The following is a 72,089-nucleotide window of genomic DNA, read 5'->3' as shown; positions in this document are numbered from 1 at the left end:
TGGGGTCCGCAGTGAGGGGTCAAGCTAAGGGAACCAGGCCTTTTGTCTATCTTTAACTTGATTAATTGGCTTAACTGTTGCCCCCAAGCAATTTCTGGTTGGTTATCTCAGTGTAATTTTTTTCTGGGGTGTTAGTTGGAGGTTGGCAATCTGTCACCCCTCTTTCTTCTGTTTTCAAAGCTTTGTTCCCCATGTCAGGTTTGGATAACATTACTATTGAAAACTGTGTAATGGGTCATTGTGCTGCTTGTGAGCTTAATACCTCTAGGTGTGAACCTAGAGTTGTTTCAGCTCTTTTACATGTCTTGGTTTCTCCCTCCTGCAGTATAAAACTGCCATGGGTGCTCAGAGCACTGGATGGCCAGACCTATGTGTGCATCCCCAGACAAGCAAGTTTCTTTAAATTAATAAATGGGTTTCACCATGGGACAGCTGCACTATATGAAGACTTGCTTCTACCACTCCTGCAAGTGTCTCAGTTGCCTGAGAAAGATGTAAACTGGCCAGGAGGAGTTCTGTCCCTTATCTTCAGAACTGAAAGCTCTCATATGGTATCTTCTCTTTTATTCCAACAAACTCTGTTAAAGTAACCAATTCAAGGAAAAGAACAGACCAGTCTCCTACCTAATCACTCAGTCCAAACCTCCCCAGTGCCTTTCAACTGAGCAATCCCCTCAGTGTATTTCAACTGAGCAAAATCTTCCCAGTGTCTTTCAACTTAGAATTCAAGGTACCTCCTTCCTGAACTACCTTAAGTTCAGGGAAACTCTACTAGCTCATAATGTGGAGTTTATACACCACAGAAGAAAAATCAGGATCATCAACCAAGACAGGAAATCCAAGACCAGGAGAAACTCACTGAATCATGTGGACTCACCTAGGAGGTGAACAGGCACAAGGGGCCCTTGCTGGTAGCAAGGCTTCAGACCCTTGTAGAGTTTAGGCAAAGGAGAGAAGTCAGCTCTAGGACCCTTTGTGGTCACCAAAACTGTCAACTGGAAGAAAAAAGCACAATGTAAAAGTTGTGAGTTAAGTTTTATTCATGGACAGTACTGAGGACTATAGTCCAGGAAACAACCTCTGTGTAGCTCTGAAGAAGTAGGAAAGAAGTGCATATATGTATGTATATATATATATATATATATATGTATGTGTATATATATATGTATATATATACATATCTATAAATTTTTTGGCTGGGAATACATGTAGTTAAACATACATCTTGGTAAAAAGATTACTGCTAAACACACACACACATGCACACACACCCCCAATAATCTCAAGTTAATGATTTTAGTGCTTTTCTAAGTTGGGAAGATGCAAGAGTCTGGGTGTCAGTGAAATTCTTCCTTAGATATGCATGTTAGCTACCTACGGGCCCATATATCCAAAACGGAATACTTTATCCTATTTTTCTCCATTCTGAATTCCCCTCAATGTGCACTGTTTGTGGGCAGCTACAGTGGGTTGCAACTTAACCCTTTGTATAACTGGATGATGACAACTCTTTGTTTTTTTGTTTCCTGCTGCTAATGGCAAACTTCTCCCTCCCCTTCTCCTCATCTTAGACATCCTCCTCCCAGCAACACATTACAGACGCATCAGTGTCCTAGATGGCATACCTCCCTTTCCTTCACTAGGCCATTTAGCATCCTCTAGGTCTCAGGTGTTGTTTCTTATATGCTGTTTCTGTCAATTTGTAGAGACCAGCTCTGCTGTCACCATAATGAGAAAAACTAAATCATAATGTTGACCAAGGAAGTGTTGTCAATGGAACACTTGAAAATCAATAATTCTGAAATTGTCTTATACTGAAAATTGGAATTCTATGATTTTCTTCTGCTTTTGACTAACTGCCTGGCAATCACATCAGGGAAGAGGAAAATGCTGTTAAATAGAAGAAATTAATTCCTCCACCAGCTGGGTTCAGTATACTTACTCTATCTGTTGTGATGATGAATACATTTAAGCTGTTTAATTCATAATCCCCTTTACACTTTATAAGGACTTTTTGGAAATATAGGAAGCACAAAGTGCTTACCAAAGGATAGTCTTAGGCTACATTAAAGCTTGTTTGGTTTATAAAGGAAATCTATCAGTTCTCTTTCCTAGATAAAGTTGACTCTTTTATTCAACAAATATTAATTGAACACATTATGTTTCAAATACCTTCCTAGGAATACAAAGGCTAATTGGAACATTAATGAGAAACTTTCAGACTATTAACATTCTGGCCCCTCTCCACCAAGTTTGCGAAATTTATTGCCAAAGTCTATATATGTGTGTAATCTCCTAAGCCACAGGACTAAAATAAATTTTCAAATATTAATGAGTTCAGAAAAATTCACACATTTTTATACACACATATATATGTTTCACCCATTTAACCTTCCTGTAAATTAAGATTTTTGCCTTCAGCATGCTAATCGTTTCAATATTATACTCTAACCTAACCATAACCCTGGAGGAATTACACAAAATCTTAAAACATTTAAATAATCAAAAAATTGATTCAACATATATTTATTGAGCCCTAACTGAAAAGCAAGATGAGAAAGCAAGAATTTGGTAGATTTAATTTCTACAGAGGAAGGCAGGCTCTGCTTCCCATAAAATAGGGAATTCCCTAAACATCAGAAAGTGTTTGGATGCTGGGCAGCTAAAGTGAATGACACATGTCCACCAAGATTTCAATATATGGCTGTAATATAGTGCTGCCAATACACAGCATAAGAAGTAGTGGAGAGGGACTTCCCTGGTTGTCCAGTGGTTAAGAATCCACCTTCCAGTGCAGGGGATGCGAGTTCAATCCCTGGTCAGGGCACTAAGATCCCACGTGCCACGGGGCAACTAAGCCCACACACCGCAATGAAGGATTCCATGTGCTGCAGCTAAGACCCGATGCAGCCCAAAATAAATAAACTAATTAATTAATTTTTTTAAAAGGGAGACCAGTAGCAAAAGAGTATGTATTTAAAAAGAAGAAGAAGAAGAAATAGTGGAGAAAGAGGTAAATTGCTTCTAGGTTCGGGTGAGAAGGGATAATCACATTTGATTTTATGGAAGTCTAGAAAAAGGGATAGGAATAGGAAAACTGGGAAAGGAAAACAACTTTGTTGCTAGTATTGAAATGTAAAACATGAGTATATACAATAAAGAGAAAGTTAAATTCAGGGGAAGTACAGAGGACATAAAGTAGATGTACACAACAAGAAACCGTGATATTAAGACAGCTATTTCTGCCCCATGAAGGACCCCTTCAATGGGCAGTCTTTGCCCTGGAGCTCTCTCTTAGGTTGATAATAGTCTTTATCAGAGTGAGCCTAGACCCAGTAATAAAAAATAACCTGGAAAAAATAGAATAAGTTCAGATGACAAGAAGCCTTCATTGCCCTTATAAGCTTTTGGGACTTTATTCTAAAGGCAATGAAAAGCCATTGAAAAATTTTGACCAATACATAGAGTGGGGCTTTTCTTAAAAATACTGCATTTGTTTTTATTGTTGTATAAAATACTACCATAAATTTAGTGGTTTAAAATGACATACATTTATTACCTCACAGTTTCCAAGGGAAAGGAGTTCAGGCCCAGCTGAGCTGGGTCCTCTGCTCAGGATCTCACAAGGCTGTTATTGAGGTGTCAGGCAGACTGCATTCTCATCTGAAGGCTTGACTAGGGAAGAATCGGATTCCAAGCTCATTCAGGCTCATTCATTTCCTTGTGGCTATATGGCTAAGGGTCCTGGCCCTCAGGTCCTCCAGACTACCCACAGTTCCCTGACACCCAGACCTTCTCACAACATGTCAGCCTACTTCTCCAAAGTCAGCAAAGAGAATCTCTCTACTGAGCACAAGAAAGATGGAGTCATATAGCTATAGATACAGATGATATAGATAAAGCTGTAGATAGTAACCTAATCAAGGGACTTTCAGCCCATCCCCTTTGCCATATTGTATGGGTTAGAAGCAAGTCACAGGTTTCACCTGCCCTCAAAGAGAGAGGATTATACAGACTGTGACTCACTGGCAGTCACCTTAGGGTGTTTCAGCCACAAATATTAATCTAGCAGCAAGGCGTCATGTGAATTAGGAGGGAAAGAGAGACACTGAAACAAGTAAGTTGTCATTGTTGTTGACGTTTTAACCAAAAACGTATAGTTATCTCACCAAAACAGAATCATAAATGGAACCCATGGGATAAGGGTCAGGAATTTCAACATGTTACATTTTAATGCTTACAGGTATTAAAAAAACAAAAAAACAGGGCTTCCCTGGTGGCGCAGTGGTTGAGAGTCCGCCTGCCGATGCAGGGGACACGGGTTCGTGCCCCGGTCCGGGAAGATCCCACATGCCGCGGAGCGGCTGGGCCCGTGAGCCATGGCCGCTGAGCCTGCGCGTCCGGAGCCTGTGCTCCACAACGGGAGAAGCCACAGCAGTGAGAGGCCCACGTACCAAAAAACAAACAAACAAACAAAAACGAAAACAAAAAAACCCAAGTCTCATTCTGTCTTTAGAACTTAGTAGCTATTACCCTACAGCACACCAGTACTAACTGGACTTCCTAAGTTCCAAGTTAAGTTCTCCAAAAAGCAAAAAGATTTGTTCCTCCATTTAAAATTTTTCAAAAAAGGGAGAGTATCATGCTGCCCAGTGATCTAACAGCATCCTCATTATTACTAGCATTTTCAAAGTGTTTTACGTATGCCAGGATTTTTTTCTCATCTAGATTGTAAATCTGTGCTTTGGTGTTCCCCTCAGTGCCTAGTAATTTGCTAATTCTATCCTTTCTTTAATGGCCGCATCGCCCTAAAAGTCAAGTCATGTTTGGAGGCTTCGTGTTGGCCCTGAGAGCCCTCACCCATCATCATGTCGCAGCTGAGTAGTGTAAGTGTTCTTTGCATGGGAGGGAGATGCCAGAGGGAGAAGTTATGGAGATATATGTATATGTATAGCTGATTCACTTTGTTATAAAGCAGAAACTAACACACCATTGTAAAGCAATTATACTCCAATAAAGATGTTAAAAAAAAAACCTTTAAGAGTTTCCCTTTGCACTTTCTCACATGACATGAAAGTCAACTGGGGAGACTTCTCTTTTTTTCCCATCTCATGACTTCCACTGAATCTAACCACTTCTTTCCAAGAAACAGGATGTCTTTTACCAGAAACATCTCTACATGCTCCAGATTCGTACCTTCTAGGTAGGAGTGAAGATGATGAGATTGGGTTGGGGGCCCCTTACCAAGATCTGCAAGGGGAAACTAGGATCTAAGGGAGAAGGTGGTGAGTGCCACTTGGAGTCCTGTCACCAGCTGCAGCAACAGGGGCTGTGGTTTGTCCTTCTAGCCTCCTTCTTCTGTTTCCAATCAGGATGAGGGGACCATCAGAGCCCAGGAAGGGTTGCTCCCCAAACCTGTGTGAGGAAGAGGATCCATGTGCTACAAATAGACTGTGGAAGACACAGAGATGCACTGCCAGATTCTCTTTCCAGAAAAATCCACTTCCTAGCTCCATGGAGAGTGGTTTGCTCACTGCTCCTGCTATTAGCTTCTTCTGGGTCGCCTCAGCTTTCCAGCTAAGGTCACCTGTTCCTGGGGCAACCCCTGGTGAATGCCTGAGCAAGCTGAAGTTAGTCAAGAGAACACTCTTCTTGGGGAATGCCCCAGTCAATGACTAGCAGGAAGGGGTACCGGGCTTCCTTGGTGGCGCAGTGGTTGAGAGTCCACCTGCCGATGCAGGGGACACGGGTTCGTGCCCCAGTCCGGGAAGATCCCACATGCCGCAGAGTGGCTGGGTCCGTGAGCCACGGCCACTGAGCCTGCGCGTCCGGAGCCTGTGCTCCGCAACGGGAGAGGCCACAACAGTGAGAGGCCCGCGTACCACAAAAAAGGGGTACCTTTCTTCTCACAGCACCACCTTCTTCTCCCCTTCCTCCTCCTCCCCCCTTCCAACTCCTCCCCTTCTTATTCTACAACTTTCCTGTGCATTTGAATATTTTCAAATAAAAAGTTGGAAAAAAGAAGTACAGATTAAACAGATTAAATGAGAGACAAGAGACACACATCAACCAATGCAACTTATATACCTTATTTTGATATTGATTCACATAAGTTATAAAGTAAATTAGGAGAAAGATAGGAAATTTTAACATCAAGTGGGTATTTGATGAGAGTAAGGAAGCATCATTAACATTTTAGGTGTGACAATGGTGTTTTGGTTATGACTTTTAAAGGAATCCTTATCTTCCAGACGTGCAAGTTGAAATATTTACAGATAAAATTATATGATGCCTGGTATTTGGCCCTCCAACTTTCCTTCTGATTCTAATATTCTGAATTTTGGTGGGAAATATTGTCTTTAACACTGTGTAAATAACCACTTCCTTACTGTATGGAAGACACTGACATACATTTTATTTTTATCGAATGTCTTCGGTGTTTGGTTCTCAGATGTACTCCGAGTATGCAGGTATTGCTATTCAAGAATGGATAGACTGGGCTTCCCTGGTGGCCCAGTGGTTGAGAGTCCGCCTGCCGATGCAGGGGACATGGGTTCGTGCCCCGGTCCGGGAGGATCCCACATACCGCGGAGCGGCTGGGCGGCTGGGCCCGTGAGCCATGGCTGCTGAGCCTGTGCGTCCGGAGCCTGTGCTCCGCAACGGGAGAGGCCACAACAGTGAGAGGCCTGCGTACAGCAAAAAAAAAAAAAAAAAAAAAAAAAAAGAATGGACAGACTGATGAGGATGCATATGCTGGTGTGTGTGTGTGTCTGTGTGTGTCTGTGTGTGTGTGTGTGTTTGCTCAAGGACATGCATGAAAAAGAGTTTTGAATACAGTGAGAGCCTCTATTAAGAGTTTTATCATTTTTTCTCTTTCTGAATATTCTAGCCAGACAATATCTACTACACTACTACAGGAAAAAATAACTCTCTTTACAATTGATTAAGTGAAAACATAGTTATACGTAGTTATGTTTAGTTTTTCAATTCCAAAGATTTAATTCCAACCCCCAACATACTCTTCTAAAAAATTAAAATGTGAAACGTCAGAGGCTGAGATGATGAAAATATTTGTCTAAATATATGGCTTTATTAATAGAAACTCTAGATAGTTTAATGATTTCTGAACCCCAGATATAAATTTCAGAAGACGAAATTATTTTGCATTTCTGGGAAACACCCAAAATGGACTCAGAATTGTCAGCAATTTTCTTCAGTATGTTCAAGGAGGAGGCGATTTATGACAATGATAGATCACTTTACGACTTCCTAGGAAACTCTCTCCTCCAAGACATTGCCTACTTTCCAAAACTAAAGAATGCAGTGTTAGCGGGACAAGCGGTCTATCTGGTAAATAGGAGGTTTTCATACCTAAGGGAAATCACACCCCCTTGAAAAGATATTGCGCCACCTAGGGACAACTATGGGAAATGGTATTCAATTTTCAAATTCAATACATTAACAGCTAGAAAGCGTTTAGACATTATGAAACAAGATATCCTTTCTATTTAATATTTATATTACATAAATTACACAGTTTTGTCCTCAAAACTTTAAGAATAAAGCAAAGCTTCTCACTTGAAATTATTTTTCTGAAAATAAATTACCCAGTTGACAAACCTAGTTAAACTGGAATAATATAAAATTTTGTAAGTTCTCTACTTCAGGTATAAGGTAACAATAAGCTATTAAGCATCAGTTATTTGTACGTAGAATGTTGAGATAGGTGTAATTTTGATAAGTTAATGAGGATTTTATATGGTTTATGCGATAAATCTGTATCCCTGTACTTCTGCAGATACAAATTTAGTTATTTAAAAGAGGTATATCTCAGAGCAATTTATGGGGACTTTCTTTCTTGTAGAATATAAGTTCTTTCTTCATTAAATTCTTATTCTTGCTTTTCAAACACCCGAAAACTGGCTTTTCTTTTTCCTTTTTACATTTTTGTTTTTGTTATTTTTTTTTTGGCCCACGCTACGCGGCTTTTTACCTTCCCCGCCCAGGGCACGAGGCTTATAAGCCACCAGGGAACTCCATTCTTTTTCCTTTTTACAAAAGGACTAAATTTATAATTTCAAAGAAAACTAAGATCAGAGATTGTATAGTTGTTGCATGATGCCTGCCCAACAAACACTCAGATATATATGAAACTGGAAAACTGTACCTATCTTTTCTACCACAAGAACACTTTGAAATGATTAGTATCAAATTGAAGAAGTTTACCTCAAAAACGGTGGATGGTGGATCAAAGAACTAAATGTAAGTGCTAAAACTATAAAATTCTTAATGAGAACATAACGGATCTTTATGACAAGGGATTTGTAAAAATTTCTTGGATATGCCACCAAAAGCACAGATAACAAAAGAAAAAATAGGCAAATTAAAGTTCATCAAAATTAAAAACTTTTGTGCATCAAAGAACACTATCAGGAAAGCGAAAAGACAAACCATAAATGGGAGAAAACATTTGCAAATCATATATCTGATAAGGAATTAATAGCCAGTATATATATATCCTACAATTCCCCCAAAAAATCAATTTGAAAATGGGCCAAGTACCTGCATAGGCATTTCTCCAAAGAAAATATACAAATGACCACTAAGCACATGAAAAGATACTCAATGGCTTCAGTCTTTAGGGAAATGCACATCAAAACTACGATGAGTTACCACTTCACAGCCATTAGGATGGCCACTACCCACCCCTCCCCCCCCCAAAAAAAAACCAAAGGAAAATGACAAGTGCTGGCTAGGATGTGGAGAAATTGGAACCCTCATGTATTGCAGGTGGGAATGTAAAATGGTGCCGCTGCTATAGAAAACAGTTTGGCAGTTCCTTAAAAAGTTAAACATAGAATTACCATAAGATCCAACAATTCGACTCCCAAGTACATACCCAAAAGAGCAGTATCATAAGAAAGGAAATCAGTGTATTCAGGGACTCTTAGTGCTTGATCAGTGAAGGCAAATCCCAGGATGACAGTCATGTAACTGATATATAAGGATATCAATCTAGATTAAACTTGAGGATAAAAGGTCCCAGGAAAAAGATATCCAATAAAAAATGAGACAAAATACACTGGATCCTTGAACAACACAGTTCTGAACTGCTAGGGGCCACTTACATGCAGATTTCTTTCACTAAATATGTACTATGGGGGCTTCCCTGGTGGCTCCGTGGTTAAGAATCCTCCTGCTAATGCAGCGGGCACGGGTTCGAGTCCTGGCCTGGGAAGATCCCACATGCCGCAGAGCAACTAAGCCCGTGAGCCACAACTACTGAGCCGGCACTCTAGAGCCTGCGAGCCACAGCTTCTGAGTCCACGTGCCACAACTACTGAAGCCCGCGCGTCTAGAGCCCGTGCTCTGCAACAAGAGAAGCCACCACAATGAGAAGCCCGCGCACCTCAACGAAGAGTAGCCCCTGCTCGCTGCAACTAGAGAAAGCCCCCACACAGCAATGAAGACCCAACACAGCCAAAAAATAAATAAAAATAAAAAATAAATAAATGTATTTTTAAAAATGTGTACTATAGTTAGCTGAATCTGCAGATTCAGAACTATGCATATGGAGGGCTGACTGTAAAGTTATGCTTGGATTTTCCATTGCAGGAACAGTTGGCGCCCCCTACCCCTGTATTGTTCAAAGTTCGACTGTAGAATGTTCAGTATAATGGAAAGTTAGAAAGAAATAAATACTATGATAAAGGTAAATAGTGTAAGGAAAGAAGGCAGTTAGAAATACCAGGGGAAACAAAATGTAGTAATATAAAGTTTCAAACATCACCGATACACACACGCACACGCACACGCACACACACACTTACTAGCAGGTACAGTCAAACAAAACATAACTGTAGGCTGGATCAGCTCTGTCTGCAGAATTTCTCATAGCTGCCTTGAGGGAAGGGAATTACAGGTGCAAACAAAATACCCTGAATAAACATGAAGTCAGAGAGGTTTCCCCAGCACTAAAAATAGATTCCCTTGTAGAAACGCTAAAGAAGAAGAGCCTGAAGCCTTGGTTCCTTGTAGTGGAGGGGAGAAGTAAAAACCCGGAGAGAGGGCTTCCCTGGTGGCGCAGTGGTTGAGAGTCCGCCTGCCGATGCAGGGGACGCGGGTTTGTGCCCCGGTCCGGGAGGATCCCACGTGCCGCGGAGCGGCTGGGCCCGTGGGCCATGGCCGCTGAGCCTGCGCGTCCGGAGCCTGTGCTCCGCAACGGGAGAGGCCACAACAGTGAGAGGCCCACGTACCGCAAAAAAAAAAAAAAAACAACCCAGAGAGAAATGGCAAACTGGTGTATGCAGGCAGTTGGGCCCATAGGCAGCCTCAGCCAAAGGGTCCCGCTCGCTGAAGTGGTCACATGACGCAGGGAGGGCTCGACCTGAAGAGAGTAAGCAGACAGAGACAGTGATTCTAAAGAGCTGCCCTCCAAAGCCCCACTCCCAACCCAAACCCAGAAATTTGGTACAATTTCTGAGGCAGGCAGAGGAGAGAATGTTAAGTTTTTGTTCTAGTTGGATGTGGTGAGAGAGCGGGAATTAAGAGTCAAAAGGAAATTGAGTTATACAACACAAAGTAATATTTTTTGTACACCTGATTTTTGTGGACTGAGATTCATACTCATTATGCTTCCTAATTACTCATTCATTTGACCAATACTTATTTTGTATCTACTATGTGCAAAGGACTATGGGAGAGATAAAGCCACGTATGACATATATTTAACATATCTATTTGTAAAATCAGTTAAAGTGAACCCATGGCAGCTACAAGTCATGACAGAAAGACTTTCTCTACTGACTGGCAGAACTTGGTAAGAACAAGTGAGTCTGAAGCAAATTATATTATTGATGAGTTAAGAGGAAAGTCAGGAGTCATTTCTGTGAAGTGAAGAAGTTCATGCATTTCCTTCCTGTGTTTATCTAGGTCTGACTATTAGAACACATGCCTTCATAAAGCATTATATACTCATTCCAGCTGAAATTTTTCTCTACTTTTTCTGAACTACTATGATATGTTATCTATATTTCTGCTATGGCACTTACTACCTTTTTAGCTTTTGTAGAAATGTCTTGTCTCCCTTGTGATATCCCTGGAGGAGTGGTGTTTCAAAGCATTATCACACACCATTGTAAAGCAATTATACTCCGATAAAGGTGTTAAAAAAAAGCATCATCACAGTACCTTGTACATATTAAGTGAATGGTAAATGTTATATAATAGTAGACAAGTCATCATCAAATAATGTTTCAAAATATGGGCCCCTTGCATCAGCTACCCTGGGTGCTTGTTAAAATTTAGATTCCTGGGCCATGCTCCAGCTCTACTGAATCAGAATCTCTGGCTGTGAAACTGGGAACCCACATTTTAATGACTTCACTACAGTTTGAGAACTACAAATTTCAGGGTATGACAGTCATAATAAGGAGTGGGATGGCAAATAGTTTTTATCTTGAGGGCTGACTCTGGCAATGAGGGCCAAACGCAATTCTGAGGCAGAGACTCTGGGAAACCGTAGCCTCTAATAGTGGTATCTGCCATGGCCAAGTCAGGAAGGGGTAGGAGGAGTTTATGTGCAGCATATTTGACATTTCTGAATATGTTAATCTCCGGAATGGAGAGATAAGGATAATCACAAGTCACTCTTGCAGAGGTTTTAGGGTCTGTAAGTTGGGTTTTTTGGGGTTTTTTTCATGGTAATTCCAGGTTTTCAGGGTGGCATATACAAATTTAGAAGAAAAATAGTAACATCTTTTGGGAAAATTCCATCCACTAAAATCTTTTTTTACTTAATGAAATTAAGCATTAGTTAAATGACACAGGGAGACTGATTAACAGTGAATATTATTTTTGTTTTAGTTATTACTAATAGGGCAAGGAAGAAACTTGGATCTTCTTTGTAGAATTCTCGTGTAGGATTTTTTTTCTAGATGTGCCCTCTTTCTTTTTTTTTATTATTACATATATACTATTTATAATTAGTGAAGAAATTTAGAAAATATTGATGAGAAAAAAATCACCCCTAAGAGCATCACCTTGTAATAACATCTGCTAAATGTTTCCATTTACATATATAAAGTCTGTTTCTGTATAATGTTGAGCATGACCTTGACAGGGCTAAGCAGTGCATAATTATAAAATGGAATAGTTACATGCTTCTCTGAAAGTCAGTCTTGTCATCAGTAGAATAGGGACAACAACTGTCACCTGGCCTGCATCTGTGGATTGTGAGAGGATCTCTTACAGCTGTGTGTTTCTCCAAGGACAGCCTCAGTAGGCTAGGAGTTCTACTAACGGGCAGGAGTGATTCTTACTCCCAGCCTTGAAAGGACCAGGAAAGACAGTGGTTACTGGAACTACTCAAAAAGGGCAATGGTATGAAGAGCCTCCTGACAGGAGCTATGGCCTTTGGTAAAGACACAATTGACCTGTGGCAACACAGCAGGATGGGAGCTGTGAGAACTAATAACTGGGTCTCACTCTCTTTTATCCTTTAAGCTTCAACAAGAAGCTCCAACAAGGAATCCTATTGAGCTAGTTCTTGTAGGTCAGCTTTCTGGAGCTAAGAGCAGGGTGAAGAATGGTTGAGAGTGGATGTGGAGAAACAGATGGAAAATAAACAGAGAAATGCATCTATCAGATCTAACTTTTACAGTCCCTATTTTTATCTTGCCTCTCAGGAATCTGTAGATTTCTAAGGTCTTGCTTTCATAAAACCCCTCCCCCACTTAATATTTACCATAACTGCTTTAGTTGAGAGTCTTTCTCTTTGCGTCTTGGACTAAACCAAGGGGACCCTTGGGAATAATAATAATCCATGTGCTATGTACTTAATTGTGTGCCTCCAAACCCAGGTTGAAGCCCCTAAACCCTAATGTGACCATATTTGGAGACAAGACCTTTAAGGAGGTAATAAGGTTAAATGAGGTCATGAGGGTGGGCCCCAATCTAGTAGACCTGGTGTCCTTATAAGAAGAGGGACACCAGGAGTGTACATGCTTGTGTGTGTGCATGAGGACACAGTGAGAATGTGGTTATCTACAAGCCAAGAAGAGAGGCCTTAGGAGAAACCAACCCTGCTGACACCTTGATCTTGGATTTCCAGTCTTCAGGGCTGCAAAACAAATTTCTCTTAAAGTCACCCCGTCTGTGGCATTTTGTTATGGCAGCCCTAACACACCACTATTTATAAATATCTTTTATTGAGCACCTTATATTCTAGTTCTTTATGTATCTCATCTACTATTACTTTTAACCTTCACAGTCCTAGAAAGTAGGTATTATTAATCCAATTCTCATGGACACGAAAGTGAAGTTCAGAGAGGTTAGTGGCTTGTCCATGGCCACAAAATAATAAGTAGCAGAGATTTATTATTGAACCTTTTGTCTCCTTGTGTCTAAAGCCATTACACTGTTCTGGTATCACATGAGAAGGGAACAGTTACTAAGGCCCTGGCTGTGTTCAGTTAGGAATAATTATGTTTCTGCAGCACACTTAGGCTTCTCTATTTACATTTCTTGGGCTTCAATTACCACCCAAACTGATGACTCTCAACTCTGCAGCTTTAGCCTACTCCTTTCTTTACTTTCAGACTCATCCTTCCCACTACCTAACATACACCTCACCTGGATGTCCTTCTGGCATCTCAAATCAGTAAAAAGAGCCAGAAGATTGAAATGTTTGCATTATCCTAGACTCTTTCCTTTGTCATCTCACCAAATTGGTCTGACTGCTCACTCAACTCTGTGGTTTTTATCTTCTAATTGTTTCTCAAGTAAATCATTTGACTGCAGCTGCTCCTGTAAGTCAGTTCCTGGAGTACCACAGTAAACTCCTAAAGTGGAGTTCCACTGCTTTTTGTCCTCACGGCTACCTCCCACGCTTTTTCTAAAGACACTTGTAACCACAGAATTGTCCTGCAGTGACCACTCCATTGTCTTCATGTTAAAATACAAATTCCTTTCCTAGTTATCATCTGACCTTCATCTTCCTCTTCAATTTCATCACCCCAGCTACAAGCAAAGGTAAATCGTTTGATTTGTCTCCTAGTCTAATATTTAAATCAACACGCTGGTGTTAGACTGCCTTAACTTGAGCACCGGCTTGGCTTTGCATTAGGTGTGTGAACTTTGGAAAATTAGGGCTGTTGTGAGGATTAAATAAGCTAATACACATAAAGAGCTTCGATCTTGCCTGGCACATAATTTGTTAACTATTATTATTATTATTATCATCATCATCATCCCCATCCCTCTCAACCCATGCATTTGCATTGCTGCTTTCTCGGCCTGGAGTACCCTATCATCTCTTACCGTCTGGCTATGCCCTTCTTTCTGATCAAGATTCGATTCAGGGCTCACATCTCCTAGCAAATTTATCCTGCCCCATCCTATCTCATTTGTTTCCACCGTTTCCTTTGCAAACTTCTTTGTTACTGTAACTACTGTTTGCGTCTATCACCAGATTGTGAGTTCCTAAAGGAGAGACGGTGCTTTCATGTTTTTAGGCACAAGTGAAAGGTGAATAATATTAGTATTTGCCGCATGACTACCCAGAGAGCGCCCAAGTGTAATGAGATCCCTAAATAAATGTTCCTAAAGTCTACTTTGTCTAGTGTGGCGACTTGTCCCGAATATGAGACAGGACTATACTCGAAGTATTTTCAGGAGGGAACTTAAGACCTTAGGCAGCAGCCAAGAACCCCGGAGAAAAAAGGGTTCTTTTCTCACTTTCCCACCGGGAAACTCCTCGGTGAAACACCCTAGTCTCTGAACCGCGGAGAAATACACGCACTTAAACGCAATCTGCGCCTGCGCCTGCGCCGCTCCAGCCAATGAGGGGATCCTCAGTCGATGGGTGGGGCCACAGGTTGCGCTTTAGGATTGGACAGGAGGAGCAAACGGACGGCGCGGAAATGACGTCAAGGCGCGCAAGCGCCGGCGGACCTGCTGCGCGGTGGCTGCCGGGTGCCGCACGCCTTCCCTTTCCTTGCCTCTCCCTTTTACCCCGGCTCCCATCCCCGCCCCCACGGCCGCTCCGCTCTCTGGCGTGACTCGGCATTGAGAGCCCCGGGAGAAGACTCCGCGCTCGCTACCTCCTCTGTCCAGGCCTCGGCCTTCCTGAGCCTCCCTCCTTCCTCTCCCGGGTCTTCTTCAGTTTTGAAGCCGGTGGCTTCGCGGCCGCCCTGCCGGACTTCTGAGAATGGTGGGTGTGAAGCCGGTCGGGAGTGACCCGGATTTCCAGCCGGAGCTGAGCGGCGCGGGCTCCAGACTCGCCGTGGTCAAGTTCACCATGCGAGGGTGAGTCCGGGCCCGAGCCCAGTGAGTCTCGGCTGTCTGTGCTTTTCTTTCTCTGTTTCCCGATCCCGCCTGCCTTGTGGTCGTGTTCTGCTCCGGAATGTCCGGCGCTGGCCGCAGCCTAAGGCCGCTGCCCGGTTAGGCCTCAGTTCCTGGGTGTGAATCCCCGTTTGTGCACCGGGGCGTCTCTGGCGGGCTCGGAGGCCTGGTCGACCGCATTCCCCAGCCCGCGAGATCCCCGCCCGCTGTTTCTGAGTCCTCGGAAGGGCTCTGCTCTTGGGGGTGACCCGGCTCTTTCCCTTCTTGTCTGTGGGAGTCTCCCACAGCCGCCCCTGCTTGCGCCTGTCGCTTTCTTTCCCGGGATGCAGCTGTCACTTGCATCTTAGAAACTTGGAAAATTTAATTTACCAGACGGTTTGATTCTCTTTACCACCTGCATATGTGGAAAACTGTAGGAAGATTCAGCTACCCAACTAATCCGCGGAGTGCTTAGACCTAAAGCTAATGCATTTTAAATTAAGTTAATGTTGGATCAGGATGCTTTTTAATTTTCTTAACGTTTCTGTTACTTCTTTGATTTGTAAGTTAGGCCACCTTGTGTAAGCTGCATCAGATCACGGAAATTATAGTAGGTATATATATATATACAGTACACGTAGACAGGTGTCCAGATATCTGGCTTTGACCAAGTAGACTCCATTTTTGACTTGATGATTTAAGAGGACAGGACACTTGAAAGATGTTATCTGGCTTTGGTAAATCTCAACATAATTCATAGGTCGCAGAGCTGGCGGATCTTCCATGTTGGGTGTGCAGTGTGTCCCTGTATGAGAGTGACGTGCTGGAAATAGACATTCAGAACCAAGATTTCAGCGAGCTTGTGTATTTGCTTACTTCCCCTTGTGTATGTCAGTGTCCAGTGAGAAGGATTAGAAGTCTCCTCTTGATCTACCTTGACCCCCTGGTGTTATTTACACTTACACTAACTTGGAGAAGTCTACTACAAATATCACTGTTTATGCAACACATTTTGTTGTCCAGGTAACTGTATAGACATAAGGCAGTGTTTTGAGTCTTAGAGCAAAAAGTGATTCAAACCTATCGAACGTGATTCGATAAATGTTGAATATACAGATGGTGGCATTAGGATTAGATTAGGTTTAGGGGATGTAGGGATGTAGGTAGAGATGAAAACAAGTTAGGACTTACCTTGGGACCAATCTCTCTCATACAGAATTGGAAAGGGGTGGTACATTAGATTTTAAGGTTCGTCTTCCCAGTTTTGTTGATTTTATAATGACCATTCTTAATATGAGGGAATACCTATATACATTTGTTAAGTCCTAGGTGGAAGTTGGAAAAAGGAAGAGATGATTTTAACAACGAAACTCATTTTTAGTTCACTTTTCTAATTCTAGTTAGTGGGAGCGTTTATACTTTTGTGCCTCAATGATATACTCTCTTTTCCCCTTAACCATAGCAGGGAGAGAGATGAAGAGTAATACATGATTTATATGAAGTGAGAAAAGTTACTGTCATCCCACTTTAGGCCAAGAACATAGTTTTCTCGAGCACCTGTTTCTCCATTTCCTTTCCATCCCTACTTGAAGCCTTATTCCTTATTCTCACCTGCTGTGCTTTGTCCATCCTATTATTTTTACTAAAACACTATACAGATTGTCATTCTTCTGTTTAAGAATCTTCAGTGGCTCTCCGGTATTTCAGTTGTTTTTTTAATTGTAGTGAAATACATGTAACATAAATTTGCCATTTTAAAATGTACAATTCAGTGGCATTAAGTATAATCACTACACACACACACACACACACACACACACACATACACATACATTTTTTAAAAATCTTTTTGGCCGCGCTGCGTGGCATGTGGGATCTTAGTTCCCCAACCAGGGATCGAACCCGCGCCCCTTGCATTGGAAGCGCGGAGTCTTATCCACTGGACTGCCAGGGAAGTTCTAGTGCATTCACAATGTTGTACAGTCATTACCCCATCCATATCCTAGAATCTTTTCATTATCTCAAACAGAAACTGTGCACCCATTAAACAGTAATTCCCATACCTTCTCTCCACTGCCCCCAGCCCCTGGTAACCTCTCTTCTAGTTTCTGTCTCCATGAATTTGCCTATTCTTGATAACTCATTTAAGTGGAATTATATAATATTTGTCCTTTTGTTTATGGCTTATTTTAGCATAATGTTTTTAAGGTTCATCCATCTTCTAGCATGTGTCAGATTTTCCTTTTTAAAGCTGAGTAATATCCTGTTGTATATGTATATATACATATACATATGTATATATACATACAACATTCTGTTGTATGTATATACCGCATATTTTTGATGGACATTTGGGTTGTTTCCATCTTTTGACTATTGTAAATAATACTGCTCTGAACATTGGTGTGCAAGGATCTCTGTGAGTCCCTGTTTTCAGTTCTTTTGGGTATATGTCTGTGAGTGGAATTGCTAGGTTATATGGTAATTCTGTATATAACTTTTTGAGAAACCAGCAAACTGTTTGCCCACGGTAGCTGCACAAGTTTGCCTTTCCACCAGCAATGCAGGAGAGTTCCCATTTCTCTACATACCAACTTCTTTTATATTTTAGTGGCCATCCTAGATGAGTGTGAAGTGGTATCTGGTGGTTTTCATTTGCATTTCCTTGATGACTGGTAATTTTGAGCATCTTTTCTCGTGCTCGTTGGCCATTTGTCTTTGGAGAAATGTCTGTTCAAGTCCTTTGCCCATTTTGAATTGGATTGTTAGTTTTTTGTTGTGGAGTGGTAGGAGTTCTTTATATATTCTGGGTCTTAATCCTTTTTCTGATATATCATTTGCAAATATTTTCTCCCATTGGTTGCCTTTTCAGTTTCTTAATGGTGTCCTTTGATGCGCAAAAGTTTAAAAATTTTGCTGAAGTCCAATTTATCTATGGTTTTTTCTTTTGTTGTTTCTTGTGCTTTTGGTGTCATATTCCAGAAATCATTGACAAATCCAATGTCATGGAGATTCATCCCTATGTTTTCATCAAAGAATTTTATAGTTTTTACTCTTAAGTTAGGTCTTTGATCTATTTTGAGTTAATTTTTATATATGGTGTTAAGTAAGGGTCCAACTTAATTTTTTTGCATGTGGATATCCAGTTTTCCCAACACCATTTGTTGAAAAAACTGTCTTTCACCCATTGAATGGCACCCTTCTCCAGTATTTTTTTAAGCAATTAAAATAGTTGTCACTTACATCAAATTTGGTCTGTGTAAGGCACTTATTGGAACACTTATTGACTTCTGCAGTCCTCAAAATAATGTTTAAAATTATCTGCATTTTACAAATGAGGAAGTTGAGTCAGAAGGAGATTAAATGACTTGTTTAAGGTCCCAGTGTTGAATGTACTCTTTGGGTTGTAAAGTGCTGTCCTGTTCTTCCCAGCCTAAGCAGAAGGGACATGCAAGTTCACCTCTGTATTGCATGGAGCCTGACATTTTTCAGTAAATGTTGCCTTGAATAAGCTCTGCCTGCAAAATCCTTTGATGGAAGTCAGTTCACTTCACACTCAGATATTCATTTCCCTACGTGTAAAGTGGGAATAATAACATGTAGCCTAACCATATCGTTTAGAGAATGAAATTATATATGTGCTTTATATACTGTGGTAACATTTTTGTAACTGGTATCTCCAAACTGTTACTTCTTAAATATACCCGGATACACTTAAGTGGTCATAAACAGTGCTAGTTTTGTTATCACTGATGGGTAAATGCCAAATTTAAAAAGATATGCATTTTCTTTCCTGTGAAACTCGGCAATGAGTGATTTTTATCTTGAATTCATGAGTGTACCACTTTTGTAGATATGTTTACCATATATTCAGTTTTTTTAAAAATTATTTTTATTGGAGTATAGTTGCTTTACAATGTTGTGTTAGTTTCTACTGTGCAGCAAAGTGAATCAGCTATAGGTATACATATATCTCCTCTTTTTTTGGATTTCCTTCCCATTTAGGTCACCACAGAGCATTGAGTAGAGTTCCTTGTGCTATACAGTAGGTTCTCTCAGTTTTCTTAAAGCAGGTCTTACTTTGTAGTTGGTTAGGTGTTATTGTTACCATCCAGTTAGAATGTCAGTGTATGTTAGGATGGTGAGATCTAACGATTATGATAGTTTGTCCCAATAATACATTGTATAATGGTATTAATTATATATTGTAGGGCCTTCCCTGGTGGTGCAGTGGTTGAGAGTCCTCCTGCCGATGCAGGGGACACGGGTTTGTGCCCCGGTCTGGGAAGATCCCACATGCCGCGGAGCGGCTGGGCCCGTGAGCCATGGCCGCTGAGCCTGCGCGTCCAGAGCCTGTGCTCCGCAACGGGAGAGGCCACAACAGTGAGAGACCCGCATACCGCTAAAAAAAAAAAAAAAAAAAAAAAAATGTATATTGTAAAATTGCTGTGGACTGAAGGTACTTTACCATAATACAGAGTTAGGAGGCCCAACAGTTCATAAGGACTGGGCAGATAATATTAGGGAGTGAGGTGGGTGGCTGTAAGATAACTAGGGAATGGTGAGGCCCTAGAGAACATGTAGAGAATTTTAAAAAATATTTTTATTTAAAAAAGTATAGCTGACACGCAAAAATGTATACAAATCATTTAAGTGTAGAGTCTGATAAATTTTTGCCGTGGTCACAGCTGTTTAACCAATACACAGGTCAGGAATAGCAGCGTAGCACAGTCACATCCCCACCCCCGCAACCTCCTGCAGGCTCCTTCTCATCACTCTCGAACTTTAACACTGTAGACTAATTTCGTCTGTATTTGAACTTTATAACAATGGTATCACATAGTATGTAATCTGTCTGGATTCCTTTCAAGAGCATATAAATGGTTTTAATCTTGGCAGTTAATTTAGAAATAACAACCAAAAAAAAAAAAAGCACAGTGTAGGCCACTGTTTTGGGGGTTTTGAAATAGCAGTTAAGAGTTGGGTTTTGTGATCAAATTTCAGCACTGTACTTCATTGTTCTTGTCTTTGAAATGCGGAATGGTAAAGCTTAAATGAATTTAAACGTTTTATAAGTTACCTAACATGTAATAAATGCTTAATGAACGTTAGCTATTTTGTGTTACTAATAGGACCAGTTATGGTTATGCCTGTCCATTAGTAAATATAAGACATCTAGAAATAACCTGTTTTAAAGTTATGCCCCGCAGAAAAATAAACTTTTAAAATACGTCTTCAAAAAGCACTTACATTTTCCACACCCACACCAGCTGAATGTGTTTACACATATTACTGCTCATGGTGGAGCACTGACTACTTTAGCAAATAGGAAAGAATAGCAAATTCTTGAAATAAAATCTATTTATATTATGACAGTAAACACACATTTTTTGTTTTAATTTATTTTATTGAGGTATAGTTGATTTACAATGTTGTTAATTTCCACTCTACAGCAAAGTGATTCAGTTATACATAAATACACATTCTTTTTCATATTCTTTTCCATTATGGTTTATCACAGGGTATTGAATATGGTTCCCTGTGCTATACAGTAGGACCTTGTTGTTTATCCTGCAGAGTTTTTCTTAAAAGTAATTTTTACGGAATATTTCCATGGTAGCTGTGTGGTACCAGGTGCTTGTATCAGAAGACAGGAATGAAGAATTTTTTTCATAGTGAGTTTTCTATAACTTAAAAAGTCAAAAATAGATTTCATAACTGAAAATGACATGCTTATTAACAATTTCCTTCCATTTTCTCTGTCCAAGCTAGGTTTTTTAACATCTTTAGTTTGATATAAAGCCTTTAAGTATTTAGGTTTCATCAACAAATAATATCTAATTCAGCAGACTGTGAAAAACTGTAAACACAAATCTTACTAAGAACCTAACGTGGTGCTTTCAAAGAAAGCTGATCTTGGATTGGCTTTAGGAGTTAACTGTTCTAGTTGTGGTCCTGCCATTAACTAGAATGTCTGACCTTGATCAAGTCGTTCAACTTTTCTTCACTTCTCATTGATTGAATAATTGTGTTTAGGTTAGGTCAGTTTTAAAGTTTCAGTTTTGTGGGTTTGGTTCTTTACGTTTTGCAGAAAGCTAGAGGGTTGTCTGCTGAGGTTTTTCTCAAAGCATAAGTCAGAATCTTTCTTACATACTGGATCTAACAGATCAGCTTTCCATCAAAAAGAAGTTCAGAGGTGGAAAAAGAACTCTTTTTTTCTTTCTTTCTTCCTTTCTTATTTAAGCCTCTGGACTAGATGGTCTGGTCTCTTTTACAACAAGTTCAAAGGTCCTGAGGTTAGGTACTATCTAAAGACTGCAAATCAAGGGCTGTGCAAGAGGAAAAAGTACAATCCTGAAATTTAGGCATACTTGCAGAAAAATATTTTAGAGATAGGAAAGATCATTAAAGAATCTAGTCCCTTCTCATTTTATACAGAGAAATCAAATGATTTGTTCATGAGCTCAGCTAAAAATGGAAATTTAAGTTTACTTTTAAATGCTAGGGGTAAGCGAGGAAAACATCTTACTTAAAATAACAAATCAGTTCATTTGAGTGATTATAATGTGAAAGTATGCTGCTGTATATAATCTGTGCTTCTGTGTTCTATGATTTATTTTGATTTTTGACTAAAGTTCCAACCTATGATGGCTAACTAAAATTAAACAAAGGATCTAGATAAGGTTAAATTTTGAAAGGGAACACTTATTTTCAAGGTAGCCATTATTTCAGTACAGTCTCTTTAGCTTCAAGAAGAGTTTCTTTAACTCCAGGTAGCTCATACTTGATTGATGAGTAGAGTGATTATGTCAGTACAGTGCGGAGGTGAGGTTGGTTCATATTCTATTTTTCTTAGGTAGTGAGGAGCAGGAATAGAAATAGAACCTGTAGCAGGAAGGAGAAAAGCCCTCAGCCACAGAGTCAGGCTCCCTTTCAGGTTCCTTTTAAGAAAGTCAAAATTAATAAAACTACACCTGAGCTCCTGCAGCCAGCTCCTGGTCCCCAGCGGGGGTCATTCTCATGTTGCGCTTGCTTCCTCCTGTCCCTACCTGGATGGCAGCCCTGTTGGCTCAGAGCTCCCCTTCCATCTGGATACTCCCAGCACCTGTAAGCGGGCGCTTCCACTCGCTTGTTTTTGTACATTTTAAATATCCTCTGAGGTGTAGCCTCTAGGTCTGAGCCACCTGCCTGTCTGTCCAGGTATTTCCTGAATACTAGTTACTATTTTTCCTAGGAATGTTTTTACAAAGTTGCATGGGTTTAAATGGTTTACCTCAATCTTATTTTTTCCATAAGCCTTCTTATTTTCGAGGGCACGCTTTTGCAGAAAGAAGGTTTTTCAGGAATGAGAAGACCTGATACTGTGTGTACACCAGGTATATTTTGTGGTACAGCATGATACCTGCGCTTCATCCGTGACTACTGTTTAAATGCAGTTAACATTCAATTCTCTATTGGCAATTTAATATTTTATGAAAATACCTGTTTATCATATAAAAGCAAAGGATACAGAAGTATAGGTAGTTTTAAAAGTCTCCCCTAAACTCTCTTCCTTTTCCAGTCCCACTTTACAGAAGTAATTGTTTATTGTGTGACCCACCTAACTTTTCAATATATATTTATGTACATATATAACATATAAATACATATATAAATACATATTTTTAACGTGGTCATAGAAAATATTTTATCATGAGACTTAGTTTTCTTTTAAACTGTATAAATTATCCTTATCCTTTGGTGTGAATGTCATAATTTTTTTTAATTGAAGTATAGTTGATGTACAGTATTATATAGGTTACAAGTGTACAGTATAGTGATGCACAATTTTTAAAGGTTACACTTCATTTATAGTTATTATAAAATATTGGCTATATTCCCTGTGTTGTACAATATATCCTTGTAACTTATTTTATATGTTATAACTTTAAAAAATTGTTTTCTATTGATTGCCATTTAGATTTTTTTTTTTTAACACATTTTACTGCTTTTTTTTTTTTTGCGGTACACGGGCCTCTCACTGTTGTGGCCTCTCCCGTTGCGGAGCACAGGCTCCGGACGCGCAGGCTCAGCAGCCATGGCTCACGGGCCCAGCCGCTCCACGGCATATGGGATCTTCCCAGACCGGGGCACAAACCCGTGTCCCCTGCATCGGCAGGCGGACTCTCAACCACTGCGCCACCAGGGAAGCCCCCTAGATTTTTTTTTTTTAACTATTTCAAACATTGCATTGAACTTCCTTATACATATTATTGTGAAATTGAGTAAGTGTTAAGATAAGATTGACATTTAGAAGTGAGATTGTTGAATCTTGGGTTGTGTTCATTTAAAATTGGTAGATAATGACCAAATGGCCCTTCAAAAAGGATCTACCAATTTGTACTCCTATTCATAGTGTTTAAGACTTATTAATAACCAGAAGTATTTTGCTAAACTAAACATAGGTTTTGTCGACTGTAAATGTCTGTTCCTTTAAAATTTAGTCTCCAGGCCTATTTCAGCATTGTTAGATCCAAAAATTTACTTTCAGAAGCATCAAGTTTAATATTTAAGAAATTAAGAGTTACTTTCTTAACTTTTTGGTATGAATCTTAAGGATGGCAAAAGGTGAAAATGCTGATTAAAATGTTAAGAATGGAGAGAGAATCATAGCTTGAATTTGAAAATCTTGTATTTTAGAGTTTGCTTTTCCTTGTGTTCGTATCTGCTAAAGCCAAGGTTTTTCTCATTTTTGGGAACTTTTATTGAGATATACACAGTATACAATTATAAATGTATAGTTTAGAGAGTTTGCACAAACTGAATATACATGCACGTTTAATCAGCTTCTGGACAAGTAGAACATTTCTAGCCTCTTGAAATCTCTCTCATGCCCTTATCCTGTCACTAACTCTCACAAAAGTAACCATTGTCCTGATTTATAATACCATTGATTTGTTTTGGCTGTATTTGAACTGTACATAAATGGAATCATATAGTGTACTTCTCTTCTCAGTGTTATTTGTGAGATTCATCCGTATTTTGGCATGAGGTTTTATACATCAGTCATTTTCATTGTTGTATACTGTTCCAGTATGTGAATAACTACAGTTAGTTTACTTATTCTGTTGTTGAAAGGAACTTAGGTGGTATCCAGTTTTTGGCCATTAGAAATATTGCTACTACCAATATTTTTTCAAAAACCCTAAGGCAAACATATACAGACATTTCTGTTTTATATACCCTAGAAGTGGTCATAAGTAGGCATAAATCTTGCATTAGCAGATACTGCCAGTTTCTTTTCTTACCCCCTGAAGTGGTTATACCAATTTGCACTGTCACTAACAGGTCAGTTGCTCCAAGTTCTTGACAGTACTTCCTTCTCTATTGTTTTAGCTGTTTTGGTGGGAGTAGTTTTATTTTTTTTTAATTAAAAAAATTTTTTTAACATCTTTATTGGAGTATCATTGCTTTACAATGATGTGTTAGTTTCTGCTTTATAACAATGTGAATCTGTTATACATATATCCCCATATCTCCTCTCTCTTGTGTCTCCAAATTTGCATTTCCCTGGTTTCCATAGTGACCGAGGAAGTCTTTTTCTCTTTATGGACTGTTTGGATAACCTCATTTGTCCAGTTTGAGAGTACCCTTTTTTCTTTTGGATATCAGTCTTCTTATTGATTTGTAGGGGCTTTTTTTACATATTAGAGGTATAAGTCCTACGTTTGATATGTTTTACAGATATTTTTTACTAGTCTGTGGTTTGTCTTTTCACCCTCTAAATGGTATCTTGATGAACAAAAGGTCTTAACCTTAATATTTTCCAGCTTATCAAGTATATCCCAACATATCAATTATTCCCTTTTTTCTTTAGTGCTTTTTGTGTTTTAAGAAATAAATCTTTGCTTACTCCAAGGTTTTGAAAGTATCCTCTGTATTTTTTTCCTAAAACTGTTGTTTTACCTTTCCCATTTAGATCTATAATCCATCTGGAATTGGTTTTTGTGTACAGTGTGAGTTAGGGGTAAAGATTCATTTTTTCCCCCCATGTGGATATCCATATTGACTCAGCACTGTTTATTGAAAAGACCATCCTTTCCCCACTGTACTGCTGTGTCAACTTTTTCAGAAGTTCGGTTACTGTGTATGGGATGGGTCTGTTTTTGGACCCTTTTCTTTTAAAATTGGTGAGTTTGTTTATCCTTTATACTCTTAATTTTATAAAGCTTTTTGTTAGTTATTAATATCTAGTAATGTAATTTCTTCAACTTTGAACCCCGAAATGCTTGGGCTATCCTTGATCTTTATTTCCCTATAAATTTTAGAATTTAAATTTGTTAATTTTTCCAAGGAAACCTTGGAATTTTACATTGACTTTAAAGATCAAATTGAGGAGACTTGACATCTTGACAATGTTGAGTTTTCCAATTCATAGGTATAGTATATTCCTCCATTTATTTAGATCTTTAATTTCTTTCAGTGAGAAGAAAGCTGGAAGACAACACTGTTAGACTTAAAGACTTAATATAAATCTGTAGTCATTAAGACAGTGTGGTACTGATGCAAGTGTATCTAAATAGTACAGTGGAAAAGACGAGAAAGTCTAAAGACAGGTTGATCAGAATGTTTTTAATTCTATGTTTTAATTGACAAGATCTTTAGAGTATAAATTAGTACAGTCTTTGGTGTTATTTTACCGAGCATCTCTTACTTTTCACACAGGTGTGGACCGTGTTTAAGGATTGCCCCAGCATTCAGTTCTATGAGTAATAAGTATCCACAAGCAGTATTCTTGGAAGTAGATGTACATCAGTGTCAGGTAAGGCAAAAGAGTCCTTAAAAAAATGTCTTTTTATTTACAAATTGATTTGAAATTCAACATTAATTTCATCCTTTATCTCTTTATGCACTAAGTACTTATTTTTTTGAAGGTAGGATAATATTATGTTAATGTCATTATTACAAATGTTGTTATGGCTGCATTAGTTAAGAGGGGTAGTCCAATATTAACTGCTTCTGAGTTTGCTGATAATATTTTTCTGGTACAAAACTACTATTATGTTGTTAAACTTAATAGGTCACCTGGCAGTTCTGTGTTTTACATTTCTTTGTTTATTTTTTTGTAAATCTAAAATTATATCTTATACTACAGACACATTGGTTGATTAGAAAGCCATGGCAGAGAATTCTTGGATATAGTTTGTTTTGAATTGATCAGTTTATAACCCTAGTTCCAAAGCTGCATACTCAGCAGAAAGTTTAAAATGTTGGTTACTGTTCATTGAGCCACAGTGTTGTAGGTAGATTGCCCTGGTTACTTAGTCAGCATGGCTATGTGACAGTTTTGCATTTGCATATGTAGAAGTATGGAGGAGTTGTTAGAGAAAAAAAATTTTTGAAGGCTTCTTCCAAGACTAAAAATGTAGTCTTTTGACTAAATAACAGCTCTATAACTTTTTTTTTTCCAGTGAAGCTTTTGTCTTTGATACATTTCTGGGTTGGAAAAAAATCTTAGAATGTTATATAGCTTTCAGATAAGTATTTTGGGGATGGTGCAAACTCTATGTTATATGTTTATTGTTTAGTATTTATATCACATACTTCTGGACAGCAGCCCTGGCCTTATTTTAAGTATTAACTGTCTCTGATCCTGAAGTGCTGTCTTCTGGAGCTGTGTGGCCCTGTACAGTAACCACATGTGGTTGGGTACTGAGTACTTGAAGTGTGGCAAGTCCAAATTGAGATGTGCTGTAAAATACATGTAGGATTTTGAAAGCTTAGTATGAAAGAAAATACGTAAAGTATGTCATTAACTTTTTACATTGACTATATGTTGAATTGCATATTTGGATTTACTAAGATAAATTATTTAAATGGATTTCAATTGTTTCTCTTTACTTTTTTCTTGTGGATACTAGAAAATTTAAAATTACATGTGTAGCTCACTTTTGTATCTTGTATTTCTTTTGGACAGCACTGTTCTAAAAGGTCAATCTTTTTTTTTTAATGAGGCTTAGAAAAGACATCTCTGTAAACTTTATGCTTTTTTTAAAAAAACAATATAGTGGTACTTCTTCCTAGTGTTTGAATATGCAAGGTGACATACTTATTTTACTATTTTCTTTACACTTCTCATGAAGAGTTTAATGAGTTCAATGAATCAGTGACTAATTAATTTTCATTCGGTAGCTAGTCTTATGATCTCGTGGAGTTGGAGCAGAATTTAAAAAGATACCCGTTGCAGTGTTTTTGATGGAAGACCAGAAGTCATTTCTTTAAGAGTAGAACTAGATGAGGTTTGCAGTGCAAAGGGTGTTACCTCCTTTTCACGGACAGATGGGCTACTGTTTTTTCAGATGTGTACTTTTTCCTAGTAGCAGTGGTTTGTGTTGACATATCTCAGTACCCTTCTGGGGTTCTCCATTTGAGAAACAGTCTGTCCTTATGAGAGAACTGTCTGGTGTTGTAAAGTGCAATTTCTGTGTTAGAAGCCGATTGTTCTATTGGATGAAGCACTTAACAGTAAAACAAAAATGCAGGGCTATTCTTCATTGCGGACATAAGGGTAATATAGTTGTGTCCCTTCAGAATAGTCCTGTTTTTTCTTAAGTAACAATTAGGAGTAAGTTATTTTACATGTTTTTAGTTCATGCTTGTGATATTTAACTTCCATAGAGATGCAGAGTGAATATTCAGAGTGGTTTAAGAGTAGTTTTAATTCATAATGCTCTCTAACTTGACAATTCTAGGGAACAGCTGCCACCAACAATATATCAGCAACACCAACATTTCTGTTTTTTCGAAACAAAGTGAGAATTGATCAGTATCAAGGAGCAGATGCTGTGGGACTAGAGGAAAAGATCAAGCAGCACTTGGAAAACGACCCTGGAAGCAGCGAGGACACAGATATTCCAAAAGGCTATGTACGTAGAATTAAAAGTGAAGTCATGATATATCCTGCATTTGTCATTATTTGGTTGAAGTGAAGTTCACTGTTTTCATGTTTTGTCTTTTGCTAGTTAAGAATACTTTCAGTTAAGAACTTTAAAAGTAAATTTAGTAGCTGACTATTGGATTTTGTCTATGTTGTGTGTATTATAACCTTAAGCCCCCATCGTAAACTATTTTTCCAAAGTTTTTCCTCCTTATTTTCTTTGCCACTTGTTTTTTTAATCTGCTTTCTGAACTATTTTAATAGCCATTTTTAAAATTATTTATTTATTTATGTTTATTTTATTTTATTTTTGGCTGCGTTGGGTCTTCGTTGCTGCGCGGGCTTTCTCTAGTTGCGATGAGCGGGGTCTCCTCTTCATTGTGGTGCACGGGCTTCTCATTGCAGTGACTTCTCTTGTTGCGGAGCAGGGACTTCAGGAACGCGGGCTTCAGTAGTTGTGGCATGTGGACTCAGTAGTTGTGGCTCACAGGCTCTAGAGCACAGGCTCAGGAGTTGTGGCGCACGGGCTTAGTTGCTCCGCGGCATGTGGGATCTTCCCGGACCAGGGCTCGAACCCATGTCCCCTGCATTGGCAGGTGGATTCTTAACCACTGTGCCACCAGGGAAGTCCCAATAGCCATTTTTAAACATTTGGTTTTTACTTTTTTCCCCTCCCAAAGTGAAAAAAATTTTCACTTTTTGACAATTGTGTAAAATGACATGTAAATTTTAGTGTATGACCATTACATACTGAACTCCCTTTTCTGCTGGTTTCTAAAGTTTTCTTTTTCTTTTTAAATGTATCTATTTAAAAACCCTAGTTACTGATTTTGTTTTAGAACCAAATGTGACTTTAGTATTGGATATGTTTTTCAAAGTTTTAAGAGTTATTATTCTAAATAATAACTTGAAGACTTAAGAACGTCAAAGTTTTTGAAAACTATATAATATGAATAGTCATAATTTGTGTCTATCATATGAGAGCTATTCAGGAAGGAAGTAAAATTCAGAAGTAGCACTTCCTGGTAGCTGACTTGTTTATGCAAATTGGTAAAACCTGCATACCAAAATAATATTTGTATATATATTTTTAAATTTTGCTTGTTATAAAGTTATTGTGTTAGCAGATTAAAAATGACTTTTTTTAAAAAAAAAGTGTTACCTCGAGTTAAAGCTAGTATATGAAAGCAAGTATACCAAGTACATTAAAAATTTTATTTATTTATTTATTTATTTGGCTGCGTCGGGTCTTAGTTGCGGCATGCGGAATCTTTCGTCGCAGTGCACGGTCTCTTCGTTGTGGTGTGAGGACTTCTCTCTAGTTGTGGCACGTGGGCTCTAGAACGTGTGGGCTCAGAAGTTGCAGCATGTGGGCTCTAGCTGTGGTGGGCAGGCTCCAGAGTGCTCAGGCTCAGTAGCTGCAGCACGTGAGTTCTCTAGCTGTGCACGGGCTCTAGAGCTTGCGGGCTCAGTAGTTGTGGTGTGCAGGCTTAGTTGCCCCACGGCATGTGGGATCTTAGTTCCCTGACCAGGGATCAAACCTGTGTCCCCTGCATTGGAAGGAGGATTCTTAACTATTGGACCACCAGGGAAGTCCACCAGGTACATTAAAACAGGCCTGCCATGGAGCTACCAGTCATTATGTAAGGCCCTTAAATTCATGTTGAATAAGGAGAACCTGTAGTCAGGTATATATGAGAGATTCTTTTTGTGTGTATGGGTGGAGGGGGAGTTGTGTCTTCAGAAAGTGTCTTTAACATGTGGTAGTGGCATTAATTAAGTTAAGGACTTAATAATATTTATTTAAAATAGAACTGTTATATGATAATTTGAAATGGTAATAATATTCAGTTAGAAAGTATGAACATGTGTAAGTCAGGGTTATGACACCTTTTGGAAAATTTTGGAAATCATTTGACTTCCAAACAGTTCTAAACAGTTGTGTTTACTTCTTTGTATTTTTTTCCTTGATTAGCAAGGATTTTTGCCTGAAAAAGTCTTATGGGCACAACAGTCTTGGCTGCTCAGCTGCAGCGATACTTCTTTACATCAGCTAAGTGTGATATCAGGGTTTTGGGTAGGAAATAAGGGAAAAATGAAGTTTTAGGAAATAAGACATTTAATTTCATCCAGATGTTATGAATACAAAGTAAAAAGCTGTTAAAAACATTTTCATTTTTTCACATCAGGTGTCAATGAAGACTTGAAAAGTTTTGAACTATAGGTCTTATAGGGTTATTAAATATTTAAAACTGGTAATGTGTTCCCAAGAACGGCATTGTTTTCACAACACAAATGGAAACTGAATGAAAACCTGTATCTTAAAGTAGATTTATATATAAGTATTACAAAATGTATTGACAATTTTAAAATAAAATTTTAGGTTTCTTAGAATAAAGACTTTCTCTCATTACGTTTTAATGCTAAAAGGCTATATAATTATTGATTTCACACATCCTATAGTTTTGAAACTCCTGATTTGACTGGAGCCAGAGTGAAAGAAAGAAATATCTCTCTTAGGGGGGTTTGAGGTATTAAAGATGTGGGGTATGATACTCAAAAGGTTAAGAATCAAAAATCAGAAGTAATACAGTGTTTTTGTAAACATCATGACTTTGAGTTTTTAATATGTTTATTGAAGTTTGGAAAAAAATTTTTTTTTCCAATCCTGATGTCTTTTATTTATTTCTCTTATCTTACTGTAGTGACTTATTCCACAGTAGTGTTGAAAGCAGACATCCTTGACTCGTTCCTTATCTTAGGGGGAAAGCATGCAGTCTTTCACTATTAAGTATGATGTTAGCTAGAAGTTTTTCATATATGCCTTTTATCAGGTTGAAGAAATTCTCTTCTATTCCTAATTTGTTGAGGATTTTTTAAAATCAAAAATGGATATTAGATTCTTGAAAATATTTTTTTCTGTGTCCATTGAGATGATCATGTTTCAACATTTTGTTTCTTAACATGGTGAATTACATTGAGTGACTTCTGCATGTTAAACCAGCATACCATAACCTAGCATACTCTAGCCACTCTTGACTATGATGCATTATCCTTTTAATATATTGTTGAATTACGTTTGCTAAAATTTTGTTTAAAATATTTGCCTCTATATATATGAGGGACATTGGTCTGTAGTTTCCTTTCTTGTATGTTTTGGTATGAGGGTAATGCTGGTGTCATTAAATTAGTAAATATTCTCTCCTCTTCAATTTTCTGAAAGAGTTTGTGTAGAATGGGTACTGTTTCTTCCTATAATATTTGTTAGAATTTAATAGTAAAGCCAGCTGTACCTGGAGTTTTCTTTGTGGGAAGATTTTTAACTACAAATTTAATTTTTAAAAATAGGTAAACAATCCAGTATCTATTTCTTCTTGAGTGAGCTTTGGTGGTTTGTGTCTTTCAAGGGATTTGTCCATTTCATTTGTGTTGTTGAACTTATGTGCAAAAAATTGTTCATAATATATTCTCTCATTTTTTTAATATCTAAAGAAACTGTAGTACCGTCACCTCTCCTAATATTGGGATTTTTTTGTCTTGACCACTCTGGCTAGATGTTTCTTAACTCACTGATCTTGTCAGAGAACCAGCTTTTGATTTCATTGAGTTTCTCTATCGTTTTTCTGTTTTTCATTTCATTGTTTTGATGTTTATTATTTTCTTTTCTCTGTTTACTTTGGGTTTCATTTGCTCTTCTCTTTCTAGTTTCTTAAGGTTGAATTTGAGACCTTTCTTCTTGCCTAATATAGACATTTAGTGCTATAAATTCCCTGCCCTGGGACTTCCCTGGTGGTCCAGTGGTAAAGAATCCACCTTCCAATGCAGGGGATGTGGGCTCGGTATCTGGTTGGGAACTGAGACCCCACATGCTGCGGGGCAGCTAAGCCCGAGCGCCACAACTGTTGAGCCCGTGTGCCTCAACCAGAGAGCCTGTGTGCTCTGGAGCCCGATCACCACAACTAGAGAGAAGCCCACGTGCCACAACAACAAAAAATATCCCACATGCCACAACAAAGACCCAACGCAGCCAGAAAGAAAAAAAAAGTCCCTGCCCCAAGTATCTCTTTAGAAGTTGGGAACGTTTTAAACATTCTATTTTTTCTCTCCCCTGTTTTCTTTTTTTTTTTAATTTATTATTTTTAAATTTTCATTTTATTTTATTTTTTTAACACCTTTACTAGAGTATAATTGCTTTACAATGGTATGTTAGTTTCTGCTTTATAACAAAGTGAATCAGCTATACATATACATATATCCCCATATCTCCTCCCTCTTGCGTCTCCCTCCCACCCCTCCTATCCCATAATTTATTTTTTTAAAAATACCTGTATTGGAGTATAATTGCTTTACAATCCCATATTTTGTAAGAGTACCTAGTATGGCTTCAAATCGCATGAGGGGGCTATAAATATCAAGTCTTCCTCTCTAGAAGTTTGCAGGCTAGGCACTCTGGAATCGAACTTGTATTTGCATGTGTTCTAAATCTTGAGGCTTATTAGTGTATTTCAGTGTTCCAACCTCTGAACTGTAGGTTTTGGTCTACAAATGTGTCACATTCATCAAAATAAACATTAAATGTCCCTAATTTATGTAGTAGGTAGGACAGATCTTTCTTTAACCAAAAACTTGAAGCATGGAAAGTTTTTTCTAACTTCCTGTGTGTCTCATGTTGGATTCCACTCACCTCCTCTCCCCAAAGGTGAAATCTATTCAAGCAAACAAACAAAAAAATCTAGTTGACAGAGTAGTGTTATAAACATGCATGTCATTCACCTGTGTTCATCAGTTGTGAATATTTCCCTGTTTTTGTTCTATCTTGATATGTATTCATCTACTTTTATATTTTGCAGCATCATTTACAGAGTAAGTTATAGACATCCAGATGGTTCATCTGTAAATATTTCAGCATGGAGCTCCTAAGAACAAGGACATTCTCTTATATAGCCATGATACCATTATCACTTCTAAGAAATTTAACATTGATATGATATCTATCCCTAATGTACAGCCTGTATTCAAATTTCCTTAATATATCTCCAAAATATACTTTATAGCTGTTTTTCCCCAATCTTGGATCAAATCAAGGGTCATGCGTTGCATTTAAGTTGTCAATCTCTTTAGTGTTCTTTAGTCTAGAAACTTCTCTCTGCCTTTTTTCTTTCATGACTGCCTTTTAATTTGGCTGTGCCACGCGGCATGTGGGATCCTAGTTCCCTGACCAGGGATCGGACCTGAGCCCCCTGTATTGGAAGCACAGAGTCCCAACCACTGGACCTCCAGGGAAGTCCCATGACTGCCTTTTTTTAAAGTTTAAAGCCACACCAGTCTACTGTAGTAGCCACTAGGCACATGTGGCAATTTTTATGTGACTAGGGCAACTGAGGAACTGAATTTTTAGTTTTATCTATTTTTAATGGATTTAGTTTTATATTTACACATGTGGCTAATGGCTATCTCATTGTACAGTGCAGGTCTGGACCATTTGTCTTACACAGTGTCGCACAGTCTGGATTTGTCTGATTGTTTTCTCATTATTCTTTCCTCATTATTGGCAAGTTGATTGCATAAGTAGTGATACTTATGTCCAATTATATATTTTCCAAATATGTCAATTTGCAGTTATGTCAGGTATACAATATTATGCCAGTTTGTCCCAGACAGTGTTGTATAACAGAGCACTTTAATGCAACTGTTCGGATATGATACTTGTTTTGTGTGACCCATGATAAATTAAAAAGCAATTTTAAATTATTTACTTATTTAGTTTATTTTCATCATTAAGGTATTGGAAGTATGACTGCAATGTTGTCTTCAAGCCTGGGGTCTTGATCCTGCATATAGTATGGAAGAGCCATCTCGGTAGGATGGTAGACAAATGTTTGAAAGATTTTGTCACATTTTCAAGGCAAATGTTCAAGAAGTTCAGAATAATTCTGTAGTAGTAGAACTTAGCTGTGTAGTGCTCCTTTTCTTCCTACGTCCCTTTTTGAATTGGCTACATTATGTTACCCTGAGTAATACATTTAACATCTAATGCAATGTAACATTTGATATAATAGAAAATAATATTTTGGCTTTGGAAGCATTTAGGCTAGTCTATGAATAATTAAGGGTCTATTCTAATGGATTATTACCATATTGATAATTACTTGAAATGTAAAGTTTTCTTTAGTCTTTCAGAACTATATACACATGTATTAGTATGTGTATTAGTATTCATAATAAAGACTGATAGAATGGTGAACATGTAACTGATAGTTTAGAATACTTGGTAATCTTTATTTTTTATTTTTTTATTTTTTTAAAATTACTTGGTAAACTTTAAAAACAGTTTTTGTTTAGTAGATGAAATGGAAACTTTTCTAGAAAAATAGTTTCAAAATCAACTCCACTAGAAGCAGAACTCCTAAATAGACCAATCACCATTGAGGAAGTAGAGAAAATAGTAAAAGAGCTCTTCCATAAATACCAAGATGACTTCACAGGGAAATTCTACCAAATCTTTAAAGATCAGGTAGTATGGTGTTAACTGCAACCACTCAAGACCGTATAAAAAGAGAGAAAACTTAAAATTTTCTTTTTGAAGTTAGTTATGACATTGATCCCAGAATCTGACAAAGTTTGCAGCAAAACAGAAAGCTACCAACCAGTTCCAGTTAGGAATATTGGTGTACAAATCTTAAATAAAATATTAGTAAACAAAATTCAGCAATCTAGAGGAGAAAAATCATGATTTCCTAATATGGGGAAAAAGCATTTGACAGAATGCAATATCTATTTATTCCTAAAGTGTTCAATTAAATTTTAATGGGGAAGTACTGGAGGCATTCCCACTGAAGTCAGAAACAAGACAGGGATGACCACTGTCACTGCAACTCTGTGGCGTTGTGTTGAAAGTATTAGCCAAAACGTATACAGGAAAGTGTTAAATGACACCACAGGGAAGCACTCAGCAAAATCCGGAATATAAGAAATCTATAGGCTAAATGACTATAGCTTAAAAGAGATTTAAGAGACATTAGCCAAATACGGTATTTGTACTTTTCTTGGATTCTTATTCTGAGACTAAGTAATTTCAACTGTAAAACATTTATGAGACAGTTGAAGAAATTTGAACATTGATATTGATGATATTAAAATATTATTCATTGTTTTAGTTGTGATAATGATATTGAGGATTTATTTTTGAGTACTTATCTCTTGTGAACACACTGAAAATGTTCATGAATGAAATGAAAAAAAAATTTACTTGAAAATAATTGGGAGAAAGGTTGGGAATGGTTACAGGGTAAAGGTGAGATAAGAGTGGGCATGAGTTGATGATTATTGTAGCTGGGAGGTGGATACCTGAGGTTCACTGTATTAGTCTATTTGTGTATGTTTGGAATTTTCCATGATAAAAATTTTTTAAATAGTTATTTGCTATTCATCTTTAAACTCTTCACGGATATAGGTTTAAAGAGTGCATGATTACTAGAAGAGGGAGGTAGGCTTTCTTTGGATATTTTGCAGATATTTTAATTTGCATATTTTCCACTGCAAAACACTGTTATTAAAAAACGTATAAGTCAACATTTAATAATCTTTGTGTTAAAGACTTGGTTTTGGATTCTTATTAAGTGGGCTAAGCCTAAATTTGGCTTTAATTATTAGTGGTAGATGTCAGTTAGAAGTTCAAATGAAAGGGTTATTATAAAAGTTTTAGTAACTATTTTAAATGAGATAGAAGTTTTCTTTAAAATTGCTTAATCAAGAGAGAGTCACTCCAAGATAAAATAAAAAGTTAAAAAAAAAAAGAATCACATACAAGGATGTATTGTACAACACAGGGAATAGTCAGTATCTTATAGTAACTATAAATGGAATATAACCTTTAAAAATTGTCAATCACTGTGTTGTACCCTGGAAACATAATATTGTACAGTAAAAAAAAAAGAATCACATACAAGAATGTATTGTACAACACAGGGAATAGTCAGTATTTTATCGTAACTATAAATGGAATATAACCTTTAAAAATTGTTAATCACTATGTTGTACCCCGGAAACATAATATTGTACAATAAAAAAAAGAATCACATATTTACATTTCTTATTAAGATTTTTATACCAAATCCAAATGCTTTGCCTAAAGTCTTGGTTTAATGTTTTTCAGATGGATTTAATGCCTTTTATTAACAAAGCTGGCTGTGAATGTCTTAATGAAAGTGACGAGCATGGATTTGACAACTGTTTACGAAAAGACATGACCTTCTTGGAATCTGATTGTGATGAACAGGTAACCGAATGCTTAAGGCTTGTAGGGATTATCAGTATTTATGCCTGCTCTTGTTTCTTGTTCAGGTTTCCATCTCAGGATTTCATGTTTCTCTTTTCCAGATGCTCACTTCTTTCTTCCTTTTTATAACTTCACCCCTGTCCTTTGACCCTGCAGACCCCCCTCGTTTCTTTGTTCTTCTGTGCCAGCTGCATTACAGAGAATCACCGATCTCTTGGATTGCCCTGAAGGCTGAGTTGAGCCTTCACTTTTCTTAAGTCCTTTTGTTCATTCTTGACTTGCCTTCATACTTCCTGCACGACTTTGTCCCTGAGAAATAGAAACTAATTAGATGAGCACTCCCTGTATGTCTAGTCCTCACTCCCAGATGTAAACCTGTTGTATTTCCCTATAATTCCCAGCATTATTGTCCCAGAGGAAATAGTATAGTATAGTACTGCCTTTATCAAGCCATCTCCGTCTTCATCTTGACTGTTATTTTTCTTAATTTAATTTCTATTCCATTGCCTCTGCTTTGTCCCCATTTCCTGTTCATCTTTTACATGTTCACAAAAGTTATTTCTCTAAAATATAAATCTGATCATGCTTCTCTTTCTTAAAAGAGTTAAATTGTTCTTCAGTGACTTCAGGAAGAAGGTGTCGTATTCTTGCTGACTTTATCTGCTTCTAGCTTTCTACTCTCATAATCCTCTTCACCTGTGGTTCAGGTCTCTAAGTGTGTCATGCTTATTTTCTGACACACAAGTACAGGTCAAGTATAAAAGGTACTTACATAACCAAAGGGAGTAATATAAGTATTTTCTTAAGCAAATAGACCACAGTGATTTGAAATCATAAATCCAAATCCCATCTTTCTTTGTTCCAGCCAGAGCTACCTTACTGTATAGCTTTGAGAATATCATTCACATTGTGCTCCTTGTAAATGGTGCCCTGAAAATAATGTGGTGATGAGTATCAGAAGGACTGGCTACAGCTTCCCGGAAATCTTCCTGCCAAGGAAATCTTCCTCCCAGGGTAGAAGCATAGGTACCTACATCAGACAGAATTTTAGCTGGAAAGAAGATTGAGTGAATGAATCAGAGATAGGCATTTCGGCATTGTTTTGTGTTGCAGTTCCCTTACCTGGCTTTTCAGATTCAGTTAGTCAGATGAATTTAAGATGGAGGTTTGGAGGTTACTGTTAGAGCTGTGAGTCCTGTTCTCTTGAGTTTTGGATCAGATAGAGTTCATTTGAGGTCTAGTCTCTCCATGTAGCCTGTGTGCATTGTCTCCAAATTGTCAAGTGACGTGGGTGGGTGCTTCCACAAATAAATTGTTTTGGAAAATAATAAGCTTAATATGCTAAAATATATAGTTTAAATTTTAATTTCGGGATTTTGTTTGATTTTTTTGGAAAGCAGATTGCTTATCAGTTTTAGGTCACAAGACTTTAGGTTCTTACATATAATTTTAGTTAATTCTATTAAATTTTGTTGGTATTTTTTTATACGAATAATACATTAATGTATTTCTCAAATGTCAACCTAATCAAGTTACTTTCAACTTACTGATGTTCTGTATTACATTGGTTTTGTTAGATGAATTAAATTTTGTCTGCTTCTTAGTTATTTAAATCTCCTTAGCTATTGTGTTATTTAAGGTATTCAACAGCCCTTTAAAAATGAAACTATTATTTTCTTCACAGCTCCTTATTACCGTGGCATTCAATCAGCCTGTTAAGCTTTATTCAATGAAATTTCAAGGGCCGGATAATGGTGAGTAACGGGCAGCTTTTCTTTAAACTAACTTTCTGCTCTGTAGACCTGCTAGCACATATTTAAAACCTTGCTTGTTTTTCTTTTCTTTTTTTTTAAATTGAGGTATAGTTGATGTATACTCCTGTGTAAGTTTTAAGTGTACAACATAGTGATTCACAGTTTTTAAGGGTTATTCCATTTATAGTCATTCTAAAATATTGGCTGTATTCCCTGTGTTGTACGGTATATCCTTGTAGCTTACTCATTTTATAGGTAGAAGTTTGTACCTGTTAATCTCTTACCCCTATCTTGCTCCTCCCCCCTCCCCTCTTCCACACGGGTAGCCACTAATTTGTTTTCTTTATCTGTGAGTCTGCTTCTTTTTTGTTATATTCCCAAGTTTGTCCTATTTTTCAGATTCCACATATAAGTGATATCGTACAGCATTTGTCTTTCTGTGTCTGACCTATTTCACTTAGCATAATACCCTCCAGGTCCATCCATGTTGTTGCAGATGGCAAAATTTCATTCTTTTTTATGGTTGAGTAGGATTTCATTGTATATATATTTACTACATCTTCTTTATCCATTCTGTTGATGGACACTTAGGTTAAAACTTTTTATTAACTAGAGGTAAAGATTTCTTATTTTGGGAAGGAGTGGAATTGTTCTTACAACAAAGCAGTGGGCAAATAATGTGAGATGATTGGACAGAAAGTAATAAAGAGACGTTTACCCTTTTTCCAAAGTTTTTTATTTTAGAATTTAAGTTCCCTCTTAATCTGAAAACGAGGGAGCCCTTTCTTCCAACTAAAGATTCTAGGTTTGAGGTAGCTATTTTTCAGGATCAGAACTGGGAGAATTATTTCACATTGCTCCTGTTATAGGTGATAATACAGGCTCTGGATCTTCCTATTTGTGCTCTAATTACAGTTTCATCTTCTTTATACATATTATGCTGCTGTAAACATGATTGTACAGACTTAGCATTTTTCTTTTCATTAAATAAAGAATTGTTCTATTCACCCCACCCCCACCCCCTTTTTTCTGTTTCTTACTGAAGTGTTTTTTGCTGGTTGGGGCGGACGTGGGAGGGGCCATGGGGTGGGGAGTGGGGACTAGGATTTTGGTTTTTTTAGTTGGTTGGGAGAAATAGTACACTTATCAGGAAGCATTCCCTTATCATTTGCTATTCTAAATTTTCGTGTATTAATGATTTTTCACTAATAATATTGTTTCTTTATTCTGAGAATGCAAAGTATTTATAAAAGCAAATGCTATGGAAATGAGTATTTAAGCAGTGTGACTATCTTAAGATTCCTTAATCAGTCACAAAACACTGGTCTGAAGTTAAAAGGACTAAGACATTCTATCAATATGATTTTACCACTGAGCACATGCTAATCCCTAAGATGAATTTTGGTAGTTTGTGTAATTAATTTCCTTCTGGCTAAATGTTGTCACTGATAGTGCTTTCCTCCTAAATAACAAAATGTACCAACTGATGGCAACTGCAAGACCCACGTCAATGTTATTTCTCTTATGGAACTTTCTGTCGGCCTGCATGTGCTGTCAGACTCCACTGCCACCTCCCCTATACCTCCTCACTGAGAGCTGTACATGTATCATAGTATGTCTTTTATAGTTGAGGGCAAGAACTCTGTGTATATGTTATGCATGTACATATATATATATATGTGTTTTCATCTAGTATTCCTAGTACCTTGTATAGTTTTAGCAGGCCAAGAATATACCAGTAAATGTCTGTTGGGGGCAGGGAGTATGGTTGTGAAAATACTCAGACTTTCTTAAAATTTCTAAAGATACAGGTAGTTATGTGCATATGTGTTTATGTCCTTCTGTTTGTATAGTGTGAATGTAATGATAAAGGGAACAAAGTATTGTATGTTTGGCATTAGCATTTAATTTTATTTTACCATTTTATAGGTCAGGGTCCTAAGTATGTAAAAATTTTTATCAATCTACCCCGGTCTATGGATTTTGAAGAGGCAGAAAGAAGTGAGCCAACTCAAGCTCTGGAACTAACAGAGGATGATATTAAAGAAGATGGTATTGTCCCACTTCGTTATGTAAAGTTTCAGAATGTTAACAGTGTAACTGTAAGTGGTATTTCATTCAGATATATTTAACGGGTTGTGGGTGACAGTTCATGCCATCTTTAGTATCCTAGCTGATTCCAAGTGATCCTTAGAAGTAATAATTGTCCACTTGGTTTGAAATGCATAAACATGTCTAATGAGCTAATTAAATTTCCTTCTTTCTAATTCGTCTGTGTGCCCTAAAGAGGAAAGACAGATTGATTTTTTTTTAATTTGTGGATTTGTCAGTTTACATATATATATATATATATAACGTATATATCTTTGGCAACTTTTGTTAAAAGTTTATTCTAGAAGATTTATACTTAAATAGAAGATATTTGTGCTTCCTTCATACCTGGTGATGAGTGATAATACATTTGTAAAGTCCAATTTACTTCTCTAGAATATAGAGCTTTTAATATTGTAGTGGCCTTGATCTCAGTAAAAATGACTTTTAAAAGATAGTTTTATATTATCTTAATTTACATTAAGAAAGCAGCAGCTTTTTAGCAGTTATTAATTGCTTTTGTGAATTCTCGTATTAAAACCCAACACACGCTTCTAAACCACCCATCCACCCTAGCCCGTTCCTTCAGAGGAGGGGGTAGGAGGGTTATAAAAGAACAGTGGGATACCTAGAAAAAGGAGTAGGAACCAGCACAGAGTCACTTGAGAACAAGGCATGCCAAGCTCATGTGATTTCTTTGTGTTAGTGGATTCTGGTTTTTGTAAATTAGAAGAATGCCATAGCATGTGTTCATTTTAGGAGGCTTTCAAGTGGAATTTCACAGAATATACTTAGTGGTAAGATGAAAGATGATATGAAGTTGAGTTTTCAGTAGTTGAAATATTTTACCCAGATGAAATTAAAGAAAATGGTTATATCATACTGGAACACTGGTTATGAAAAAATTTTTTGACTTTACTCATATTTGTAACATTCAATTAATAACACCTGCTTTATTTAGTGATGGGAGGAAGGCATTTGTTTATTGGAAAAGCCCTTTAAACCCAGAGATCCTAATATAATCTCCTCTATCTTTGAGAATCATTGAACATAGTTATCTTGTGATAGGTTCACAGTTATCACTGTGTCCTATCAAAATCAAAATTTTAGTCAGTGACTTAAATCCAGACACAGAAAGCATGCCTGTCACTTTTTTTGGTGATAAAATTGAAATTGAAGTGACATTTTTAAAAAAAATTTATTTATTTTATTTATTTTTGGCTGTGTTGGGTCTTCGTTTCTGCGTGAGGGCTTTCTCTAGTTGCGGCAAGCGGGGGCCACTCTTCATCGCGGTGCGCGGGCCTCTCTTGTTGCGGAGCACAGGCTCCAGACGCGCAGGCTTAGTAGTTGTGGCTCACGGGCCTAGTTGCTCCGCGGCATGTGGGATCCTCCCAGATAAGGGCTCGAACCTGTGTCCCCTGCATTGGCAGGCAGATTCTCAACCACTGTGCCACCAGGGAAGCCTGAAATGACAGTTTTGATCAGGAAGTGTAATCAGAATAAGTAGATGGATTTTAAAAGCAGTAAATATAAACTGTTGTGCTTAGATTAAAACATTGCAAATAAATAGAGAGCTAGTTTAATAGTCCACTTATTATAGACTTAGAGTTTTTAATTGAATAGCTCAGTTTGAGATGAATCTGTGGTTTCCTGTACAAACAACAAAAACTGATTGCTTAGTGCCATCTGAGAATGAAAAATGTATGTTGCTGAATTCAAGAGAGGCAATAATAATCTTAAGTAGACAGCATGTAGAGTATTATTTTTTTTAATAGAGCAAATTTTAAAAATCCAGTATATTGAAAAAGGATCTATGAGTAAAGTTTCTGTCTCCTAACATGCTGAGGGGAGTTTTTAAATAGAAAGGGTAAAGAGCCAAACTTTAAAAAACATGTAAGCCACAGTACAGTTTTAGGACCCTATTTCCAGTACTATTTTTTTCTTTTAAAATTGTAGGAAATAGAATGAATGAAGGATTATCAGAAAGAATATAACTGCAGAGATTTTCCTCAGTGAAAAATTATAATTTTAGTAAAGTTTCAGTAGCACTCTGCCTATTGTAATTATGAATTTCTTACTCTTTCAACATTCTCTGTAAATAATTTAACTATAACCCTTCCACACCATCACACTAAATCATCAAGAACTTGTGTATGTGAGTGTCTTGCTATGACATCCCTGGAGAAGGTAAGAATAGCTGGGCAAACAATAGAATTAATAATGCTATAGGAGTACTAGTCTAAATGTAATTCAGATTAATCCTTACAAAGAATGGAAGGTATTTTTATTAATAACCTAAGGAAATTGATTAAATTTAAAGCATGTTTATAAAAGAAGGAGTGTAATCATTAATGTAAAAATTCTTTCCTTTTTTGGTTGTGTGTGTGTGTGTGTGTGTAGATATTTGTTCAATCCAATCAAGGTGAAGAAGAAACAACAAGAATTTCATATTTTACTTTTATTGGGACTCCAGTCCAGGCAACAAATATGAATGACTTCAAGCGAGTAAGTTTGTTTAAATGATAGCTAGGAGAAATAAAAATAACAATTTTAAGGAAATAATTTTAAAGGTATCAAAATCATATGTCATGAAATTTTATAAGGTTAAACAGAACAGTAGTTTCTTCTAATCACATTTTTAGATTTCTTACTAAACGAAATCTCTAATAAAAATAAGTCCTACTGATACAGTGTCTATTAATGAATGGCATCCAAATAAGAGGGGTAAAAATTATTGTTTGGTTATAGAAAGTAGTTAGGAATAATGAAAAATAGTAGTAGTAAGTTAAATCATTATTAATGAATTTTTAAGAACTTTGCTTGCTTATATTAAGATTTTGATTATCATTGTTTCTGATGAAAACATATTTAAAATGGCAATTTTAATCAAAAAGAATGGACTCAGTTTTACTACACTGAGATGCTTTCAAACCATGTCTTCATGCTGAAAGAACACATTTCAGCAAGTAACTATTCAGTGAACAGGCATATATGTATGTATTCAGTGAATTTTTTTGTTTTTGAGGACATAGTCCTAAAGTTTGTGAAAGAATTTATAAGTTACATGGGACCTTTAGGAAAGAGAACATTTTTTCATTCTTGGAACTACTTCTAATTGGTAACAGTTCATTTAGGATGACTCTTAAAATATACAACCACAGATCATAGATGTACTTACCAGTACAGAACCCAGTTGCTGTACACAGACTAAATGTGCAGCAGCACCGGAGATGTAGGTTTTACTGGGTTTCTGATGGCTGCATCTGGCGGGCAGTCTAGAACTTGGGGTGATTATAAGAGAGGAAGAGGTTCCCTAGCACTGCCAATGCCTGGAGGAAGAGGCACCTGGCTTAAAACTTAGAGCCCTGTTTGGGGAATTGGAGCCATGGAACACCCTGAAAACGTATTCTTTTTGATGGCACTGCAGATCTAATTTTAATCCAATAACAGAAAAATTCATAAAATTTCATAACGGTGGATGAGCTTATAAAATTGTACACTGTTTTTGCAAAATTGATAACCTTGACAATAGATATTTTAATGTCATTTTCCAACTGCTATCTTTCTGTCTCACAGCATAGTTAACTTTTGGGAGGTTTAGAAACAGTTATTAGATCTGTCATGTCAAATGTTTGACATGCACATAATGACAGGTCAGAAGAAGCAGAGATTAAACATCTACGTTTTTATGATATGAAATATGCTGCACTGGGAAACTGTGAGCAACAGAGTCGTTTTGGCCGCCTGCTTTGCTACTTTGCTTGTTTGAATTAAATGCCATTGGATTTGGCTTTAACGGTGCCTTGCATAGTTTCTTTTTAGCTCAGTTCTTTCCTAAGATCTATTATTCTAAATCCTATTATTTCCTCATATCGTTAATTCGGCTCTGGTTTCCTGCTTCTCACCTCAGCTTATGCTACTTGATTTCCATTTTTCCTTTAGGTAACCCCTGCTCTATCTTGTCCATCTTCTTACCAGCCTGCCATTCAGTTATAGTTTTTCTAATGTGCGTTAATAATTGTCCATCTAAGGATGTCTCCACCTCTTTGTTTTTAACATTCCCCCCTCACATCCCTTCTAGCCTATCTTCTCTCTTTTTTGACTATCAAACTACCTTTTTTTGGACTGTCTTCAGGATAGCAAAGGTATTTTTCTTTTCTTGTTTGAGAGTATTTGTGTTTGTTTTAAAATGCTACATGTTTAGGTACTTTTTTACCTTATTGAAAATTACTGCAGAACAGTAGTTCTCAAAACTTTCTGGTCTCAGCACCCCTTCGCAGTACTAAAGATTATTGAGGACCAATATTTATCTAATATTTACCATTTTAGAAGTTAAAACTGAGAAATTTAAAAAATATTTATTTACAAATAAAATCATTGTTAACACAAGTAATATTTTAAAATATATATATTTCAAAACAAAAACTAATTTTGTGAGAAGAAGAGCATTGTTTTTACACTTTGACAAATTTGTTTATAGTCTAGCTTAATAGAATCCTCTCATTCTCATATCTTCTTCTGCATTCAGTCAGTTTTGCTATCGTAAGTCATGTAGCCTCTGGAAAACTTCATTGTACATTTGTGAGACAATGAGAGTTAGTTAAAGAGGCAAATAACAATTTAGCATTATTATGAAAATAGTTTTGACCTTGAAGACTCCATGAAAGGGTCTCAGGGATGCCCAGCCTGGACCACACTGAGAACTGCTGTAAAAATAATGTAATGCTATAATGGACTCCCTTCTTGGTCTTCTGGACTTCTTAATCCATTGCTTTTAATGTTTGATAAATTTTAATTGGTTGAATGATTTTCTTATATATATTAATATTACATTTTCTCTCAGTAGTTTCCAAATGAGTTTTGTTCTTGTGTCATTCACTGAACTCTAGGGTTATTCCTCAAGAGTAAGCTAATATTCCAGTTTTCTTCATGTTGTGCTAAGTCAACAACTTCAGTGTAGGAAAACTGCAATTAAAAAGCTAGCTTATGTTTAACTGAAGCTGGCCTTGTGTAGAGTCACTTATTAAAAACTATCAGTGAGCTTGGTGTTTGTAGTAAAGGAAATAAACGACACATGGTATGGTACTTGTTGTCCCTGTGGTACTATGCTAGGTATAGTCATAATCTCTGCCAGTAACGAGTTTATATTGTTAAAGGGTAATGCACAAACATTTGGAATGCTAATCAAAGTTAATCAAAGCTTAGTTCAAGGCTCTCTTCCTCTACAGGGTATTCTTATCCTTTCCCAGCCTGGTGATATTTCCTTCTTCCCAAGAATGGCTGGGAAAATATCAGAATGTTTTGTGGAGGAAAAGGGCCTAGAACTAAGCTGTGGGAGTAGAAATGGATAGAGGAAAAGATAGCAGTGGGCACTCTAGGTAGAATGGAAAACAGGAACCTTGGGCATGGAAGTGGGAAGGTGCAGGTCCTTCATTCGAGGATAGGTCAAGTATGGCACTTCTTTCCTTTATTTAGTCAGTCTGAATTTTAAAGGAATTGCACATAGTAATTGGAATTTAAAATTTCAGTATAGATTGGGCATGTATTTTATCAGCACAGAGAGGAAAGTTTTGATACCTCTATGTAGTGAAGAGAACTGTGTAAAATGATTTTAATGAATGATAAAATAGAATTATGTAGCATTTTCAGTTTACATTTTTATGTTGTATGAGTTGTTTCTAGATAATTTTAGTTTTCAGAATGTCATTGATCTCCTTATGTCACTGAGATGACAGAAGCTAAGGTAATGCTGGTGAATCTCGGATGTGGCTAGAAATCTTAGACCACCTTGCATGCTGTTACAGCTTTAGAAGGTTATACTTTTCAGATTTTGGAGACGAGAACATACCTTCCACTGGTCTGTTTTTGGCTCATAAGAAGCATTATGCCCTGATTATAATATATACTTAGGCTTTCTGTTGTAAATGGATTCTTTGTGTTGCAGCATGAAAAAAGCTTGCCATTTTAATTGGAAGTAGATGTTTTCTTTGCTAAAATATGCTCTTTACATGGATTGCTTTATTTGAACACAGAAGTAATATAAGTATACAAAACTGAGCAAAAATGAAGGGGTTTCTGCTTCTTAGGGAATGAGGTGCATTTGAAAGGCAGAGCAGGTTTTCTATAACTGTAATAAAAATAGACTTTTCTTAACTGGCCATTCACCGTATCAGCTATTTTTGTAACATTTTTGTCTGTTTATTTTTCAGCTTTTTTAATCCAACTCAAATGAACTAAACCCAGAAGATTTTTAAAAATGAAGTAATATAAAGATTGACCTTATCTCACTCTACTCCCCTCCTTGCTTCCCTGCTCATCTAGCACCTGTCTGCTCTCACCCTTCTCATGTTCTCACCATTGCTGGGGCAAGATTTCTACAGCTTCTATCATCTGGATCAGCCTTCTTTGTTACCTAAATGTCCTCAACTGTCTCTTCTTCAGATCTCATTCTAGTCATGTTTCTCAGTTGGCCTTTTATTTGTTTTGGTGTTTGTTCTGGGCTTGCAACTAGGTGCTTTAATTTCATTACCATACCAGGTTGCCCACCCAACTTTTGGTTACTTTTTAAAATTTACTCTCTCCCGTCTCATATTTAATTTTGTACTACATTTTGAGAAAGAATTTTGCAATAAAACTGACATTGTTGTAAATGTTTTTAGATTTAACTAGTTAGATAATGTTTTAATCTGATCTAAAGTTTAAATTTTATTTTTTAGGAACTATAGAATCATTTTGGAAATCAAATATGAGCAGTTTCGTCAAGTTCTTTTATATCAGTACTAGTGTAATATATTGATTAGGCTGAATTTGAGAGACGTGGGTTTTCTTTTCTCATTGGAACTGTAGCCCCAAAATCTTTTTGCTGATTAATTGTGGGCGTGTCCTGTGCTTTGCCAACGCAAGTGAGTTCAAGGCCAGTTGAAAGACTTATGGACTGAATGTTAGGCTGGGTTAAAATATTAACATAGAAGATCAATGGACTCTTTACTGAATAAATATTTTTGACATCTAATTTTGATGTACCAAAATTTTTGTTTGTCTGAGGTATAATACAAAGACTTAAAAATGAATAAAAGAGCTTTACTTTTGTGGTGAGAAACTCCATATTGGAATGCTGAATTTCTTCTTTTTTACAGAGAATACACATTGGCAAGTTGAGAGTTATCAACCTGTGAAACAGTATGCAGATTCATGTCTTCTACTGTATCACATCTGTTAAAATTAAAATTTTTAATATTAGTTTTTGTTTTCTTTTGCTTAATCTAATAGCTCTGTGTTTTGTGTGTTCCCAAGGGATATAACGATCAATAATGCTTTCAGTGTTTATCTGCTTAAATTCATTTGCGGTACAGGGAGTGCCACCTCCCCTTCTTTCTTAGGAAAGCTCCCCCCGGCTCTTAAAATCTAAATTTCTTAACTCTCATCCACGTACTCTTTTATGAGACTATCTTTTGTATCTTTTTGGCTTCTTGGGCTTTTTAACACATGGTTTCCTTGGATCAGAGAGGAGTTATTTTAAAGTAATAAAAGTGATTTTCCTCAAGATGGGGAAAAGGGCATTTCTAGCATCACGTGATTAGGAATTCAGTGGAAAGTGTTTTTATAATCTTTTCCCATGAATGACATTGACCCAGCCATGTTCTATTTTAGACCAGACTTGTACTGAAGACCTTTGCGAGTTTTACTTGATTCATATACTACCGTTGGGACCAGAATCAATTTAAAATATGAAAATTATATTTACAGACATACATAGAAATTTTTTTTGTATACAAATATATGTTCAATAGCTTGCAAGTAGATTTCCTTAGAGGAATTTCTGCCATGAGAATACATTATTGTAAACTTTAGGTTTAAAGTAAATTGTTTGATTAGAACGTAGTTTTAGAGCCTTCCCACAGAGGATTTGTTTTCTAGAACTATTGGTAGAAACCAAATTTATTCTTTACATTTTTATTCTGCTACATTTATAGCAACTAGAACATTTTTTAAACCCTTCAGTAGAGAGTTTTTCTAATCATTGCCTGAAACAAGGTTTATTCTTTATCATTTCAGTAATACATTGTAGCAATCAGGGTTTTTTAAAAATAGAAACTAGGCCAAATTAGTCATTTTTAATCTGTTTTCATTGCATGTCTGCATATTGATAGAAAAGTCTAGAAACCTGTCATCTTGGGCATGAAGACATAAGTTTAGCATACTCTTTTAATTGTACATTATTTTGTGATCGGCATTTGATATCTCATTGCCTAAAAATAGTATGCCAAATATGTTTCACTCCTGTAGCATCATCTTTTTATTAACTTCTCTAAACTGTCAACCTTGTTTTGAAAAATTGCATTACTTTTTCTTAAAACAGTGTGGGAAACCAAAAATAACCTGCATGTGTTTTATTTTTAATTTCTAGAGGCTGGGAAGAGAGGGAGGGTCACAGTGTGCTTCAACAGTGAAGATATACTGCATGCCAAAAAATTGCAAAGATAAAAATTAATACCAACTTTTAAAAGTGATTACAATTTGTAATATTATTTTTAAAATAACTCATATTTCTAAATCAATAAGAAGTACATATAAAGTTATTTTTGTTCTTCCTAGGTAGTTGGCAAAAAAGGAGAAAGCCACTAAGGTACAAAAGACACTGGAAGACTATATTGCAGTCAGATCTACAGCTCCTGGATAATTGCTTGATTCTCACCAGAGACTTTCAATATTTCATTCATTGCCATTACCAATAAATCATTGCTTTTGTTCAGATGATATCACTAGTGTTTCTCTTGTAATCTTACTACATGGAATTGTAAATAAAAGTAACTACTTTTGCCAAGCTTAATTTTTGTTGCTCTAAATAAGTATTTTCCCTTTCCATTTATTTGAAAATTGGCCATCTTCTGATTTTAGCAGAGACATAAGTGTCTGGTAGCATACAGTTCAAAAGACAGTTTCTCTCTTTAGAGGAGCAGGACTGTTTTAGGGAATTAAGGAGTGTATGTGCGCTCATGTGCACACACAGGAAGTGGTTTTGATAAGTGGACTTCGAACGGCTAACCATGTTCCAGTGAGTAACTAACTCATATGTTTGTTAAACAGCATTTGGGTATCTGGGCTATAGACATTACTCAAATTATAAACTACCAGAATTAAATAAGTTTAATGAGATTTAACTGTTCTCACCTAAAACTATTAGTTAATGGGACCACAGATTTTAAACCCTATTGGATAAACTTCTAAAATTTGAGTTATTTTTTTTTACTAGTAGAGGTATGTTGAAATATGACAGTAGGGAAAAATATAGTACTATGAATTCATGAAGCAACAGGAATTGATCTCTTTTAATCAAGCATTTAATATTTTAACTACCAAAAGATACAGTGTAAATATACAGAGAACATGGTTTAAGGTTGAAAATGAATTAGCCACATATATATGTTTAAAAGGTCTTTCACAAAAGGCTGGCAAGACAAAGCATCTGTCCCTTATTTTTTAAATCTTAAGCTGTAATCTAGAAAGTACTAATAAATTTAATTTTTAAATTTTTCTATTTTTAAAATTAAAATTTAATTTTTAAATTTCTCAGTATTTTAAAAATTCAGTGTTTAAAAAGAGTACATAAGACTTAAAATTTTGATTCAGTTGATAATAAATTTGAGGACCTATTTGTCTAGGACTTTGGTCAAGATACTGATTTGAGTCACCAGTGTATTTATCCATGTTTCTGAAAAAAATTATGCACAAGTTTTGGTGGTAAAATAGTCACTTTCTGAAACCCCAATGTCATTAAATGATGTTTAGTTTCTTTGTATGGAAGCACATTAGCTGGTCTGTGGTGATGTCTATTTGATGGTTATGTTGCCTTGGGTCAAGGGGAAGCAGAAGGGCAAGAAATAAAATGAAAGTTTATAACACTCCTTAATATAGACCATCTCAGATTAATCACGTCTGAAATTAAGAGTAAGATTAATATCAAAAGTTTTGTTTTACACTGTTGTACACTTAACAACCTTTTTGGGTAATTGTTGAAGTGCCTCATCTTAAGTATTGATGACCTCATCCTATTTATACTCGACAATTTGAAAACCCAGTGAAAATAACTTCATATCTGTAAAGGACTGGGCATCAGATTTATATTGTTTATGTGACTTTCTATAACTCGTTTGCAATATACAAACATTTCATAATTATTCAAATTGTAAATAGTGAGAAATGAATGTTTATAGGTAACTAACATGTTTCACTATGGGAAGTTTTACAAATAAACATGCATAGTTGACATTATTTAAGTGACCAAGCTGAAATGCTGATGTTTTCTCCTAAAACTGTGTGTGTGTATAGACACACACACACATATATACATATTTATATGTAACACTGAATTTTCCAGATGAATAGGAAGAGCATAAAAAAATATAACCTTAGTTATTGTAATGGTAGCCATCCATTACATAGTGCTTTCTAGAAAACAGATATTAGGTTTATTGTTTGTTTTGTCAGACATAGCAAAAAACAGAACAAAACTTTTCTCTTGATTTTACTTATATTTTACATCAGGATGCATTATCTGGTGTGAAACAATAATGAAATAGCCTATCCATAATAGAAACAAAAATATTTCAGTACAAAGTCGTTGTCAGCCTAAGGCTGAGGGCAAAGAGTAGCACGCAGGCTACCATACTCTTATGCCCATGGAAGACATTTACAGTCCATTTTGGTCAGGTTATCCCCCAATCTCGTTCTGTTGTAGGTCGCTACTTAATCTGCTGGAGTTGAAATGTGAGTTGAAACCTGTCTGCTATCTTTGTCTCAAGGCCTGAGGATGTATATACTACATTTCTTGCAGCATTTACAGGTGTGCTGTTACTGTACATTTGGGCTCAGTATTTTATTTATAGCTGCCATCAATACACTTGACATGGCGAGGGTGCTTTTTAACCTAAAACAGTTCAAATCTTCCTATCTTCCTCTTAATGTCTAAGATAAATCTTTAATTCTGTAATGAGAAGGAAGCATTGGAGTTAAGTAGATCAGTAAACTTACACCCTCTCCTTTGTGAGTTTTAAAGAATGAAAGAAATTTAGGGGTTACCCATATTTCTTGTATTAATATTTATATAGTTTGGTAGATTACGTTTTGTGTAGGTGTATATCTTTTCTGAAATTGGTCATTTCTAACCTTAGATTCTTTTTTTTTTTTTTTTTTTAGAGAAGTAATTTAGAATAAGAAATCTATTCGCTGAACACTAAAGGAGAACTTTGAGGAATATCATGTTCACTTAGCTTTAACATCTCATTGATTAGAGGTGATGTTCTGTGTTTCAGAAAGTTTGCCAAACACATTGTTTTGTAATATACATATAGCTTGTTTGTTAAGTAAGTGATTTTAAAATATTGAATATTTTATTCCTCAAGCCTATTGCCTCAGGCAGCATACTAATGTCATTTTAAGCGCATTTTCACATCAAGTTTTATTTTTATTATTTATTTTTAGATTTTTTCTTTTATTTTTAAATTTTTATTTTTTAAATTTTTATTGGAGTATAGTTGATTTACAATGTTATGTTTTAGGTGGCCAGCAAAGTGAATCAGTTACACATATACATATATACACTCTTTTAGATTCATTTCACATATAGGCCATTACAGAGTATTGAGTTCCCTGTGCTATACAGTGGGTGCTTATTATCTATTTTATATATAGTAGTGTGTTTATGTCAATCCCAATCTCCCAGTTTATCCCTCCCTCCCCTTACCTCCGGTAACAATAAGTTTGTTTTCTATATTGTTTTATTTTTAGATTAATACTTTTTTTTTAATATGCCCTACCTCTATATGATCAAGTGGGCAGAGTGGAGATTTTACAGGCAAATAAAATTACTTTTCAACTCTGTGGTCCATGCAAAATTATTAATTGGAGAATGTAGCACTAAACTAGGCCCATAAGGTAACTTTAGAATTTGTATATTCCACTAAAATTGTACACAGCTTAGAATAATATTAAGATCTTGCTATGTAAGATCTTAAAATTGTACACAGCTTAGAATAATAATCTTGCTATGTAACCCTAAATCTCCTCGGGCATTTCTCCTTCCTCTGTACTTACTATGCTTCTCCATGGGAAGAGGAAGTTTACTTAGGAATCCTGGTAAATTGAACAGGCCAGAATTAGTTGTGAAACATGATTTATTGTGTTATACTTGGACATACATTTAAGATATTGACATGTGCTACTCAGGAGCAGCATCTTTGAAGTTTGTATCTCTGCTTCTACTAGTAAGCTGTGTCATGTCAGGCGAGCAACATCCTTAGGAGCTTGAGTTTCCTCGAGTAAAAAATAGGAACATTACCTCTTAGGCTTCTTGTGAAGATGAAATGGCTTTACTTTGGATCAAGGATAAAGAGTTGTCTTCTGTACCCTGCTCCCCCATCTCGCTGCCGCAGCTTTGGGGCATCATTTTTTGCTAAGTGTAGTGCAGCAGCCTCCTGATTGTCTCCTAGCCCCTGATCTGGCCTCTGTAATGTGTCCTGCACGTGGCTGCTAGTTCTCCTTTTGAGGTCTTCCTGTGAGCCCTCCCTCTCCATCCTTCTCTATCCCCCAAACCCCACCCATTTCCCCTTGTGTGGTGCACCTTACTAGCAGTTACCAGAATGTACTCCGGTATCTAATGCCTTCCTCTGACCTAACTTGTCCACCAGACAAATTCCTATTCATCTACAAGGCTCAGTACAAGCAAAACTGATAGAAGTAACACATAGTGATTGTGTAAGCCTCCTCTGCTGCCACAGTACCCTGGCACCCTGGTGCACAGCAAACTGCACTGTAATTATTTGTAGTCTTATTTACAGGCTTACCAGCAGTAATGCCAGGACTTGTCCCTAGTACCAAACCAAAGTTACTTTGTTCTCTGTCACCAATAAAAGTATTGAACCAATTCTCAGGTTCCAAGAGGGGATGCTTGAGGTAAATCTGAGAGGTTGTAGGAATTTGCAGTTTAGCAAGGTAAGGAAGAGAGTTCAGCAGAGTAAAGGAAAAGTGCATGCTGTGTACATAAGAAGACTGAGAAATAAGATTTCTGAGGTGAGGGAGGAGATGAAGCTGGAAGAGCAAGTAGAAACCATAGCATGAAGCTCTTCTTGCCTTGTGAAAGAGATCAGGCTATCCTTAGTTTATGGGAAGAGAAGGAAGCAGAGAGGAGTCCACAGTGATGCAAAAGTGTTTCACTTTTATATGTAGAAATGTTGGTTCTTAGGAAAAGCAGCAAGTTGGGAGGGGAAGATGAATATAGTTTCGGATACAACATTGCCTTGAGCAAAGTATCAGATGATTTTTTTGGCTTTAAGGTGGAGATGTCTATTAGGTACACAGGCAGGAATGTGGTTTTAGATCTTAGGGCTAGAATTAGGGAACTAGGAGTCATTTAGGTCATGAAAGTTGAAATAGGTATATGAATGGCAGCATCTAGAGAGAATATAAAGGGGGAGAAGGAAACTAAGGAGCAAATACTAGGGAATACTAAAAAAAATTATAGAATTAGCTAAAGAGGAGCCTGAGAGCAGACTTAAGTAGGAAGGAAAAACAGGAGTTAGTAAAGTGGTGCTAAACAAATTCAAGAGGGAGTAGACATCATTATCAAATGTAGAAATAGTGAAATTAATAAGGATATCCAGTTGGAATCCAGTTGAAATTAGTAAGGATATCCAATATCAATCCATTAAGCTGTGGAAACAACCTTTGTAGTGCTTATTAGAATCATTAATTATATTAATCTTTTGGTTGAAGGTGGCATCAGCAGACAGCTGGATTCTGAAACCGTTCTGGCAAAGGAATTGCGAAGCTTTCATAGTCTATCGTTGAACACAGTTTTACAGGACAATTAGCAAGGCATGGAGGTTGATGGCAACATTCCATACAAGAGTATGAAACACTGCTTTGAAGATGTTATTAAAGGCTTTAGTCTTTCCTTATAATCAGGTGCTTTTTCTCCTGTATTTTGTTTGTAATTATAAATTTTGTCCCATCAGTCATTCTGGCACATTCTTTTATGACTACTTTTATTCTCTTAAAAGTTTTTGATTTTACAAAGGTGATTCCTCTGTCAGATTCCTTAGTAATAAGATTTCTAATTTTATAGGGTAATATTGAATGTACAAATGGTTAAAACCTGCTTTTCTGCGTTTTTCAGTCAGTAATAGAAAACTCCTTCACTGGGTCCCTATAATCTCCCCCTGACCAAGGACAGTAAAAATAGTGGGGCAGTTTCATTTCCCTGACCACACAATTGCCTCAAAAGAGTCAACACATTGACAGCGTTAGGACTGCTTCTAGGAGGTAGTAGCCTTGACTGCAGGTGACTTTTAAGTTCAAAAATGGGTACGTAACTCAAAAAAGGGCAATTGGCAGGGGGCCTGGGGTAAGCGTACAGGCCAACTCAAACCACTGGGCTAGGCTTGTACAGCAGTAAACAGGTGTCCCTTAAAAGGTGAGGTGAATAGGCGTCACTTCATCTGATTTTTTACTTGAATCTATCACTGCAAGGAGAAGATATTTTGGTGTTCACATTTTGGTTTGCGTTTTTAAGAAAAAATTTCCTAGAGTTAAAATTTTTTAACCCACAGTTTATATAAGAGGAAGCTTTGTTGTTTCCTTAACTTACTAATCAAAATATAGACTCCATTGAATTTGGGAATGCTAAAAACTTTGGTCCAACATACTCATTTTTCAGAGTACCCTAATGCAATTGTTATCAGAACTCTCCAATCCATGCATGCCATTTCAGGAATTAGCTGTTTTTATGGACATATAACTTTATCACCTTTGTTGAAAATAATGAACTGTACAAGCCTACTTCTGGACAGTCTATTCTGTCCCATAGATCTGTTTGTCTACTGTTAAGTATAACAGTTTTGATTACTTTAGCTTTGTAGTGTGTTTTGAAGTCATGTAGTGTAATTCCTCCAACTTTCTTCATAACCAAGATTTTGTTGTTGCTAGTTTAGGTTCTTTGCCTTTTCACTTTAGAATCATCAATTTCTAAAAAAAGCTTTATGATTGATTGCCTTGAATATAATGTCTTCCAATCTATGAACATGGTATGTAGTATATTTATATAGTACATATTTATATAATACAAATATCTCCATTTATTTAGATCTAATTTCTCAAGGCAATGTTTTATAGTTTTCAGTATGGAGGTCCTTCTTTCATTAGATTTACTTCTAGCTATTTGATGTTTGTTGACATTATTGTAAATAGAATTTTAAACATTTCATTTCCCAATTGTTTGCTACTAGCATATAGTAATACAGTTAATTTTTGTATATTGACCTTGTAGTCTGTCACTTTTGTGAACTCCCTTATTAGTTCTAATGACTTAAAAAATAGATTCCTTATGATTTTCTATATGAACAATCATTTGCAAATAGAGTTTTAATTATTCCTTTCTAAACTGTATCTTTTATTTTTTTTTCTTACCTTATTGCACTGCTTAGGGGTTCCAGTACAGTGTTAAACAAAAGTAGTGAGAGTAGGGACTTCCCTGGTGGTCCAGTGGTTAAGAATCTGCCTTCCAATGCAGGGGACGCAGGTTTGATCCCTGGTCAGAGAACTAAGATCCCACATGCCACGGGGCAACTATGCCCACGTGCTCTAGAGCCCGCGCACCACAACTAGAGAGCTTGCGTGCCACAACTACTGATCCTGCGTGCTCTGGAGCCCGCATGCTGCACTACTGAGCCTGCACGCCACAACTAGAGAGAAGCCCGTGCACCGCAATGAAAGATCCCTCATGCCACAACTAAGACCCCACGTGCTGCAACTAAGACCCAACACAGCCAAATAAATAAAAAATATTTTTTAAAAAAGTAGTGAGAATAAACATGCTTGTTTTGTTCTTGAATTAGAAGGATAGCACTTAGTGTTTCACTATTAAGTGATGTTAGTTTGAGAAATGTCCTTTATCAAACTGACAAAGTTCCTTTCTATTTCTATTGCTTGAATTTAAAAAAAAATCATGAATAGGTGATAAATTTTGCCAAGTATTTTTTTTGCATCTATTGAGATGATTATGTGTGTTTCCTTCTTTATTCTGTTAATATGGTGAATAATATAGATTTTCAAATGCTAAACCAACCTTTTCCTTGGGTTAACGGTACTTGATGTATTATTATTTTCATATATTGCTGGATTAAATTAGCTAAATTAGTTTGCTAAGGATTTTTTGTGTCTTATAAAAAGGGAGAAAGAAGTGATCATCTGGAAAGGAGAGACATGAAAAATCACACAGTATGACCTCTTTTTTCTGACATTTTTTTCAACCTGATTATTTTTAGATTTACTCATGTTTTTGTGTATATTTACAGGTTATTCTATTTCAATGCTGAGAAGTATTCTATTGTGTATATCAAAATTTATTCATTCACCTGTTGATCAGAATTTGAGTTGTTCTTAATCAGTCTCACTGAAGATTTATCAATTTTATTGGCTGTTTTCATGAAACAAATTTGGTTTTATTGAGTCTGTATTTTGTGTGTTTTTTCTGATCCATTAATTTATGTTTTTATATTTCCTTTTCTATAGATTTCTTTATATTTATTTTACTTTTTCTTCTTGTAGTGGAGACATCTCACTTTTCAGCTTTATTTTTTAAATTAATGCTTTAAAGCTATATTTCTAAGAACTGGTTTAACTGTATCCCACAAGATCTGTTGCTCTCTTGACCAAATGTTTTCTAATTTTTTCTTTGACCCATGAGCTATTTAGAAATATATCTATTAATTTCCAAACAAATGGGGATTTTCAGATATGTTTGTTTTTGACTTCTAGCTTAATTACATTGAGGTCAGAAAACATATTCTACATGACTTAGCTGTTGAAATCTGTTGAAATTTGACTATGGCCCTATGTATGTATAATAATACATACATTTACATAAAATTATTTAATATAATTTATATTAATATAATTAATTACAGTAATACATTTTTTGGTAAATGTTTTATAAATGTGGTTTTTGAAAATATGCCTGAAAAGAATATTCTGTAGTTGTTGGATACAGTTTATGCCTATTAGGTCAAGTTCATGTGTGTGTTTGTTGTTGAAGTTTGGTCAGTTTTTAATTTCTAGTTTTGATATCAGGCTATTAGATACATATAAATTTAGAACTGCTGTGTCTTCCTAGTAAGTTGAATCCTTGTATTTAGGGAGTGAATTTAATTTCTAATCATGCTTTTTGCCTTAAAGTCAAGTTTGTCTCTTTTTAATGTAGTATATTAGCTTTCTTTTGACTAGAGTAAGTTTACTTCTATTTCACGTCCTCTTCCAAGGACCATGTTTTTGCGGTTCCTGCTCAAGTTTGGGGACGGTTTCTCATTGTTCTTACCTTTGATATGCTCCAAGCTTCATAGCTACTTCCTCAGGAGGGTACAAAAATGCAATTCAGTTATATAGCTTCTCCCCCAGGATTGGCAAATGCCCTGGGGGCAAATTGGCCTTGTTGATTTGGGCTAACCTTTTGATACTTTCAAGAATATGTTAAAATTTTTGTCTAGCATTTTTAGTTGTCATCAGTGGGTCGCTAATCTGAACTACCTAGGATGTCATTACACGAAGTAAAAGTTTTGAATAAAGGCACTTTTTTTTTTTTAATAGACTGTGCCTGAGATTGCTTAGTCCATGGTAAAAAATAGTTTTGAGTCTGAAGTCAGGTCCCTCTGTGTTAGCTATATTTTAACCAGCATTTATGTTGATAAAAATGTATGTTCATGAAAAATAGGGTTTTAAAATCTTCAAGAAAATGTAAATATTAAAATAAGAAAGATACTTATTACTTAGCGATAGAATGGATTCGGATAGGAGAAACTTTTAAAGATACTTACAAAAAAACCCACACAACAGCTTCATTGAGATATAATTCACATATCGTACTCTTTTTTAAAAAAAATTATTTATTTTATTTACTTATTTTTGTCTGCATTGGGTCTTTGTTGCTGTGCATGGGCTTTCTCTAGTTGTGGTGAGCAGGGGCTACTCTTCATTGCGGTGCGCGGGCTTCTCATTGTGGTGGCTTCTCTTGTTGCGGAGCACAGGCTCTAGGCACGCAGGCTTCAGTAGTTGTGGCTCATGGGCTCTAGAGCGCAGGCTCAGTAGTTGTGGCTCTTGGGCTTAGTTGCTCCACGGCATGTGGGATCTTCCTGGACCAGGGCTCGAACCCGTGTCCCCTGCATTGGCAGGTGGATCCCTAACCACCTTACCACCAGGGAAGCCCCACCATACTCATTTAAAGTGTACACTTCCGTGGATTTTGGTATAGTCACAAAGTAATGCAGCCATCATTATAGTCAATTTTAGAACATTTTCATCACCTCAAAAAAGAAACCTCACTCCCTTTAGCTGTTAACATCCCATCACTTCATTACTCTCATTCCTACATAACGACTGATTTACTCTCTGTCTTTATAGATTTATCTATTCTGGATATTTAATGTAAATGGAAACACATGATATATGGTCTTTGTGACAGGCTTCTTTAACTTAGCATCTTTTCAAGGTGTACCCATATGTGTCAGTACTTTTTTTTTTTTATGGCTGAATAATACTCTACTGTATGGTTATACCACATTCGTTTATACATTCATTACTGATGGACATTTGGGCTGTTTCATCTTTGACTATTATAAATAATGCTGCTATAAACATCTATGTACAAATTTTTGTGTAGACATATATTTTCATTTCTCTTGGGTATATACCTTGGAGTGGAATTGCTGGCTCATATGGTAATTCTATGCTTAACCATTTGAGGAACTCCAGATTCTTTTCCTAAGTGGCTGCATCATTTTACATCCCCAGCAGCAGTGTATGAGGGTTCTTGGTTCTCCATATCCTCACCAAAACTTGTTATTATATGACTTTTTGATTTTAGTTATCCTAGTAGGTATGAAGTGATACCTCATTGTGGTTTTGATTTGCATTCCTCTGATGACTAATAATGTCCAGCATCTTTTCATGCACTTCTTAGCCAGTTCGTTGGAGAAATGTCTTTAGTATAGGATACTTTATTTAATAATTGGATTATACTGAATCCACATGCCACAACTACTGAAGCCTGTGCACTCTAGAGCCTGTGCTCCGCAGCAAGAGAAGCCACCACAATGAGAAGCCCGTGCACCGCAACGAAGAGTAGCCCCTGCTCTCTGCAACTAGAGAAAGCCCGTGCGCAGCAACGAAGACCGAATGCAACCAAAAAATAAAATTCGGATTATTTGTGTTTTTATTATTGAGTTGTGTGTTCCTAATACAAGCTAGAGTGAAGTCAGCAAAATGGCTCATAGGAATTTCTAGTGCTCACCTCCACCCCCCGCCCCCCCAAACTATCCACACTTGAAAATACCTTCACAGGAGCTAAGGTTGCCAAGTGAGGATTACAGCACCTGGGTAGAGCGCAGGCCTAAGGAAGGATGCATTGAGGCGGGCGGGAAAGATTCATGCTGTCCGCCCCCCCCCTCCCTCTCCCTCTCCCCCTCCCCCTAAGCCTGGGCAGCCCAGTGTGGAGAGAGACACTCTCCCTGTGGGAGGAGGAGAATTGCGGTGAGCGCGTCGGCCCAGAGCCAGCCTGCCCCAGGTCCAGGCCGACACCGGTGGCGCCAGGTGGCTCCCTGCGGGCTTCCATGGACCCAGGCTGCTGGTTCACCCTGGTGCCCACTGGCTCCAGCAGCCGCCGGCAGTTCCCGTGGCTCCTGCACACCTGGGCCCCCATCTGCCCCAGCTCCTGTGACCCCAGGCTCCAGGCGGACGCCTGCGAACCCAGGTGTCCAGCCAGGTCCAGCACCAGGCTAAGTACACGGACCCAGGTTTTTTACCCACCCCGGCACCCAGCCAGCCCCCATAGCCCCAACCTCAAGGTCAGCTCCCGTGGACCCAGGCTCCCGGGCCACCCCCGTGGCAGACCCAAATTCAGGCACAACTTTCCCGGGCCCAGGCTCTAGGCTCTCCTTAGCTCTGATCTGGTCTCTGTGACCTCAAACTCTAGGCCTGCCCCCACTACTGACCCGGGGACCAGACCTGTCCGCCCAAGGACTCGAGCAACAGGTCCTCCACTTCCCCCGACCACCCACCCCACCCCGCCATGTGGACAACACCGGATGGTCCACCCAGAGTCTCTGGACCAGCCAACTGGTGAAGGGCTTTGACACTGAATTAAATATATATTACATTTAATTAAAAATATATTAAATATATATATTTATATATATATATATATATATTTAAACCCAACAAAACCCAGAACAGATCAATAAAACCTCTTTGATTTTGAAGTAGTGATTGGATATACCTTCTCACAATTACTTTCCTGTTTACCGGAACTAAGAAGTGAGCAAACTTGGTTGGGATTTTGCCTTTATTAGCAGAGCGGGGCTATCGTTCCATCGTACAAGGGGCCCTGTAGGAAGAGAGCCACAGTCCTGACCACAGTCCTGACTCTGACTGTGCTCACATCCAAGCCGAAGTCTGCCAGCGGGTCGAGCTGGCCCAGCGTGTCCCCCAGGCCAGTGCTGAGCAGGGATTAGGATGCCAGCATCTGATGCTCTGGGTTGCTTCCTGCTCCCCCTTGGAGTCCTGACAAGAAATGACCTTGTTCAATCCTGCTGAGCTTCCTAGATTTACTGGGCTTATAGCAACACATGGGAAGGAGATTATGTTTATTTTTAAAACGTAAAAAAATGCAACCTTCCCAAGGCTTTTGTGGTGCGTGTGCACAACACAAATGCACACACAGGCAATGTATGTATAATCACTTCTAATTAACTTCAGTTCTTCCTGCAAAACTAAGTGTGAAGGCTTAAAGACTTGTCAGCTTCTCTGCCTGTGAAATGTATCTACTTCTAATTGTGAATAACAATACATTCAAGGTTAGCTATAAATGACTCTGATTTCACAGGAATCCAAAGTCTAAAACCCACATTTGAAGATGAATACATTTATGCAAAACATCTTTGTAGTATGCTTCCAGACCAAAATTGAGTTATTTATGCTTATCCAAAATGCCTCTTTTGAACAGATACATGTATATGTATAACTGAATCACTTTGCTGTACACCTGAAATTAACACAACATTGTTAATCAACTATGCCTTTATAAAATATATGAAGTAAAAATTACACACACACACGTAAAATACTTTTTTTTAAAAGGATTTTTTTCTATATCTGTGAAAAAATAGATTTAATTGATTTCAAAGTAAGCCCAGATAGAAAAGGTATAAAGCAGTAAAGATGCCTAAAATAAAGATGAGTATATCATTATAGTGGATGGAAAAATGAATTTCGTTTACAATTTTACAAAATGAAATATTCAAAGAATAAATGTTAAATAAGATTAAGAATATTCCCTACCTTATGAGTAGCTGAAGGCTCTTCCAGACTTCACCACTAGATGTCATGAAGAGCCCGGTGAAATATAGTAAGCAATCTTCCTGAGTACAGTGGGTTACAGAACCATTTAAAGTTTTTCCTGATTTTGTAGTTAATTTGGATAGGAAGTAATTTCCTTGCGGGGGTTTGTGTCAAAATATTCATTGTGGATTAATTTTAAGTAAGATATTAGAAACTATTAGAAAATGTGATCAGTTATCAAATCTGGAAAACGATCCTCTTAAAGCATTGGGAATATCTCCAGGGAGAATGTCATATGCCACATGGAGTATCAGAGCCTTACTAAACTCTGCTCTGTACTAAGCTTAGCTTTGGATCCTCCAGCCTTCCTTTCCTTTTGAAATAGGCATGGCTTGTCAGATCTGCTGTCACCAAGACTTCATAGGATTTTTCCTAAAACTAGGCCAGTGAAAGAAACAATAAAGGGGAGGGCCTTGAGGATCAGGGGACAATGTTTGAATTTAGACTTTGAGATCCACTAATCAAAGTAATTGTGGAAGACTAGAAGGAATGGGTGAAGTTTAAAGAGAGAGAGAATTTGATTCAATATAAGGAAGAACTTCCTAAAAATAAAATAGCACATTATTTAAACACAGCACCTTACGGAGTAGTGGGGTCCTCATCATCAGAAAGATTTAAGGATTGACAGAGGCCCTCAGTGGGCCAGAGAGAATCTCTATTTGGGGTGGAAAGTTGGACTAGGTGACAACTTACCCAAGAGTGTCAGAGCCACAATTCTACACTCAGTGATGTCAGTCATTCAACAACCAAAAAGGCAGCAGGAAAAGAGTTGGGAATGTGTGCTTGGGTAAATCCAAATAAATGTTTAAGTTTACTTAACCAAGGAAAATAGGGTTCTTGAAGCCCCATAGGGGAATTATGATGGTTGTGCTGGTTTGCAGGACTCTGCCTGGGAAACACTGATAAGAAAGGCCCCTTGGACTTTTGTGCTTCCAGCCTCTGGTTCCTCAGCCCTCGCCATCTGAGATGCTCACTGTCTATTTGCTTCTCCTCTCCTAACCAAGAGTTGATCTTGACTCAGTCTTCAGATAGTAAATCTGGGGGTAACTCAAGTGACAATCTTCCCAATGTGCTGCATTTTATTAGGGAACAATGCCTTCAGGCTGCACGAAAGGAATGAAAGTCTATCTGGGAAGGGAAGGTCTCCACTGGCCTGTAGGGGAGGAAATGAGCCCTTGCTTGACCTCCTAACAGTTGCCTTTTCTGCCAAGAGGATAAGCCCCAGAGTACGGCTGGCTGTTGAAGTATATCACGTGAGCTCCAGAGATTGATAAAAACAAAACAAAGTATTTCCACATATTCTTGGCTCTTAAAAAAAAAAAGAAATACAGTTGAGATATAACTTAAGCCCAACCAAGACCTTGATGTACAGTGCATGACCCTAATATAAATCAGGAGCATGACTTCATTGTTGATCCAAATACATTCAGTAAAAAGAAGGTTTTATAACATTTTTCTAAATTCAGACTTTGGTAAGACATCACATAATTAGATTGTCAGATGGGTTTAAAATTTCCTTGTTAGGCCAAGAGTGAAAAAGATTTACACATGCTGACATTTTCTAGGTGTGCAAAAGAGTTAAATGCTAGACTCTTTACCTGGACCAGGTGTTAAATGAAATCCTTTCTCCTTCGTTCCCCACGGACAAGGACCACTCACAGTATCAAAATGCTTAGAGCTGGGGTGGACCACGAGGATCATTTAGCCCAATCTCTTAATTCCACAGATGAGGAAACAGAGGCCCTGGTGACTTGTTCTGACTGACGGCTCCCTGTCCCCCATCCCCCCACTGTCTCCTTTCCAGAGAGTGTACTCTGGAAGTGCAGAGAAACACCCACCCCGACTCAGGCACACACCTTCGTCTCCTCTCTAGGGAATCAAGAACAGAGATGCCACGCTCAGAATAGGAGTTGAAATAGGATCGCTTTGCCACCCTCTATCTCAGTGGTTTTCCTATTTTACCCACCAAGGAATGAAAGTATTAACTGCCCCCCACTGTGGGCCCCATGCTTTGAAAACTTAGGTCCATAAAACAAACCCCATTTGTCTTCATTTATTTTCCTACTTAACCTTCAAGACAGGCATTGAGATCAACCCAACCTTCTGATCAGCATAGAAAGCCAGGGTACCGCAAGCCCAGCACACCGCAAAGCAACTTGGTGTTTAGCCTAAGCAACATTCCAAATTATTTCCTTTAGGAGTATTGATGTGTAGGAACCAGTAGAGGACTTCCAAAGATCTGGAAGCTCAGGGTGGTAATACTGGCCCAAAGGATACTCACAAAATTCCTTGGCCTTGACTTCATTAATACCACTCTCTGAGTTAGCCTTGGTTCATCCTGGAACTGGTGTGAGGTGAGGGCACGACCCAAGTGCCATCATCCTGCACCTGGATTATGGCAACAGCTCCTCCCTGTATCCCTGCTCCCACCCTGTCCCATCCCCCTTGAGTCTACGCTCAGTGGAGCAGCTGGTAACGTCATCAACACTCCACTGCTCCAAACTCTGCAGCGGCTCTGCATTTCACTCGAGCAAAAGCAAAGTCCTCACAGTGATTCACAAGCCCTTCCACCCTCCAATCCCCACTGTGGCTTTTGCTCCTGCCCACCCTCCCCCCATTCCTCTGACTGTCTCACACTCCTGTCTTCACCTCGCTGGGTTGAATCACACTGGCCCACCTGCTCTTTCTCAGTTATTCCAGGGGCAGTCCCAACTCTGGGCCTTTGCACCTGCTCTGGCTACTCCCTAGAACTCTCTTCTCCTGGATGTCTCACAGCCCAGCTCTCTCACTCCTCCGCCTTTACTCAAATGCCACCTTCTCACTGCCCTCTTCCTGGCCACCCCTCTCCCCGCCACAAACTCACCAACACCAATTCCTAACTTCCCATCCCTCTTCCCTGCTTTATTTTTCTCCTTATCAATATCCAAGAACACACATATTTTACTTATTTATTCTCTGTCTCCCCCAGCAGAATGTAAACTTCATGAGGTTAGAAATCATTGTCTCTTTTATTTACTGCAGTGTTTAGTGCCTAGAAGAATGCTTGGCACGTGACCAGTGCTCAAAAAATATTTGTTGAGGGAAAACATGAATGAACATAAGAGATTCTGTACTACACTCTGTACAACATCAGGCTACGATCTTAAGGGTTTCCAGGTAAAGTAATGAAATATTGCAATAAGCTCTAGATGCAACATTTTTGGGTAAATCGCACAGAACTGTGGATGAGAACCGGGCTGTCATCCAGGCTTGGCTAGTGTCTCACTGTGTGACTTTTGGCAAGTTGTGTGACTCCTCTGTGCCCTCCTATTCCCACTTTATAAATGGTTTTTTGTTGTTGTTGTTGTTTTGCGGTACGCGGGCCTCTCACTGTTGTGGCCTCTCCCGTTGCGGAGCACAGGCTCCGGACGTGCAGGCTCAGCGGCCATGGCTCACGGGCCCAGCCTCTCCACGGCATGTGGGATCTTCCCGGACCGGGGCACGAACCCGTGTCCCCTGCATCGGCAGGCGGACTCTCAACCACTGCGCCACCAGGGAAGCACCCCCACTTTATAAATGAAAAAGCTAGTGCAGGTCTTACCTCTCTCACAAGATTTTATAAGAGTTAAATGAGATGAGGCCTACAAGCTCTTTGGAAAGTTAGACATCCCATTCCAATGTAAGATGTTTCTTTCTTCTTTCAAAGATTAAATGTATGGTCCCAAGAGTGAAGGGAGGTTCTGAATCTAGTGTTGAGGAAGAAATATGCAAGGGAGTGAAGGATGGAATGCTCTGTATATAAAATCCCAAACTGGAAAATCTTAGCAGAAGAGGATGGTAAAGGCCTGTGTCTTTTGACCCACGCAGGGTATCCACAGCAGTACCTGGGGAGGTATACTATTCTTTGCCCTAAGCAAATTGGGTCAAATGATGAGAAGGATTGGATCACAATATTATAATGACAGTAGCTACCACTTACTTTCTATCGTGAGCTCCATACTGTAAGTTTTAATTGAGTTATTAAATCCTCACTGCACTATGTGGTCGGAAGATAGGTATTATGATCTCTTTTGTGTGGATCAAAATTTTGAGGCTTGCAGAAGTTCAGGAATTCGACCAAGTTCACACATCTAGAGCCGGGAGCGTCAAACCTGTCCGCTCTCCACCCTGCAACCCTGCTTTCCACTCATTCTTAGCCAAGTAAGAAAGAAGAGTGTGAAGGAAGGTTCTAGATACAAACCCCAGAATTTTTATCAGGTTAAACTTTTGTATTCTTCCTTATAATCATCATCTCACAATGCAATGTATAGTCAGACGCCATGTTTCATTATTCTCCAGTATTTGCATTTGTGTTCATTTTGTCTCTTTAAATGACTTTGAATTTCCCATCTGTACCTAACATAGTTTTGGGTGTGCAATGGGTCCTCAACTAACTGTTTGGTTAAATGGGTTCAGTTTCCTGAATGCTGTTAAACTGCTCTACCAGGGGTCTCCGGGCCGCAGACTGCTAGGAACCGGGCCGCACGGCAGGAGGTGAGTGACGGGTGAGTGAGCAAAGCTTCATCTGCCGCTCCCCATCGCTCGCATTGCTGCCTGCACCATCCCCTCCCCACATCCACCCCCCACCCCCCCGCTGGTCCATGGAAAAACTGTCTTCCACAAAGACATCAAAAACTCCCTGGTGCCAAAAAGGTTGGGGACTGCTGTACTACATGATAATTTTCAGGAAACTTGAATTTTAAATCTTCTCAATCCCCTGCCCCCATCCCTTCAAAAGGAAATGAATGTTAGCTTAGAGAAGTCAGCAAGGAAGAGAAGGTTCCATTTAAGGATTTTTACAAGAGTGAATTGATGGTGGTGATCTTGACTCTAACTTGTATGTCTAAATAGACTCAGGAAACTTTTAACCCAAAACAAACAGATGTATCAATTCATTTTTGCACACTTCCCAGCTTAGACAAGGGAAGTTATTTATTTTCCAAAATAGGAACAATATATTAAAGAAAGGAATTGATCGAATTTTTCACTCCGTTGTATAATTCTGGTATAATCATGGTTTAAGGCACCTAACATGCACTTGGGCTCTGGAAAAAGAAGCCAACGTTCAGAGGACGGATGTGTGTTCTTTTCTTCTATAGGACTGTATTGGGAAACCACCACAGACAATTATAGACTAGATTACTGCTTCACCTAAAGGCCTTTTACCTGACTTAGAAAATGATTGCTCACAACTTGGCACTGAGAAGCCTGAAACCACAGCAGCTGTAGCAAGAATAAAAGAGGAAAACAAATGTAATGAAGATGTTTATATTCATTCGAAAGTCTAGATGTGTATTTAAACAGAAGTCAAAGCCAAGCCTACCTTTCAAGTTCCTTAGGAAGTTTTTCGTTGAAGGGAGAGGAGCACGAAGAAGCCATGTTCTTCCAAATCCAAAACACCTATGATGGGCTCTCCAACTCCATGGGAGACAAAAAATTAATTTTGACGTGTTTTATACCAAAGGATCTACTACAAACATTGAAAGTGAACCTCACATTTCTTCTTCCCTTTTTTCACTGTACACAATGGAAATAACATGTTGTTAATTTTTCTACAGATGGCGTGGTAAGGAGGAAGCCTGTATATTTATTCTCTCTCTCTCAGTATAACCTCCTTGTAAAAAGGACATTGAGAGACATCACTGATACCCATGTTGAAGACCAGTTGGATTTTAGTAACTGTTTTCTCTACTTAGGTGTTGTACTACATAAGTTGACTCACATGTTTTCCATGTGGTAATAGGTTCCAATTTGTGTAAATTTATAAAAGCTCAGCTTTTTGATCCTCAGTGTTGCACCATCCCTCTAAAGAACATCTGTGATGTCTTAAAGGGCAATAAAATCACTAGCAAGCTAGGTGGACTAGAAGAAAAAAAAAGCAAGAGACATTTCCTACTGACTCTAGTTAAAGAATTTTTGCAAATCATTGCTTACACCTTGGGTTGTACACTGTGCAGTCTGCACTGGCTTTTAATTTGCTTTCAAGTGCAGTTCACGGTGTGGATATTGATCTCTAAACCCCTGACGGTTGATCCCTGGGTACCAAGCTACATCTCTTCATGTACCATTGTGACAGCTGAGGTCAATTAGAGTGCTGGCTAACAATCCTCATATCTAAACATCCTGCAAGGCTCTCCTTGATAAAGTGCTCCCAGCTCACAAGTCTCAATTCCTGGATGGCCTGGGTCAGAAAGAATTACAAAGCAAGGCCATTCAGCCAACATCTCCATCTATCTACTCACCTTCTCCCGGGTCACTTTACCTTCTCGGGTTGGGGTACTAACCCTTTCTTTAAAAGCTTAATTTATTTGATTCTGGGCATCATGAACAGTTCTTGATGGGACTGTATTTCAGGGTCCATGGAACAGGCAACGTCCATGTCTGTGCTACTCCAAGCATCGACCACCAACCACCAGCCTCACCTGGGAATTCGTTAAATATGCAACTTCTTGGGTGCCATCCCACACCTACTGAATCAGCAACTGTGGGAATGGGGCCAGCACTCTGTGGTTTAACAAGCTGTCCAGGTGATGCTGATAGACACTCAAGTTTAAGAACCACTGATAAACATGATAATTTCAGGCTCTACCAGAACTCTCCCACCTTTGCCTCCCTCCACACCATTCGAATCTCCCTCCACCTGTTACACACCTGAACTTTCATCGGACTAACATCTTCGCTACAGTTTAGAGCTTTGGATCTTCCAAGACGCAAATGCCTACAAGCACTTTAAGCTGTCATCAGTTATTTATATCTTAGTATGAACAGTTTCATGTTTTTCTGGTTTTACTAGAAAAAACGGACTCAAGACGCTGACCTTCAGGTCGGGAGGGATCTCTCCAGCTTTTGAGAGGAAGATAGTGCCACCAGGAGGAAGCAGGGTACCAAGTACAAACCTCCTTCGAGTTACAATTTTACTCTGGGTGAGGTTTTTCTTTTCCTTTTTTTTTTGCGGTACGCGGGCCTCTCACTATTGTGGCGCACAGGCTCCGGACGCGCAGGCTCAGCGGCCATGGCTCACGGGCCCAGCCGCTCCGCAGCATGTGGGATCTTCCCGGACCGGGGCACGAATCCGTGTCCCCTGCATCGGCAGGCGGACTCTCAACCACTGCGCCACCCGGGAAGCCCACTCTGGGTGAGTTTTATGTCTTGTTCATCTGCGACAATTTGCAGAGGAGTGTCGAGAGGCTAACTCCTGGGCAAAGAGCAAAAATATTGAAGGATTCAACATACTAAACAGGGAGGAGTCTTTGCTTAGAGTTGAAAAAGTGAAGATTAGTCAGTGTGTTCCAAAATGTTAATAACAAGGAAGAGACCCTAACCTGGGAAACGGAATGGGACAAAAATAACAGGGAATTATTGTGTGTCCAGAAGTTTACTAAGGGTCCTTCGAAGGCTTTATCTCCATTGTAGAAAGAAAAAAGTAAAAGGTTATATTCGAATTCCAACCAATATCGCTATGGCTTGCATCTGCTCTAGAGACACAGGGGAATTTACACTTTTCTCATTGGATCTTGTCATGGGGCTGAGCAATTGTCTTAGAAGGAGATGTCTTGCCTGGTGGGCTGAGCATGGACATCAGAGACAGGGAACTTGGCTTTCTTAATCCTAACTCCGCCATCAGTTCAGCCAAGCCCTGGGGCGACTCTCTTAACTACTCTGTTGGCTGTTTCTTCCCTGTAAACCAGGAATAAAAACATTCACCTGCCCCTCAGGGGGACTCTGGGAGACTGACTGGCAGATGACAGGACTGCCCTTTATGTTTTCAATGAGCCACATAAAAGCTGTATTGCAGGTCAGGGCACTCTTTTGTCTGGTTTCTTGCAAAGCAACCTTTAATAATGCTTTAGAAAATCAATTCCGTTTGTAAACTCTATCAAGTAATCACATGGAACTCGAAGCTTTAACTTCTGAAACTGAAGTTGCACAATAGGAAATTGCCAAATGTGGATATTAGAGGAATTTGAGCATGCTGAATGCAGCCTTGCATTGGATAATAATGGTACCGAGGACTGTGCAGCTGTTTGCCTGGGAGTAAGTAGTCCCGGTCCTTGGAGAGTGGGGAATAGCAGGACCAGCCTATAACTATTGTAATCTACAAGATTATCCCATTAATCATATTTGTCTCCATGAGTTCCTTCGGTCTAACCCGAAGTGTTGTTTTTCCCTTGATGCAGCACATGCGAGAGAGCCTCTAATTGAAAACATTCTAGGGACACATTTCAAAATGTTCTTAAATACAAGATGAGTTTTAGCTGCCCATAAAAGACAAGTTAACTGCATGCATCAAAACCTGGTCCGATGACATTTTTTGGTTTTTCTCTTTCTCAGTTTTTTTTTTTTTTTTTTTAACCTATAAAGTGTTATCAGTTGTTACGATCTGGAACACTCCAGTCTTTTTGTCTTTTTCTTAGGTAGCTCTGTTGCCTGCATTCTTAACTAGATAAAATGGCTAAGTGTTGGAGGACTTTGGGCCAGTCAGGGAGTGGACCGTCTCTACTCTTTTTTTCCACCCAGAATTCAACAAGACCTGGGAGATGCCGATTAGTCTGGGGACAAAAATTAAAAGCACATTTTGAAAATGAGATTCAGATGCACAAGGATGGGATGATAGATTTTTATTAATGACATAATATCAGAGACATTAACCCAGTTGTAGCAATGTTTCAAGGCCCAGGAAGCTTCCTCTTCAGCAGCTGGTGTGACTTTTCATGCTGCTTCTGGAGCTTTCCCCTACTGAGAACCTGTACAAATTTTAGGGTATGTGTGTTTCATCTCCATAGCTATGTAAGAATATGGTACAGTACTGATCCCAGGAATCAAAAATATGCTGTATGTGTTTGCATTTGTCTCTGTAGTGAATATAAGAGCTACATGTCCTCTCTCTTTCACACACACACACACACACACACACACACATACACACACACACCATTCACACAGTAGATTTTAATATAGATCAGAGCTAAAGACCAAATGCTGACAGCAATGGAGAACAAATAATAAATTGATTTGTTAGCCTACACTTAAACTTCAAGCAAAGGAGATAACTTTTTGTTTATCTGACAAGTTCTGCATTGATTACAGACCCAAAGTGACCTCTAATGTATAAAAACACATTAGCAGTTAGGAAAGATATTTGATTTCTTGGGTCATATATAACTGGGCAGCCTAGCGCAGCTGTGACTTTCAAACTTGAACTATATTAGGAGAAGGGATAGAGAGGAACATAAGTATACTGTTTTTGAAACTGAGCTATAAAAACAGAAGTAGAGAGTTACTTCATGAGCTTGTTGACTTTCTTATTGTCAACATTACCTAATAGTCAAGCCTCAGCCAAAATAACTATATACTAATTCTACAATTATATGTGGCATATGTTTAATGGAGTTATTCATTCAATAAATATTTACTGAGTGTCAGTGGTGTGTCAAGCATGAGGGGTATAGCTTTCACTGAGGATCAAACAAATGTTAAATTTTCTCTTTTTCTACCATTCCCTACTCTTTTCTCTATCTCTATCCCCCAAACTCCTAAGGATTTAAAAAAATATAATTGCTCTCATAATTGAATGTGTATACATAACATGCCTCTTTTGTTTTAGAAATCATGGCCTTCTAGAGTTTCTTCCTTTAAAATAGACCACTAGGGACTTCCCTGGTAGCGCAGTGGTTAAGAATCCGCCTGCCAATGCAGGGGACACGGGTTCGAGCCCTGGTCCGGGAAGATCCCACATGCCGTGGAGCAAATAAGCCCGTGTGCCACAACTACTGAGCCTGCGCTCTAGAGCCCGTGAACCACAACTACTGAAGCCCGCACACCTAGAGCCCGTGCTCCGCACCAAGAGAAGCCACCGCAATGAGAAGCCCGCGCACCACAATAGAAGAGTAACCCTCGCTCGCTGCAACTAGAGAAAGCCTGCACACAGCAATGAAGACCCCCAAAAATAAAAAAATACTGGCACGCAGCCAAAAATTAAAAAATTAACTAATTGAAAAAAATAGATCACTAGAGCATGCATCCTCTAGTTCTGCTGACAGCTGTGCATTCTGCGTGGACTAAAGCAAGATCTGGGTCCCAGGCCAGATTGCCACCTACCCACTGTGTGATCCTTGCCACTTCAGGCTCTCAAAATCCCCAGCTTTTCAGCCTGCAAGACAGCAAGAGGCTTGTAAACTGTAAAGTGCTGTAAGGAGTTGTGAAGACTCAGAGCCAAAGCTGAGGCGAGGGACAGAGGCAGCCCAGGTCCCGGTGTTGCCCCAGGAGATGG

General features: G+C 38.0%; 1 protein-coding gene across 3 annotated transcripts; it reads left to right on the top strand.

Annotated features, from left to right (window-relative positions):
• The first annotated feature begins 15,201 nt into the window (after window positions 1–15,201).
• Window positions 15,202–54,365, top strand: TXNL1 (thioredoxin like 1). Of its 3 annotated transcripts, XM_079718044.1 has the most exons (9): window positions 15,239–15,306; window positions 25,280–25,490; window positions 26,026–26,122; window positions 28,053–28,226; window positions 36,393–36,515; window positions 38,200–38,269; window positions 40,199–40,371; window positions 42,761–42,865; window positions 54,131–54,365. In XM_079718044.1, exons 3-9 carry the CDS (start codon window positions 26,066–26,068, stop codon window positions 54,203–54,205), a joined length of 777 nt encoding a protein of 258 aa, XP_079574170.1. In that variant the 5' UTR covers window positions 15,239–15,306; window positions 25,280–25,490; window positions 26,026–26,065; the 3' UTR covers window positions 54,206–54,365. The 3 variants fall into 3 exon arrangements, with proteins under 3 accessions (XP_079574168.1, XP_079574169.1, XP_079574170.1); XM_079718042.1 differs by lacking the exon at window positions 25,280–25,490 and having other exon boundaries at window positions 15,202–15,306; XM_079718043.1 differs by lacking the exons at window positions 25,280–25,490; window positions 54,131–54,365 and adding an exon at window positions 48,956–49,117 and having other exon boundaries at window positions 15,202–15,306.
• Window positions 54,366–72,089: the final 17,724 nt, after the last annotated feature.

This window comes from Hyperoodon ampullatus (genome assembly GCF_949752795.1).
Source record: "Hyperoodon ampullatus genome assembly, chromosome: 13".
Taxonomy (NCBI): domain Eukaryota; kingdom Metazoa; phylum Chordata; class Mammalia; order Artiodactyla; family Ziphiidae; genus Hyperoodon; species Hyperoodon ampullatus.
This window is presented reverse-complemented; position numbering and strand designations above follow the sequence as displayed.

Coding starts and splice junctions, on each gene's coding strand:
- TXNL1 (XM_079718042.1), top strand. CDS start 15,209: ATGGTGGGTGTGAAGCCGGTCGGGAGTGACCCGGATTTCCAGCCGGAG. Junction 28,227..36,392: donor CAGATATTCCAAAAGGCTAT/GTACGTAGAATT, acceptor AATGTTTTTCAG/ATGGATTTAATGCCTTTTAT. Junction 36,516..38,199: donor AATCTGATTGTGATGAACAG/GTAACCGAATGC, acceptor TTTTCTTCACAG/CTCCTTATTACCGTGGCATT.